The sequence below is a fragment of the Bos mutus genome, chromosome 21, assembly GCF_027580195.1.
Source record: "Bos mutus isolate GX-2022 chromosome 21, NWIPB_WYAK_1.1, whole genome shotgun sequence".
Lineage (NCBI taxonomy): Eukaryota > Metazoa > Chordata > Mammalia > Artiodactyla > Bovidae > Bos > Bos mutus.
Genome location: NC_091637.1, coordinates 39860172 through 39932260, shown reverse-complemented (window position 1 = coordinate 39932260; position 72089 = coordinate 39860172). Strand labels below are relative to the sequence as shown.

The following is a 72089-nucleotide window of genomic DNA, read 5'->3' as shown; positions in this document are numbered from 1 at the left end:
ATAACGGCTAAGTTGTTACCAGAGTAGAAAAACAAGGAAACAAGAAGGAATTGTTGATTCTTCTACAGTGGGTAGCAAAAACAGCAGTAGCAGGTTGACACTGCAAACTCTCATCTCTAATGTAACGGTGCACAATTCCCTTGACAAGAGACAAAGCAACTGCTAGATTTAATGTGTCTTTACAGGAGCAAATGATCTCACATAGTAATATTGCACCGTGCTGACAATCCTTTATGAATGCAGCAGTGTAATGCCGACAGTTAGCTAACAACAGAGCTGCCTGCCCAGATAGAAGGTTTGGAACTACACGGGAGGTGCATATTCGACTCAAGGTAATTCTGGGAAAATGTAGAAAGGCTGACATCTGGACTGTCATGCAAAGCAGATACATTTTGAAACACAAGAGAAATACCATCTGAGAGGTCCTAGTGAGGCTTCCAAATTGTCATCAAGAGCTTGTTAAATTTTCATAATTTTAATGTGGAAGCAAAAAAGATTGCTGTAGAGAATTAGTGGGAGGGCCTTGTGCTTGAGATGATGCATTTATTCATCTGAATATTTCTTGACTACTTTCTGTAGTCCAAGTACTGTACTAGGTGACAGAGATATGGATGTGAATAAGACAGTCCCTGACCACAAGAAGGTTATTGTATACATTTGGAGAGAGAAATAAGCTAACAATCACAGTGTGCTGTGGTAGTAAGTAGGAATTAAGTAAAGGTTGCTATGGGAGCTGAGTTAAAGAGCATCTAACTCTGTATGTATGTGTGTATACACATATAGGATATTCGAATTAATGTTATAGGGTAAGTAGGGATGAGTCAGAGGAATGGGTGATTGGGTGGATAGGTGAACATTCCTGTTAGAGGTAAGGATATGTCCAAAAGTTCAGATTGATAAAAGGGACACTTACAGAGTATATGGTGTAAATTGTGCTGGGAGATATAGTGGAGACATGGAAATCAATAACTGCCAAATGCCTTATTCAGTAGCACCCTTTGAGGGTCTTTTTATTGATAATAGAATATACAGAACTAAGAGGTAAAGTTTTTCTTTCATGGCAGGACAGAATCAGATTACATATAAAAGCATTTCCTCATACAAAACTGGTGAGACCTTAGAGGAAGTTGCCGAAGATTAAGAGATATCCTTCTCTGAAAGGTATGGTGTAGAAAGTAAGGAAACTAATAAAGCGTTCTTCCAATTCTGGGATTTCTCTTTGTTTCTAAAACTGAAAGGAGTTGGAGGAGGATAATTAATGTAGGAGGAGGATACTGCACAGAATGCAATTGAAAAATAGTGCAAACCTTTTGGGGCAGGCAAACATTATGAGATCTTATGCAGGAGGGTTTCAATGTCAAGATGACGATTGTGGCATAATGGCTAAAATTATTTAACAACCCTAAAGCATGTGAACTATTTACAGTAAATTCTAACATGCTATCCTTGAAACAGGGATTCACTTGGCTCAGGAAAATGCACTGAAGAAAGCCCAGATCATTATGGACATTTAGTTGGTCTTTAGTAATAGGTCCTGACTTCCAGTACTCCCCCTGTCTTCTAGATTGTCTTCTGCCATTTGTGATCTGGAGAACTCTGATCCAGCCTGTGTATCGTAGCCCATTCATTAGTGGTGGCCAGGTTCATGTCTAGTTCTCCATTTAACCCAACTATTGATACTTGTATGCAAACTTTATCAAGTTTTTGCTTTGATATTTACATCCTACAAATTGCATGAAAAGTATAAACAGATATTTTGAGATATAAAAGTGTATCATATTTGGTTTTCAAAGCACATTTCTCCATTCCTTCTTTGCTTGTCACATCTCATTGATACTAGGAGAACCAGAGATGACAGCAGGGCTGGCTCAGATGAGAATGTCCATTCAGAGTCACCTCCATCTGGAAACATGGGAGAGCATAGGTAATTTCACATAATTATCAAATGTTAAGAGTTAGTAAGACACTGAAAATCATCCAGTTCCTCATCCTCAATTGGCAGGTGGGGAAACTGAGATCTTTGTTCAGAGCCCTATAGTAATAATAGACTAAAGTTTAAATTTTTCTGAGGGGCAGGGCAACACTTCCTTCTCAGTCATAGCATTTTCCCTTTCATCTTTCGCTCAGTGCAAGTGAAAGTTGCTCAGTGAAAGTCACTCAGTCATGTCTAACTCTTTGTGACCCCGTGGGCTATACAGTCCATGGAACTCTCTAGGCCAGAATACTGGAGTGGGTAACCTTTCCCTTCTCCAGGGGATTTTCCCAACCCAGGGATTGAATCCAGGTCTCCCACACTGCAGGCGGATTCTTTACTAGCTGAGCTACAAGGGAAGCCCCTTTCATCCTTATGAATACTTATGTTCTATTTGTTGCTATTGTTTAGTTGCTAAGTCATGTCTGACTCCTTTGCATCTGCATGGACTGTAGCCCGCGAGGTTTCTCTGTCCATGGAATTCTCCAGACAAGAATACTGGAGTGGGTTGCCATATCCTTAGCCAGGGGATCTTCCTGGCCCAGGGATCGAATCTGTGTTTCCTGCATTGGCAGGCAGATTCTTTATCACTGAGCCACAAAGGAAGCCCTATTTTCTTTTATGGTTCAGCTATTTTAGAAAACACTTTGAAAATATAAATGCCATAAAAATGTGTTATTTAAAAAAATTATATAAGTTACATTGAATTAGGATTATAAACCTTACACTTACTACAACCTCACATATTTGGTTACATTTTTCACACAAAGCTCCCAAAGTCCAATAACCTCTGCATGTGTTATTTTTTGTTTGTTTTGTTTTTCTACCTCACATGATCCCATCTGAAAACTAGCAACCTGGCTAGCAACTCATCGTGATAACTTGGTTGGCAGAGGCAGTCGAGCAAATCTGTGTCATTAAGTACTTAAGCATGTTGCTCATTACAGAGTGATTCCATCTATTTCTTGCTTTTCCCATGTAACAGCCTTAAGAGGCGCACAGGAAAGTTAACTGTGCTCGACAGCAGTCAACAGTAGGGTTCACATTTAATGTGTCCCCAAAACATACTTCCTAAAACATCTGAAGAAATGACTGACACTTTTTGATCCCAAGTACAACAGTGAAAATTTTGATAGTAAAATTAGCAACACCAAATAATTGATCTTAAGCAACTATAGTCCTGCCTTTGGTGTTTCTTCAAGGAGTTCCACCGCTCACTCACTGCTCACTCCTTGGTCCTATATCTCATAGTTCTTCTACACTTCTGTGCAGCTTCCTGACCATTAAGCTTGCCTACTTTCTATGGCATACCTTTAGGCTCTCTGCCTATCATTTTACAACTAACTAATTAGGGGTTCCCAGGTGGCGCTAGTGGTAAAAACCTGACTGCTGATTTAGGAGACTTACATAAGAGTCGTGGGTTTGATCCCTGGGTAGGGAAGATCCCCTGGAGGAGGGCATGGTAACCCACTCCAGTATTCTTGCCTGGAGAATCCCCGTGGACAGAGGAGCCTGGCGGGCTATAGTCCATAGGGTCACACAGAGTCAGACACGACTGAAGTGACTTAGCATGCACTCATGCAATTAGTGCTCATGGAAATGGGCTAGAATAAAAGGTTTTCCCACCCAAATCAGGGCCTGCACTTTCCTCCTCAAATCAGGATTACTTTTAAAGGACAGAACCCTTTCACTTTTATCCTTTCCCCCATTAGTGACTTCTGTGACAGGGAAATGTACGGGGGTAGAAAGAAGCTTGTGTATCCTTAATACCAGCATTATCTGCTGAAAGATAGCCTGAATCCATACAGTAGATTAAAGTGGGGAGGAGGGGATTGGGTAAAGATGGCCAAAAAGACACAAACTTCCAGTTATACGATAAATACGTTCTAGGGATGTATAGCATGTTTGAAAGTTGCTAAGAGAGCAGATCTTAAATGCACACACTGCTGTATTTAAAATGGATAACCAACAAAGACCCATTGTATAGCACATGTTGTATGGCAGCCTGGAGGGGAGGGGGTTTGGGAGAGAATGAATACATTTGTATGTGCTGAATCCCTTTTCTGTTCACCTGAAAGTGTTAAAACATTGTTAATTGGCTGTACCCCAATACAAAATAAAAAGTTCAGGAGGAAAAATAAAGTTCTCAAGGGAAAAATATTTTTAACTATGTGAAGTGATGGATATTTACTAAACTTATTGTAGTAATTCTTTCACAATATATACATATACCAAATCAATATGTTGTGTACCTCCAATTTGTGCAATGTTGTATATGAATTATGTGTAACAGTAACACTAGAAAAAAACCAGATTACATGGAAAGTAATCTGGCAGAAAAAAGGCAGAAATACATGGAAAGTATCATTGACTTAATCAAATAAATCTCCCTCCCTTCCTCCAGTTCTGTTTTCCTTCCCTATCTCCTCTCAGTGCATATTTACTGAGCATTTGTTCTGAGTATAGCCAAGTATAAAAATGATAGGCAGCTAACAACCTATTTGGAAGACATACACACTGGGATAGGGTCTGGGTGTAGGAGAGAAGGACTTTGTTATTAAATGAGTTTGGAGATGGTAAGTTAATGGGGATCCTAAACTCAAATACTTTCAGAGGCCAGGCTGGTCATATGAATGTAGTGTAGTTTGAAGACAGTAGGATGAAGTGGCATCTACACGCCTCCAGTTTGCACTTTTAAGTAAAAAAAAAAAAAAGTGCCACTAGGGCATTAATATCCCAAGACAAAAGACAAATATTTTTAGAAATACTGTTCTAAACTTTAAAGAGTGTGGAGTCATTGAAGAATTGTGAACTGGATATAATATCATTAAACTTATGTTTTGAGGGAGATTGAGAAGAAGGCAGTAGTGTCAGTATGAATTAAATGTAGGGAGACAATATATACCAGTTAGTGTCAGACAGTCCTGGTTATCCACTGCAATTATTAATGGTGTTCCCCTTCACTTCCACAGGTATCGTGATTTGGACCATGAAGATCACCATAATCAGTGGCCTGTATCAGCCATCTCCTTGGTGAGTAGAGCCCCAATTCACAAGGACTCCAACAGTCTCCTGGGAACATTTAAGAGGACCTTCTACTAAGAAGGTCTACTAAGACCTTCTTCTAATATCTACCCCAACTGTGGCATATCATAGTTTAGGTGTGGATGGAGAGAGACATACAAGAGAACAACATAGGCTGACATTTCCAAGGTGCTTTGTTGCTGGAGTGATGGTGGTAAGATTGACAAGTTTAGACATTGGAATATGATGGTGTAATCATAGGATAATATAGGGAAGGACATTTATCCAACAGGGAATGTTGATTTTCTCAGGGGAATGGAACTGAATGGAAGAAAAGGGAAGGCTATGATTTTTAATTTATTTATATACTTCTGTTCTGTGCTGTGCTGAGTCGTATCTGATTCTGTGTGACCCAATGGACTGTAGCCCACCAGGCTCCTCTGTCCATGGGGATTCTCTAGGCAAGAATACTAGAGTGGGTTGCCGTACCCTCCTCTAGGGGGTCTTCCCAATCCAGAGATTGAACCCAGGTCTCCCACATTGCAGGCAGATTCTTTACTGTCTGAGCCACCAAGGAAGCCCAAGAATACTGGAGTGGGTCACCTATCCCTTCTCTAGGGGATCTTCCTGACCCAGGAACTGAACTGGGGTCTCCTGCATTGCAGGCAGATTCTTTACCAGCTAAGTCATCAGGAGCATTGGTTGAATTATATAAGTATCACATTGGTAAAATTTTAATAAAATTATAAATAGTAAGAAGAAGGCTAGGTTGGTTCCATATCGTGTGATATACTAGTAAATTTGTACATATGTCAGTATTTGAACAGATTTAGATCACCTTTTCTTCTTCTGATCTTATCTTCTTTGTGAATATATTATATTCTTCACTTAAGATTTTGTACACATTCTGTTGCATGTACTTAATCTTTAGTTCTTAAGGACTAAAATACTGGATTACTGTATCAACAATTATGTAACAAAAATAATAATGGTTACCAATACCATTTGTGAAATTCTACATTTCTATGCCTATAGTTTTGTAAGGTGAATGTTATAATTGTATTTTACACATTATATATTATAATTGTGTAAAATTATATACAGTGAGGAAATGGCTTCAGAAAGGCTCAGTGACTAATCCAAGGCTGCTGCTGCTGCTGCTGCTGCTAAGTCGCTTCAGTCCTGTCTGATTCTGTGCGACCCCATAGACGGCAGCCCACCAGGCTTCCTGGTCCCTGGGATTCTCCAGGCAAGAACACTGGAGTGGGTTGCTATTTCCTTCGCCAATGCATGAAAGTGAAAAGTGAAAGTGAAGTCGCTCAGTCGTGTCTGACTCTTAGCGACCCCATGGATTGCAGCCTACCAGGCTCCTCCATCCATGGGATTTTCCAGGCAAGAGTACTGGAGTGGGGTGCCATTAATCCAAGGCTACACAGTTTATAAGTATCAAGCTGGAATTCCCATTGAAGTATGGTGGTATCAAAGTCTGTGCAATTATAAATAAACAATGGAAGGCATATACAGCAAGATTTGATTTAAAACTTTCAAACATGGGGCATAGGTACAGTTATTAGTCATTTCAACAGGTTACACTTGAGAATATCAAAACTAGTTTTGAAGCTTCTCTTTCAACGCTGTTCTCTAAAATGACCTGCAACTTCTGTGTAAAGTGGATGGGTGGTAGACTATATCTGACAGTGTTTAGTCATTGTCATAGCAAAAAGAATCTTTTAATGAAATAATTGTATCAGGACTGGATGCAAGTTTGTGTTTTTTTCTTGTTTATTGATATCACAAAGTACTTGGCTATTAAATAATTCTCAGTCCAGTTTTATAAGGATAATGTTGATAACATTAGGGCACACTCTCAGAGGTGGCCCTCTATTTCAATCTTTTATCGAATGTAAAAGTATATCATTCACAGAGTTATCACTTATAGACTACTGGTGGTTGTACATGACTATGAAAAAACCAGTGACTTCTATTCCTGGTTTGTCTACCTGAATGTCCTTGGGAAAGTCAGTTATATTTTTGAACCTCATTTCCATCTCATGAAGGAACTATAGTCATTCAAAAATTTCCTCTCTTCCAAGCATTTCTGGGGGTCCCCAGGGGGAATCTTATTTGCTTGTGAATCAGTCTGCAACACAGTTTACTTTGTATGCTCTTTTGGTGAACACTAAAGCTGGATGTCTGATGCTACTGTTGGCCTTCTCAAAGCTTCTGTCCCTGTTGCTAATATTTTTGTCCACCCAGAGCCCATGTTTCACCTTAGGTCAAGGTTCCCTGTTTGTCATAATGTAATAGTTTGTGTGAATTGTGGTGACCCAAGGATGAAAAAGCAGATAAAACCAAGGAGGGTCTTAGAATGCAGGACCGGGGAAGCCAGACCCTTATCGTCCTTCCCTCCCCCATGTTGTAACTGTTAATGGAACAGTATAACTTGTCTCTCCTCCTACCCCACAGGGAGAAGGTATTTGCCCTACTCTTTCTTCCCCCACCCTGTATACACGCCTCATCCAATCAGCAAACGATCCACAAGACCCCTATCCCGCTCCTTGTACCCTGGGTATAAAAGTGGACTAAAGACCCCTGTTCGATGTCGGTTCTCCCTTGAGCTGGTTCTAACAGCATCTCCCACTCTAATAAGGTTTATTTCCCTCTCATTCTGTCTCATGTCTGGAAATTATTTTCCAGCCCATGCCCAGACCACAACATGAATGGTTCCCCTAGAGCTGTGAAGTGCATAACCATGCATGCATGTGTGACAAAGCCTTAGTTAAGCTTAACCTAATATTTTGCTAAACATGCCCAGACATGTCTGCATTTTCAGTTGGAGAGCCGAAATAATGAATGTCTTCTACATGTGCAAACATACATTGTTGTTACTATTATAAATATTAATTAGTGATACTTTGGAATGACCTTTATCAAGGAACATAGTTCCTCCTGGTTGAGGAGAAATCCTTCATTATATGTGGCTTAAGTGGGCTCTGTCACATGCCTTACGTGGTAGGTAGCTAAGAGACCTTTCATTGCCCCTTAATAACCTTGTAGTCTATGATTGTAGAATTACATGTGAATCTACATGTTTTACCCAAGAAGGATGTGGACCTAAAAAGCCATCTCTACAAAAACAGCACTGCTGTTCCATTTTAAGTTTTTTGACACTGAGAAAGTTTAACTTCAATGACAAAAATTAGAAGAGAGCAAAAGAAGAAGCATAATAATTTTTTTAGACTTTACATATATGTGTATAATCATATACACATATACAAAGATTAACCCTAGAGTCTGTTCTAAAGAACTAAAATTATTGCTGCTTTTAAAATTAAGAACAAAAAACCCCCGACAAATGTGAAAACTTTAAAATTAAATTCCAACATTTTCAAGCAAATGCTGCCTGGGAGATCACGCAAAACATCCAAAGCCTAAATTGAATGTATGTTGGCAAGAGCATCTTAACATCTCTCTAAATAACTAGCTAATACAGTCAGTATTTTGCACCTCATCGAGGCCTGGCACTTATTTGCAAAATGTTCCAGTCAATTGTCAACTAAAAAGAATGCAGAGTTTTAATCCTTTGGGGGGAGTTGAGGGGGCTGGGAAGGAGGAGGAAAGCAGGAAAAAGGTTTCTCTTCTCCCAAAGAACGTTGCATTGCAAAGACTAGAATTCTCCAGGGGCTGCCAAGACTGCTGTCAGGTGTAATCTAGTCCTTCAGCAGTTTTTAGGAGAAAGGCAGAATCAACAAAGAAACAAAAAATGAAGGCTTTCAAAAAAGAAATATAGAAGCATGCATCTTTAAGATCCTATCAACTGAAAAACTAAATGTGTGTTAGTTGCTCAGTCCTGTCCAACTCTTTTCGACCCCATAGACTGTAGTCCCCCAGGCTCCTCTGCGCATAGCATTCTCCAGGCAAGAATACTAGAGTGGGTTGCCATTCTCTTCTCCAGGGGATCTTCCCAACCCAGGGATCAAACCTGGGTCTTCTGCATTGCAGGCAGATTCTTTTACCATCTGAGCCAGCAGGGAAGTCCAAGCTCCTATAATTTACTGTAATTAAGCATTTAACTATCCTTTTGAAGAAAGTCTTACAGAAAGTCAAATACAAAACGTGTAAAATACTGTAAACTGTTTTTTTTTTTTTTCTTTTCATTATTCTTTTGCCAGGCCTCTATTTATCTAACCAGAACAAAAGTTCATCAGTCATTCAGCCTTTCACTTAATGGTCTATTTATTTAAGAGCAAGACAAGTGATCACAAAGCATATTAGCTGCACAGCTTAACAGTCAAGGAATATATCATCTGTAGAGGGGAAGAGACAATACTGAAATTGTTATAATACAGGGCTTCCCCAGTGGCTCAGCAATAAAGAATTCTTCTGCCAATGCAGGAGCCGTGAAAGATGCAGGTTTGATCCCTGGGTCAGGAAGATCCCCTGGAGAAGGAAATGGCAACCCACTCCAGTATTCTTGCCTGGAAAATCTCATGGACAGAGGAGCCTGCTAGGCTGCAGTCCATGGGATCACAAGAGTCAGACACAACTAAACGACTGAACAACAGAGAAAAAGAGCATCATGAAAGAAGAGCAAGGGTCTGTAAGCATCCAAAAGAAGGATACATAGGTGGAGGTTGGGATCTCATTTTTTGAACCCACCTACATTACAGGCAGTATTCTCAGTGCTTTGCACATTAAACCCTTTAATAACCCTATGTGTATAGGTATTTCCCCATTTTGTAGATGAAGAAATTGAGACTTACAGGTTAATGCATTTGATTAGGTCCCCACAATAGACAATAGGACTGATATTAAAACCCTCAGGTACCTCTGACTCTGATTTCTGGCAGGAAGGCTTCAGGAAATACTTCACAGGGATAGGGACATCTGCACAGATTCTTGAGGTTTATGTGGATTTGAATCGTAAGAGCTGTGAGAAATCCTTATTTCTTGAAGAAGAAATGGTATGGGTCTAGGAGTTAAAAGTTTGGTAAGCACCCAGGGTAGGATGAGAATTTCGGTATCAACTGAGTTAATTTCAGTAGCTAGTTTGTAAGTTGAAAGCTTGGTAAAAGTGGGGGAATCATTAAAAAAAAACAACACATGTAGCCTTTTTAACATAAAATGTACAGGCATACATTTATTTGCCAATCTTTTCCTGAAGAACAGATCATTTTCTTGGAGTAGGAGTCTGCTGATTGTAGATCTTGCCCAAAACACACCATTTTATGCTTGAATTGATATAAACCAATTTGGTTTATTTAACATGGAGCAAAACTCGGAGACATTGACAGCAATCTGAGTGTGGTATCTTTCTATATTTTTATTATTTATCTTCTCAATCTATTATAGCTGTATCAGTCAGTTCAGTTCAGTTGCTCAGTCGTGTTCGACTCTTTGAGACCCCATGGATAGCTGTATCACCCATTTTTAACTTGACTTCATTCTTTTATTGGCTTGGTATTTTTTAATCAAGCATATAACTCATTTTTCATAGAAACAATTTAATTCCTGTACTCATATTTTATCATTATTTGTGTTTAATTAAATCCCGTAATTGCAAGAACAAGTAATACCGGCATAAATAGGTTTGGACAAGCATATAGCTAATTGGTGGGGGAAGGGCACAGATGGACTGTATTACTTGCTAGCCCAGAGTGTATAATCATCAGTGTTTCACAGAGGCCAGATTTTACAGGGCATGGAGACTGTTGATCTGATGAGTCAATTAAATGGAAATGTTTTAAGAGAACTACTGTTGCAATAGAAAAGTAGGAGATAACATCTACCAGGGTAGATCTTCTAGGGCTTTGAATGCCAGATAAGTAGTTTAGTCATCATTGATTAGCCATTGTTGTCATCTCTACGATGTTGGGATTGCTGTGCTCAGAGCCATGGACAGGGAAGATTAATTTAGATACTGCCTAGAGAGATTTGGTAGAGAAAATTGTGAGAGGAAATAGTACAGTGGGAAGTGTGAAAGGAAAAAAGGGGAAGATGTGAAAGATTGTGGGTGTAAGATAAGTAGGATGTGACAGTGGATCAGATGTGAGTGTGGTATTCAGTGTGCTTTTCTCATTAAAGTGAGTACATAGGGATTTGCCACCCTGCGTAATATGGAACTCAGGGGACTTCACTGGTGCTTCTGACTTTCTGTCCCATTTATTTTAGTTGTTGTGCAAACCATCCAAGTGGTTGCAGTGGTATCTATTGCAGCAACCCTTTACCCATCACTGTGTTTACAGCCTCTCCTGTATTTAGCATTGTTGTGTATTATTTTCTGGTTGTTACAGTATATAACCTATTGTGTTTAAAACTAAGATGCACTTTATATTTTTGCATTTCTAAAAATAGAATGCCTCTTAAAATGTCAATGCATCTTGACATACGTGATAACATGTCAAAATTTAATGAGGTGCCTGTTTTTCCTTTCTTAGCAGGTCAGAAAATGGCTGTGTTTTATAACCAATAGCATTTCACCTGCTCAACCAGGTTACAAATTCCAGGGATGATTCTCTGGCTCCTTTCCTTCTGCCTTCTTTATAATGCCTTGCACAGTGCCAGGTATGGAGTAGACCTTTAGTAAATGCTTGTTAACTTATCGTTAACTCAAGTTAGAATCATGGTAGGTAGGTTCATAAATAAGGCATGGTATAAGGACTTAGAAACTATGGTATTCTGAACTTAAAGGAGACTTCCAAAATCTGTTAAGGAAACTAATAAATGTTCATGGAAATCAAGGTGTGAGCAAGAATTAAATCGGTTGGATTTATATTAAAATTTTTTCTATTGTTGATTAGCTCTCATGATACCAAAGGAATTTTTGAAAGGGGTTATTTAATTTTCCTTCTGTTTGTATATTCTTATATATGAATATATCAATTATTGGACAAGAAAAAGTGAAGAGACAAGGAAACATTCAGATAATAAAACCATCTAGACTACAAAATAAAAGTGAAGTTGACTGTTTCCAAGGTTGTCTTAATCAAAAAGCCTGAAAGAAAAGGAGCCAAATGTAGAATACAGATATTAAAAGTCATAGTGGCATTTGAACAAAGGCAACAGGCTGGTTAAGTAGCATTTTAAGGAAGATGTTCAAAATAAGCTTGGATTATCTGGTAATTTCTTCAGCTTTTCAATCAGAATATAGAAATTATTTTCCTTAGAAAAGGTACGGGGTGATAGAAATAGACTTAAATTGTTTGTTGATATAGAGAATAAGCTCGTGGAGGTGATGGAATTCCAGTTGGCTATTTCAAATCCTGAAAGATGACACTGTGAAAGTGCTGCACTCAGCATGCCAACAAATTTGGAAAACTCAGCAGGGGCCACAGGACTGGGAAAGGTCAGTTTTCATTCCAATCCCAAAGAAAGGCAATGCCAAAGAATGCTCAAACTACCCCACAACTGCACTCATCTCACACGCTAGTAAAGTAATGCTTCAAATTCTCCAAGCCAGGCTTCAGCAATATGTGAACCGTGAACTCCCAGATGTTCAAGCTGGTTTTAGAAAAGGCAGAGGAACCAGACATCAAATTGCCAACATCTGCTGGATCATCAAAAAAGTTCCAGAAAAACATCTATTTCTGCTTTATTGACTATGCCAAAGCCTTTGACTGTGTGGATCACAATAAACTGTGGAAAATTCTGAAAGAGATGGGAATACCAGACCACCTGACCTGCCTCTTGAGAAACCTATATGCAGGTCAGGAAGCAACAGTTAGAACTGGACATGGAACAACAGACTGGTTCCAAATAGGAAAAGGAGTACATCAAGGCTGCATATTGTCACCCTGCTTATTGAACTTATATGCAGAGTACATCATGAGAAACACTGGGCTGGAGGAAGCACAAGCTGGAATCAAGATTGCTGGGAGAAATATCAATAACCTCAGATATGCAGATGATACCACCCTATGGCAGAAAGTGAAGAAGAACTAAAGAGCCTCTTGATGAAAGTGAAAGAGGAGAGTGAAAATGTTGGCTTAAAGCTCAACATTCAGAAAACTAAGATCATGGCATCTGGTCCCATCACTTCATGGGAAATAGATGGGGAAACAGTGGCTGACTTTATTTTTCTGGGCTCCAAAATCACTGCAGATGGTGATTGCAGCCATGAAATTAAAAGACGCTTACTCCTTGGAAGGAAAGTTACGACCAACCTAGATAGCATATTAAAAAGCAGAGACATTACTTTGCCAACAAAGGTCCATCTAGTCAAGGTTATGGTTTTTCCAATGGTCATGTATGGATGTAAGAGTTGGACTATAAAGAAAGCTGAGCGCCGAAAAATTGATGCTTTTGAATTGTGGTGTTGGAGAAGACTCTTGAGAGTCCCTTGGACTGCAAGGAGATCCAACCAGTCCATCCTAAAGGAGATCAGTCCTGGGTGTTCATTGGAAGGACTGATGTTGAAGCTGAAACTCCAATACTTTGGCCACCTGATGCAAAGAGCTGACTCATTGGAAAAGACCCTGATGCTGGGAAAAATTGAGGGCAGGAAGGAGATGGGGACGACAGAGGATGAGATGGCTGGATGGCATCACCGACTCAATGGACATGGGTTTGGGGGAACTCCAGGAGTTGGTGATGGAGAGGGAGGCCTGGCGTGCTGCAATTCATGGGGTTTCAAAACATCAGACACGACTGAGCAACTGAACTGAACTAAACTGAAGTGATAGAGAATAAGTTTTGAGTGGAAAGATATTTGCATTATCTATAAATGGAAGGTACAAAATAAGGATTCAACACACTGTTTCTAGGTGGGAATAGGTGTTTGGAGGCTGAGGACAAAATTTAAGAGATTACAATGGATGTGGCTTGATGCTTCCCCTCTTATCATAGAACCTATACCATACTGGAAAAACAGCCTTCCTAGAAAGATCCATCCCTTGCAGTGAGTGAACACACCTTTCCCCGTGAGTACAGTGTATACCAGCCCCATCAGGAAAATGATAGTAGAAAGAAAATTGTAAAAAGAAAATCACGAATAAGAAAACATCTAGTGAGGCCAGTGTGGTATTGATTTAATAATGATAAAAAAAAAGAAGAAATGCTTTTTATTATTTATCCTGACAGCTTCACTTTGAATTGACTTTTCTAGGATTATTAAAGATTAAATAACACTAAGAACTAAGATCTGGTGTAGCCAGATACATAAATATTAAAAAATACAGTCCCAATTCTTGACTATTTGTGTGAAGAGACGTTTTATTGGCATATAATTAATAACAAATTTTGACTTCCATTATATCTTGAAATTGGAGAAGGAAATGGCAACCCACTCCAGTATTCTTGCGTGGAGAATCCTATGGACAGAGGAGCCTGGTGGGCTACAGTCCATGGGGTCGCAAAGAGTCAGACATGACTGAGTGACTAAACTACCACATATACTGAAATGTTTCCCAAGCTTTTCTGCACAGTGGAATTACCCGGGGATCTTTAAAAAAATACTGTGCTTGGCTCACACCCCTAGACATTCTGATTTCACTGACTTGGGTTATGACCTGAGCAGCAGGTTTTTCAAAAACTTTGTAGACCATTCTAATGTGCAGCAATGTTTAGGAATCACTGTATTATCATGAAAACGTGTTCTGCCTACTTTTTTGTCTTGTTAACGTAACAACTCCTGCTATTCACTGTGTCGACTGAGGAACCTTTTGGGAATGAAACACATGCCCTTTGAAGAAAGGGTAATTTGTAGAGAGGGGCACTTTTGCCTGAGAGAGTGATAATGCGGGAACAAAAGTAGAATACTCTGAGCATGGAAGGTTATGGGAAAGAATTAAAGGGTCTTGATACATAATGAAGAAAGGGATATTTCTTCCTTTCTCCTGAGCTTGGACTTTCATGAAGCCTTGTTAATTTGTTAATATAAATCTTCTATATAATATATATCCATATTCAAATGTCAGTTTGAAATATATTAAAAAATAAGTTTTGATATTCACTATTCTTAATTATTTAAGCCTTGGGGAATAATCAGAGGTCTATTTTCTGAAAGGGAAAAACACTGCAGATTGTTGATCATGGCAATCACTACTCTAGGTAGATACATATTATATCTTTGTTGTCTTTACCTTCGATGATTCCCTGAACTAAAACTTGTTGTAATACCAGCCTTCATAATGGCCCTGACTATTCTTTGGCTAGTTCTGTGATAAAAAAGAGCAAGACAGTAATTTCAAGATGTATTTCCTCCATGACTCTGCTTTTGTGACTTTATTGATCCCGACATTATCTGAACTCTTTCCCCCCTAGTTTTGGGATATCAGATGAGAAGGAGTTATTTTGCTATCTCTTGAAGAATAACATCGATGAACTATTTTTGTCCAATGCAGCATAAATTGTTTTTGTCCACAGTGGATTCCACCCAGAGAAGGCAGACTCTGATTACTGGTTATTAAGCTTTTTTTTCCCTGCCATATGTCTGAATGGAAACGTGGCAGATTTTCCTTTGGTTTTCAACAAAGTGTTTTCTCAAACCACAATGAAATGAGTTGATTGAAATGCCATAATAACAGTGGTGGTAGTAGATTGTTGGTACTTCTTGATAAAACAGAGAAATGGTGCTATTTGAAATCAGGGTAACTTTTGGGTGAAAGGATAAGGCCTTGAAACTAAAGATCAAATTTGCAGTTAGTCTGATCCTAGCTAAATGAAGTGCTTTCTTGATGGGTATCTCTGCAGACAAGATATTAGTTTTCTATCTCCTGAGACATTCAAGAAACACCTCCAAATGGAAAAGAAATGCCAGGGCAGCACTCGTGTTGGGTGATGTTTGTGTTGGCTGTACTTATGCAGGAAGAAAATGTCTTCTTTTTCCTGTTCAGTAGCAGTCCCAGTCCATTTGGGGTGGTATTTAATGGGGCTGGTCATCAGCCCAGAAATGCATAAAGGAGAATGCATTAGCCACAATTTGTCTCGATAATGCTCTCTTTAGTCGTTCCGTACAAGAGACTGATGCATTGTAAAGATCGTCTTGCTAGGACTGCTGATCACAATGGTCTCATTAGACTTTCTGAAGCACTGAAGTGGACTTTTTTGATAGTGATGTGATGTAATTGTTTTATTCGCAAGTCTGAAGCCAAAAGAGTTACCTAAAATTAACGAGGGACTTTTGATAAGATAATACTAAAATCAAAGTCCTAGAGTCTTGGGCATCATACAAACAGACAAAAATCATAATATGTTATTTGACCAAGTGCCTGAAATTATGGGCAAGGGTAATTGTTTTTACCTCAGTAAATTGGATTAACTACATTCCTTTTTGTTTTTTCCCCCCCAAACACTTATTGCTCATTTATATTTTTCTTTTTGATTGTGGCTAAATATACGTCCGGAGAAGGCGATGGTACCCCACTTCAGTACTCTTGCCTGGAAAATCCTATGGATTGAGGAGCCTGGTAGGCTGCAGTCCATGGAGTCGCGAAGAGTTGGACACAACTGAGTGACTTCACTTTCACTTTTCACTTTCATGCATTGGAGAAGGAAATGGCAACCCACTCCAGTGTTCTTGCCTGGAGAATCCCAGGGACGGGGGAGCCTAGTGGGCTGCCGTCTATGCGGTCGCACAGAGTCGGATGCGACTGAAGTGACTTAGCAGCAGCAGCAGCAAATATACATCACATAAAATTTACTACTTTAACCATTTTCTTTTTAAAATTTATTTTGTTTATTATTTTTTGGCCACACTACATGGCTTCTAGGATTTTAGTTTCCTGCCTGGGAATTTAAACTGGGCCCTTGGCATTTAGAGCCCAGAGTCCTAAACACTGGATACCAGGGAATTCCCCACTTTAACCATTTTAAATGTTCAGTTCTGTGGTGTTAAGTACCTCACCTTACTGTGCAACCATCCCTACCATACATCTCCAGAGCAGTTTTATCATCCCAAACTGAATCTCTGTGCCCATTAGGTAAGAACTTCCCATCCCCTCTCCCCTCAACCCTGGGAACCACTATTCTAATTTCTGTCTCTATGAATATGACTATTTAAGGTACCCCAGATAAATGAGATCATACAGTACTTGTTCCTTTTTATTATAAATTCTTTCTAAGCATCAGGTTTTAAAAAGTTGTACCATAATCACCATTTAGACCAGGAAGAGATCAGTTATGCCAACCTACTTGCATGGATAAGGGAGCTGATGACTAGAAGTGAGCCAATTTGCTCTGTTGACTTCTCGCCCACAATATTTTATCTGGTTTAAGATATTCCATTAAAACACTGTTTGTACCTATATTCACTTTCATGACATTTGTGCTAGGAAAATCTTTAATGTCTTCTGCCCACCATTTCTCTACCTTTTCTTCCACTTTCTCTAAGTAAATTAACATTGACTATAATGATGTTGAGGGGCTTCCCAGGTGGCACTAGTGATAAAGAACCCTTCTGCCAGTGTAGGGGACATGAGTCACAGTTTCGATCCCTTGGATGGGAAGATCCCCTGGAGGAGGGCATGGCGACCCACTCCAGTATTCTTGCCTGGACAATCCCATGGACAGAGGAGCCTGGCGGGCTACAATCCATAGGGTCACAAAGAATTGGACACGACTGAAACAACTTAGCCCACACACATGCATGCATAATGATGCTGAAGATAACTAATATTTATGTGTTCTTGCAATAATTTGACTAGCATAATGCTAAGTGTTATATATGTATTGATCTCACTTAGTGTATGTAACATTTTATAAAGTAGGTACTCCGGTTGTCCCCGTTTACAGGTGAAAAAACTGAAGCATGAAATGTGAGGTTGCCCCCACTAGGTTGTATGACTAGTAAGTGGTAGAGCCAGGAGACTGAGTGACAAAATTTATCCACTTGATATTTAATAAATAAGAATCATTTGTTAGAATGAACTAGATTTTCATAGTCTATTAAAATTAAGGGAAAAAATTAATTTCCCAAATTTGTTTTTTACTTTTATCAATTATTTTGTTTTCATTGGTAATTCTGTTCCTTAATATGTAAAATGATTACCCATTTAACATGATCAAGGATAATACTAAATTGGTTAAATAATAGAGTTTACAGTGACATTCTCATGTATAAAATACTTTTAAAAAGAACTATATTTGATTCCCATCTGCATTTATTTATCTGTCAGTATTATTACACATGTATATATTAGGCATTAAGGAAATTAGTGTCAGTGATATCTGTGAGAGACGAATAGCACCAAGTTAACCACCAGTCTGGGTAAAGCAATAATACTCTGATGATGCTTTTAACCTACTAGATTTAGAATTTTGCATTCTAAGTGCACATCCTCAGACAAGTCTGATTGACAATGTTGTATTAGTTTCAGGTGTACAGCAAAGTGATTCAGTTATACATATAAATATATCCATTCTTTTTCATATTCTTTTCCCATATAGGTTATTACAGAATATTGAATAGAATTCCCTGTGCTATGCAGTAGGGCCTTGTTGATTATCAATTATATATACATTAGTATGTATATATTAATTCCAAACCCCTAATTTATAACACCCCCCACCACCACCTTTCCTCTTTGGTAACCATAAATTTGTTTCTGAAGACTGTGAGTCTGTTCCTGTTTGTAAATAAGTTCATTTATATAATTTCTTTAGGTTCCACATGTAAGTGATACCATGTTTGTCCTTCTGTCTCTGATTTACTTAGTATGATAATCTCTAAGTCTATCCATGTTGCTGCAAATAGTATTATTTCATTCTTTTATGGCTGAGTAATATTCCATTGTATATATGTACCACATCTTCTGTATCCATTTCTCTGTCAATGGGCATTTAGGTTGCTTCTATGCTCTGCTATTGTAAATAGTGCTGCTGTGAACATTGGGGTGCATGCATATTTTTGAATAATGGTTTTCTGGATATATGACTAGGATTGGGGTTGCTGGATCATATGGTAGTTCTGTTTTTAATTTTCCTAAGGAACCTCGATGATTTTCTATATACTTTATTTTGGTTCTGCTCTTGATTCTCTCTCAGTAGAAGCCAAGTCTTCCTTCTGTATCTCAGTCTTATGGTTCTCTCAATCCCATCCTACAGTGATAATAGGATGGGTCAGCGGAATACTTGGCCAGTCAGGAGAGTGTAACTGAACAATTCTCAGCCATGAGGTGGGCAGAGGAGGTTGTGGGTTATTTAGTGACTGTCAGTATCTTTCTGATAAGGAGTCAAATCTTCCATATCAAAGTGATCAGTAATTAGAATTCCACTAGTCACTTCTCTGATAGCTCAGCTCCGTATACAGCATCTCCAAATACTCATTATAGATGCACCCTTTGTAACAGGCAGTTGGAGTGGATCCTGCTGCAGACAACAATGATATGTGAATTTGGATGAACAGTCTTTCAATCTCTGATGTTAGACAGTATTTTTTCCTTACTCTAACATTTGAATTAGAACTGGATCAGTCCAGGGCCAAAGGGGAGACATGATATTCATGCCTAGGTTCTCCAGAAATTAGCCTAATGCCTGAAACAGCTCATCATTGGACAGAACTTTTAGAGTCTCAATTTCTATGCTCACTTTCATCTTATTACTCATTGTTATGTCACAAGGCTTACTCCCATGCATGCCTCCATTTGCTACTTCACAATTTCTTTCTTTAAAATATTGTTGCCCAATGATTATATTCCCCACTTAGTGATCATAATTTTAATATAATGTATATATTGTTTGTAATGTGTCATTTTCCTTTATATTGTTACATTGTAAACATGCTGTGTTAAAATATGTTAAATTGGTTTAAACAAGTTTCCTTTTTAGATGCCTTTAATTTAGCTCAGATTGGTCTAAATCCATGAAGAACCATATATTAAACACTCTTGAATAGCTTCTATGAAAAGAAACTTAATTTATGATGTTTAGTATTATACATTATACAGTTTCTTTATTTTTCACTCAGTTCATCATGCTGTGAAAATTCATGAATATTTAACTATTAAATGAAATGCAAAATTTTCATTATCATTTTATTGAAAACTTGACATCTTAAAATACCATACATACCATTAGTATTCTAATGCATTGTCACCTTATTGAAAAATGCTGCTAAAAAACAATACAGCCATTCAGAAAAAAAAAATTTTGTCCGCCCAAGGCTATTAACTATAGTTCTACACATACATTAGTGACAAATAAGTGAAGCAGCCAATGCTCACAAAAGATGTCACTAAAATGCTAGGAAACAACTGTAACCATAGAAACCATCTCACACTGCAATCTGAACATCTTTTGTCAGTGTGTGACTAGAAATGAGATGCTTAAAATCATTAGACTATCAAAAAAATCTGAACATCTCTTCATTGAAATTTACATATTTAAATATTTTGAAACCTGCAAAAACTTCAACATGATACTTCTATAAAATATTGTTTCAGCTCCTAGCCCTCAACTATCAGTTTAGATATAACAACAAAAATTATACATGAAGACTTACAATTTTTCCCCCTCTATCTTTAGGCTACATGCATTGTCTAAGGAGCCTAAACAAACACCCTGGAGAACAGAGGTTAGCTCCGAGGGCTGTCTACCTTCCTGCTCTAAATCTTCACAATGGTGCCATTCTTCACCTTTCCTTTCTCTTTTGAACAATCACTGGCTTAAATTGTACCTGTTTCAGCAAGACAGGTTTGCAGGTTTCATAAGCCTTCATGACAGTAAGTATAAAATTGTCTTAGATAATGAGATATTTAAATAAAGGATTTGACAAACCAGTGTAGGAGAGCGTGAGTTTGGATGAATGTGGAGCAGCCTTTGCAACCTTGGATATGGAACTGACTTTTTTCCCCTGTCTTCATCTTCTCAGAAACTCCTGAAAGGTCTGGTTATTTAGCTGAATACTCTGCATTTAAGGGGTAGTAGAAGCCATTTTCCTTGAAACCTCCATTTGAAACTAAAGGTTAAGAAGCTCCTTGAGCAGCCTAGATTACTGAGACTTTACTATTTCTAAATTACTCTTCCTACTCCCTTCAGTCCTCAGTCTCAAAACATTTATGAAACCCCCCAAAGTGTGCTAGGCACTGTTGTAGGCATGTGAGACATATCAGTGAACAAAGTAATATTCATTGCCTCATGGAGCTTACATTTGGCAGGAAGAGACAGATAAGAAATAGGATAGAACAAATAAATCAGATGTCTGTAATACGGTATTTTTGAGCACCTGTACTCAGGTACTAGACACTGTTATAGGCCTTTGAGATCTAGCTCTGGGGAAGATAAGCATGGCCCTTGCTCTCTGTGAGCTTTCATTCTGGAGGAATCTGAAGGAAGTATTTAGTATTCATGAATGCATAGATAGGGTGCTTAATCTTTGTTGCTTTAGCATTGGGATCATCATCATGGTGGCCACTCTGGTCATCCATATTATAGACAGTTAACAGGATATACATCAGAAAGTTGTATGGAATAATTCTCAGTGGTTGACTAGGTATCTAAAATATAGTGTTCAGTTGTCTGTTCTTTTCATCTCATTATACTTACTTTTTCTTATTTCCAAATGCTCTTCTCCATAGAAAATGAAAACCTTTTTCTTCATGAATAATTAGTTTCTATTTTCCCACTGCCAAGTAACGATATGTAATCTTTTTTTCATGAATGTTTATAAATCAAGCTTACCAGAGATTTAATAATAAATATGTAATATGTTAAATATATATTGATATGCATATATATTAATACCCACATTTGTTTTGAATACTTAGTATTCAAAAATGTCATCGACATTCTCATACTTAAGCCTTAAAAGAGCTTGTTGAGGTAGATATTTCTAGGGGAGAAAAACTAAGAAATAGGATAGTACCATCGTCCCTCAGGTTCCAGGACTCCCCTCAGATACCAAAATCCACAGATGCTCAAGCCTCTTGTATAAATTGTGAAGGACTCTCAGCTTCAACCAACTGGGGCAGCTATGGAATCCTTGGATATGGAGGGTTGACCACGTAGTAATAGGTCAAATGATCCATAACTAGTGACTGGTATTGCTGAACTTGAACATGAGCTTGTCAGACTTAGAAGTCTGTGATGTAACTATCATTTTTGAGTCACAGAGAGAGATTGAGGGAGATGGCCTGCACGTTGCCATAGTGGTCCTAGAGCTTCTTCTGCCCTCCTGTGGGTGGCTTCCTTCTACACACTGCATCACAGTGAGTTAGGGATCAGATGGAAAACAAGAGTTTTTCCTGATTGCTTGATAATGACCTTCTATACACAAATGTTTGTGTGTGTGTGTGTGTGTGTGTAGTCATTCAGTGATTTCTGACTCTTTGTGAGCCCATGGACTGTAGCTCGCCAGGCTCTTCTGTCCATGGAATTCTCCAGGCAAGAATACTTGGTTTTCTTGGGAATGAAAGGGTGCTATTCCCTTCTCAGATCTTCCCAACCCCGGGATCAAACCCAGGTCTTCCACATTGCAGGCAGATTCTTTACTGTCTGAGCCACAAGAGAAGCCCATCTTTAAGTGGTAAAGGACATTGAGGACAGCTAACTCTCCTTCATTTTATTGATAAGGAAATAGGAATTTTTGAGGTGACATGAATTGCCTGATTACCTCATTAGCTAGTTAGCAGCACAGCCAGGTCTGTATGTAGGAATTCTGTCTCCCACGCATGTATATGCACAAAAATGCAGATAGCCAGCACAAATGCTCACATAGGATGTGAGCTCTCTGTATATACTGAGACTTCTCAGTGTGCTTAAATTTAATTTCCTGCTTAAATTTTACTTCTGGAATAACAACCTTGTTTTTTCATGTTTTATTTAAGCTGCCAAGTGTAATGTCACAGGCAACCTTGATTCATGGGAGGGCACTGGAGGCGGAATAGAGAAATGACTCTGAGTCTCACTCATCAAGCCTGTCTCTCCCCACTCTCTTAGTCCCTCCCACAGAACTCACACTGTTGTTACACTGTGTACCATTCCAGTCCCTCTGTTGAGAAACAGGACTGTGCAGATTTACCTGACAGTATGAATTCATTAGTGTTTTAGAATCTATGTATTGTAAATATATATGTGCCTGTGTACATATATTCTGTATGTGCATATATAATGCATACATACAGTAAGAAGGCCTACACACGCAGTCTCCTCTTTCCTTAAAAGTATTGTGTAAGTATGGTACTAAAGAGTTACTATACCTTTTGAGATAGAAGACAATGCTACTGAGTTTTTAAAAAGATCTTTAATGATAAATGAGCAAATTAATAAAAATTAACTTAAAATGGAACAGCAGTTTACTCTTTTCCATGAGAAGAACAATTGTATTCCTCAATCACCAGAGTGATACAGAATCTTAAAGTGTAAGTGGTTTCTGTCCACACTGCAATCTAATATTCAGCTGTTTGCTTTTCTTCCAGCACCCTGCTGCCCACCCACCTCTAACTGAGGGCAGGAAGCATGATTAATCATTAGTTTCCTCATTGTTGAACTGGTTTCTTCTCTGAGCCCTGTCCCCCCCAGGGCATGGGGAAACCTGCTTTGGCAGACCACCCAGGTCTCCTTAGGAAAGTGGTCAGTCTGAATGCAGGTGATTGATCTCCTGCTCAGGTTTCTATTGAGACCCTTTGACTCAGCCTTGATGGGTACTTCAGAGCATTAACTCTTTCCCTCCCAAGCATTTCCAGGCTCTAAAGTTTTTGAAGGTTCCAGGAGAATTGTTGCCACTGAGTCCAGAAGTTCTGGTTCTTATGAGAGAACACCACACCAGAAAAACACAAGGATAGGATCCAAATCAGGGCCAAAATTCCAGCAGGTACCTCTTAGGAAACTGAGAAGTGCTCTGTATTATGTAATTGAATTTATAGCTTTCTTAAGGGGCTTGGGAAAGAATCCTCTGATATCTCAATGGCTCCCTCCATTAGTTTTCCAATGATTGAAAGTTTTCTTTTACAGCTTTATTCCTTTTTACTTTTGCTGCCTGTAAAAATGCAAATACCCTTGGGAGAGTAAGCACATCAAGCCTTATGAATAGAGTAAACTTTTGAATGAGAGAGCTGACCAGATTCATTCTAAGTACAGGTTTTGATAGAAGCTGGTGAAAAAGCTGAGAGGAGGGCATGGAGTAAGGGCAGGTGGAGATGCCAAAGACAGAAGAGAAAGAAGAAGGAAAGAAGGCTGGATTTGCTGAAAGCACTTAGTAAAGGCTAGGAGAATTTGAGGATTTTAGGAGAAAGAGGAAAGTGAGAGAGAAAGAGAACAAGCACCAGTGAAGAGGGAAAGGGAGGAGAGGAAGGAAAGAAAGGGAAGGAATGAATTTATCCATAGATGTGGGGTAACTGAGGGCTTGAAATGGAACCTCTACATATCCTGCTGTGTCATGTGAAGCTGTGTCATGTGAAGTCATGTCCCTTTTGACCTTCAGGTTTGCTTTTCCATAGTAAATATTGAAACAGTACTGCGAGATATACCAAGAGCTGTCTCTAAGATGTGATTCTAATGTCACCCATGAGAACTGTTTCAAAAACTCTGGGAACAAAAATGGCCATAGATCTTATTTCTCTTCAGTAAGCCCTTAATTTCTCTTTTGTTTCCACTCTGGGAAATTTACATAGCCTGGTCAAGTTGTCATTACTTGGCCAACAAAGGTCCATCTAGTCAAAACTATGGTTTTTCCAGTAGTCATATATGGATGTGAGAGTTGGACTGTAAAGAAAGCTGAGCACCGAAGAACTGATGGTTTTGAACTGTGATGTTGGAGAAGACTCTTGAGAGTCCCTTAGACTGCAAGGAGATCCAAGTGGTCCATCCTAAAGGAAATCAGTCCTGAATATTCATTGGAAGGACTGATGCTGAAGCTGAAACTCCAATATTTTTGCTACCTGATGCGAAGAACTGACTCCTTGGAAAAGACTGTGATTCTGGGAAAGATAGAAGGGAGGAGGAGAAGGGAACAACAGAGGATGAGATGGTTGGATGGCATCACCAACTCAAAGGACATGAGTTTGAGTAAGCTCGGGGAGTTGGCGATGGACAGGGGAACCTGGCGTGCTGCAGTCCATAGGGTTGCAAAGAGTCAGACACGACTGAGTGAGTTAACTGAACTGAGTCAAGTTGTAGGTCTGAATTACTTACCCAATGGGGATAAATCTGGGGTTTGGTTCCTATGCTGCTACATGCACAGTGTGATTATTAACAAGTCCCATACAGACTGCAGTAGTGCTGATACCTATTAGCCAAGTCCTTGGCTTTAAGACTCCTATGGTCTTTAAGGGGAGGATGGTCATCTTAAAAAGAGAATACAGGGAAGATGGAGGGAGAATGGCCAAGGTTAGAATGCCCAGGATCATGTTGGATTATCTCAGTCATTGCTCTTAGAGCTCAGCTCTTTCAGTCCCCTACACAGGTGTCTCCCAAGGCACCCATAACCCCAGGCACACTGTACTAGAGACAGTCTAGTCAGCACCCCCTGCCAAGGGCCTGCTATACTTGTCTGTCCATTATGTGAATCTGTCCTCAGTGTTTGGTCCTTAGCTGCCTTTCTTTCAAAATAAAGCTAACCATCTGGTTTCCCAGAAGGGATTCCTATTCTGCCCACTTTCATCACTTCTGAAGGTGTGTGTGGGGAGATGGAGCTGAGTTTTGTGGCTCAGAAGTGAATTGTCCTAATAAGGGTCATCGAAGAGACTTTTCAGCATCTCTTCTTACTACAGCTTAGGAAAAAACAAATTTCAGCAAACGATCCTTATCCTTCTACTTTGGGCTTCCCTGGTGGCTTCAGTGGTAAAGAATCCACTTGCAGGAGAATGGGTTTGATCCCTGGTCCAGGACAATCCCCTGGAGAAGGAAATTACAACCCACTCCAGCATTTTTGCCTGGAAAATCCCATGGACAGAGGAGCCAGGCGGGCTACAGTCCATGGGGTTGCAAAAAGTTGGACACAACGAAGCAACTGAACAACAACAATAATCCTTCTACTTTAGGTATCTCCATAGGTAATTTTTTCAGTATGACCTTGAAATCCTTCTGGTGGCACTTGAGTAGACATCAAATTTGAAGTGCTCCATGACCCAGAGCGTCTCAATTTTAGTGGCTCTTTATAAGAATGGTTGATATTGTTTTTTCAGTTGGAAGAGATTTGAAGATTTTTCATTCTAGGGCTAGCAAGTAGACTGCAGAGTGATGCTAATTTCCTCTCCCATATTGAACATCACTAATCAATCATAGAACTCTTTCCTGATAAACCGCTGTTCAACCTTGAAATCCTTCCCAATGTAACAGTCCAGAAAGACACTCCCAATTGATCAGAGTTGATAAACAAGATGAAGCCTATCTGTCATCCAGATTCAGGCTAATCTCCTTTCTATATGAGAAAGAGAGAGAGAGAAGAAGGGAAGGGAGGGAGGGAGGAAGGAAAGAAGAGTAAGTGCCTTGCCAAGATCATGTAAGTTTTTTTGTATCACTGAGAGGACAATCTGTGTTATGCCAGCCTTTAACATTTTCATTATTTAATGTTAATAGTTTTTTTTTGCTCCACAGACCTTGTATTGTAGAATAAAGTCTCCTTAGAAACAATCCTGTGAAATAAGTTGCATCATTTACACTATGAAGGATCTGAACCCCATCAGAATGAGGGTCTCTGCAGCTGTTTAGTTTCTAAACAGTCTCTGTGTCCCTTAGAGCAGAGCTAATAATCCCACAGGCTCACTTACAAGCTGAGATGGTGTGATCGATCAGGTTGTAGTTCTTTAATATTTGTGAGTGCCTGAATGCCGAATGGACTTAACTCCAAACTTTTGGCTGTCTCTCTCAACAGAGAGTCTGAAAACAGGTAAAGTGTGTGCACTCATCCTTCAGTTATTTTGGAATTAATGGTCCACTTTAGCTGGGTCTGCATTATGCCACATCAACTCATAGAAAAATGAAAAATTAGGTTAATCACCTAGCTATTTTGATGCCCATGAAAAGTGTGTCCATCAATGTGTCCATTGTGAGTGTTAAGTATAAACCTTGGAAAGCCATGATTTGTGTTATGTATAGAAAACAAATATCATCAAGACCTCTGATCCAATAATAATAGATGACATTTAATGAGTACCTTTTAAATACTGAGCTCAATGCTAAGCACTAACACTTTAGATATATTATCTTATTTAACTTTCACAGCACTATAAAGCAAATAGCATTTTCTTGTTTCAGAAATGAAGAATCAGAAGCACATTTATCTTTTTTATTTAAAACATGGATTATATATTTAATAAATATATTATTCTATACTGTGATGAATTGTAAGCCTAAGGAGTTTCATCCACTGGATTATAGAAAAAGCAGGAGAGTTCCAGAAAAACATCTACTTCTGTTTTATTGACTACATCAAAGTCTTTGACTGTGTAGATCACAGCAAACTGTGGAAAATTCTTCAAGAGATGAGAATACCAGACCATCTGACCTACCTCCTGAGAAATTTGTATGCAGGTCAAGAAGCAACAGTTAGAACCGGACATGTAACAACAGACCGGTTCCAAATCGGGAAAGGAGTATGTCAAGGCTGTATATTGTCACCCTGTATATTATTTAACTTATAGACAGAGTACATCATGAGAAATGCTGGGCTGGATGAAGCACAAGCTAGAATCAAGATTGCCGGGAGGAATATCAATAACCTCAGGTATGCAGATGCATATCTGCATTCTTATGGCAGAAAGTGAAGAGGAACTAAAGAGCCTCTCGATGAAAGTGAAAGAGGAGAGTGAAAAAGCTGATTTAAAACTCAACATTCAAAAAACTAAGATGGCATCCAGTCCCATCACTTCATGGCAAATAGATGGGGAAACAATGGAAACAGTGAGAGACTTCATTTTGGGGTGCTCCAAAATCACTGCAGATAGTGACTACAGCCATGGAATTAAAAGACATTTGCTCCCTGGAGGAAAAGCTATGACCAACCTAGACAGCATATTAAAAATCAGAGACATTACTTTGCCAACAAAGGTCCCTCTAGTCAAAGCTATGGTTTTCCCAGTAGTCATGTATGGATGTGAGAGTTGAACTATAAAGAAAGCTGAGTGCCGAAGAATTGATACTTTTGAACTGTGGTGTTGGAGAAGACTCTTGAGAATCCCTTGGACTGCAAGGAGATCCCACCGGTCCATCCTAAAGGAAATCCATCCTGAATATTGATTGGAAGGACTGATGCTGAAGCTGAAACTCCAATACTCTGGCCACCTTTTGGGAAGAACTGATTCATTGGAAAAGACTGTGGTGCTGGGAAAGATTGAAAGCAGGAGGAGAAGGGGACAACAGAGGAAGAGATGGTTGGATGGCATCACCAACTCGATGGACATGAGTTTGAACAAGCTCCGGGAGTTGTTGATGGACAGGGAAGCTTGACATACTGCAGTCCATGGGGTTGTAAAGAGTTGAACATGACTGAGTGACTGAACTGAACTGACTGAAGGAGTTTCTATTAGAAAATTGATCAAATAATAGACCTTAGTACACACTGCATTGCTTTGGTTTCTAAAATTCTTCACAGTTAAGAGTGGATTTAGAAAAACAGCCTGGAGATTGGAATGCTAAAGTCATTCAGGAGAATTGAGACCTTGATGGGATTATAGGACTCCTAATCTTAAATCTTTGTTTACTGTCACCCCATATGGTTTGAGGCCACAGTAACAGATTTAGACCCAGTTTGCATTCATCCAGCTCCTACTTAGAAGAGCTGTGTCAGATTGGTGCCACAGAAGAGTACAGAAAGGAGCAATCTTGCCAAGATCATCCATAAAAACGTCCATGATCCAGGAAAGTCATACTCATTGCCAACCCTTCAATACTTTTTTATTACACATAAAATGACTAAGGTAAACAAGGAGGGAAACCCTGCATGGAAACAAATCAAAAGTAGTCAGTCAATAAGTAATTTAAGAGGAGAAACATTGGAAGGAGATATGAAAGTACTATCATTTTGCCTTAGTGGTGATAGAGGAGGTAGTAGGTCAATGGTGGTTGTGCATTTGAATCTCAAATCATTTTAATGTCTGCAGAGAAATTTCCTCACTTATCCCAACCTGTTGCCTCCTTGAGTCAGTAATAAGTTCTGATAGTTGAGGTGCCCTCCAAAGTGTGGAGCTCAGATAAGAGCTGAGCACCTCTCTCTTCCTAGTTATATTCTTTGGACATAGATCTACATGCTAAGTAGATGGTCAGGACATGGGGACAATGCTGTGAGTTGAGACTTGTCTCAGTGTATAAACAAGACCATTATGACATTGAGATTGATTCCTAAGAAATATTTGGTCAAGAGAATTATGTGGCCAGGGGAAACAATGTTTGGCTAGGGGAAATGGAAAAAAATTTTTTTTCCTTTCCATTTTCCTTTTCAGATCAAATTCAACTCCCTAGCAATCCAAGAGATGCATAAGGTACTGCCCACGGTATGGGCTCATTCAGAGTTTTGGAACATCTTGACTTCCAGTTGCCTAGTATGGAAAAGCAAGGATCAAAATAGATCAGCATGATAAAAATATGATGCATGAAAACACAGATGTTGCAAATTCAGGTGCCGATGACTATACTGAGGCAGGTTACCATCCTGAAAGTGAGAGAGGGCTGCTGACACCAGTATGTTCAGAGAGTTATACCTCAGTGGCCAGTTTGTCTCAAGTACAATTGTGATTCATTTGCCAAGAGATTTAGCCCTTGGATAATGGAAAGGAACAGACAGGAAGTACAAGTAAGTTACCAAATAAAAATGTTTCAAGTGTTTTTCACTTAGAAAGTAGCTCAGTGATCTATAAATTGACTGAACTTGGCTTGGTTTAACTTTGCCAAATATTGTCATCATCTTTGACTCACTGATGCTATACGAAGCTGCAGTTTTTCCATCATGTTCTTTTGGTGAAGATAAATGCTCATTTTTGGTACTCTTCACTCAGCTCCTAGCCTTTTTTTCTACTCACTATTTTTCTAAGGATGAAGTTTAGCCACTGGAGATTTCACTGACAGTTAAGTGCAATCATGGTCTTTGGAGGATGGAAATAATTAAACTAGATTATATTCATATTTCATATCTTTTTATAACTTCATATACTTTAATACACCCACAGCGACAGGTAAAATTGAGTCAAGATTTCCATAAAGAGACATTTCACCTTGTGTCTAATTGAAAATGCAAAATAAGAAGTGAGTTTTAAAGATGAAACCACAGTGGAACGAAGACTCTGGCATATGAATGAGTTTGCTCCTCAGAAAAATTCATAAATGAACGTACTGTTTAATATTATAAAATCTTATTTTTTTATTGTTGGGAGGAAGTAAGGGGATGGATATTTATCAGTTGCATGAGCTTGGACAAACATCTCAATGTTCTTGATTTATGTTTTCTTATCTGTGAAATAAGATGGGATAAAATTATTTCAATATCTCCTTTGCTTTTAAAATTCCACGATTCAGTCATAGAAATGGTAGAAACATTCTATTTAAGAGTTGAGTGTTCTGGAAGGGAGCAAAGTTTTCAGAAGGTGCCCCAACTTACTTTGTGATGTTCATTATTAATCTTGTTCTGGTATAGTGATTGGATTATTCACATCTATGAGAATTGCTCTCCTTTGACCGAGCTTGAGAAGCTTCTTATTCTCTTTATTAGTTCCTTAAGCAGCACAGTACATGACGGGTGAGAGATTTTACCTTTTTACATTACATGTTCATGTTTTTCTAAGGGCAACCCTGGTCACCTTAGTGTATGTTCCTGAGCAGAGAGAGTGAGCCCCAGAGAGTTTAGAGAGCTCAGCCTAGAGCAAGGCAGCTCACAAAGAGTCTGTGTGCTGTAAGAGACAGACTTGGACCTCTCAGCACCTTATTAAGAAGGTGATGAAAAGCCATCAATAACTTTTAGTGAGAGGAGAGATGGTGAGAATGAAATGATCTGATTTGTATTTTGGAGAGAAAACCCTGGCATAAAGTAGAGAACAAGTTGGTATAGATAACCCACAATAAGCGGTGACCAGTTAAAATGCTATGGCATAGCATTTCTCTAACAATTAGAGATATAGCACAGGAAACTCTGCTCAATATTATGTAACAATCTAAATAGGAAAATAATTTGAAAAATAATAGATACACATATATGTATAACTGAATCACTTTACTGTACACCTGAAACTAACTCAATGTTGTTAATCAACCGTGTGCTGTGTGCTTAGTCACTCAGTCATGTCTGTCTCTTTGCAACCCCATGGACTGAAGCCTGCCAGACTCCTCTGTCCATGGGGATGCTCCAGGCAAGAATACTGAAGTGGGTTGCTATGTCCTCCTCCAGGGAATCTTCCCAACCCAGAGACTGAACCCAGGTCTCTGGCATTGCAAGTGGATTTTTTACCCACTGAGCCATCAGGGAAGCCCTAATCAACCATATTCCAATATGAAAAAAGAAGAAGTTGCTATGGAAAAGGTCTAGGCAGAAGATGAAAAGGAGACTAAGGTGGGACCAGTGAAGATTGAGAAAGAGAAGGTGATGACTGCAATAATAATTTAGGGCATAGGACCACCAGCTTTAGTTGTTTCATGCACATGGAAGGTCAGAGAAAAAGAGATGTTGAAGATGATTCTCAGGTTTCTGTCTTGGGAAACTAGGGAGATGGTCGATATTTTGGTAGAGAAAATAATGGGCTCAGTTTTATGCATGGCGGATGAAAGTACAGCAGTAACAGTCGAAGGACAGGAGTAGAGAGAGTAGAGGAAATGTTGACATTAGAGCAGAAGGAGAAAAAAGGAACCAAATAAGAGAAGGTAGAGGCCTTATTGGCAGGCTCACGGGCTTCACAATACTTCTGGGGGCTCTTGTCATCTGCTGCCTTTAGCTTGCTCAGCTGATTCAACAATTACATCATACCTCAGGGAGCTTACAGTATAGGAGAGACCATTGGATGAGCTAGCATCATGCTTCTCTCCATATTCCTGATGCTAATTAAGCATGATGCCTAACAAATGGTAAGCCACTTATGCTTGTTGTGCTTTGCTTAGTTGCTCAGTGGCATCCGATTCTTTGTGACCTCATGGACTACAGTCGACAGCCTGCCAGGCTCCTCTGTCCATAGAGATTCTCCAGGCAAGAATACTAGAGTGGGTTTCCATGCCCTTCTCCAGGGGATTTTCCCACCCAGGGATCGAACCCAGGTCTCCCACATTGCAGGCAGATTCTGGACTGACTGAGCCACTGGGGAAGCCCATTATGCTTGTTGAATAAATGGATAAATTAATTAGTGAAGTTCTATCATAAAAGCATATAAAACTTGATATAGGACCATTCAGAAAACAATGAACTATTTTTAAGAGGAAAGTAAAAGTTAATGTTTAACAGAGAATGAGGGCAGGAAGAGAAGGGAGCAACAGAGGATAAGATGGTTGGATAGCAACAACTGAACTCAATGGACATGAGTTTGAGCAAACTCCAGGAGATGGTGAAGGACAGGGAAGCCTGGCATGCTGCAGTCCATTGGTTCTCAACTCACAAAGACTTGCACATGACTTACCGACTGAACAACAGCAACAGAGAATGTGACGTTTAATCTGGGTCTTGAAGGCAGAAAGTGGCTGGGAAAAATTGAAGTAATGGGAACACATTTGTAAAGCCATGTCGGTATTAAAATGATTTTTTTTTGTTTTGAGCTCCTGAAGCAAGGATATGTTTTTAAGATAGTGGTGGTGTTGGGCTCTATTTTAATATGGATTATCACATGCGAATTTTTTTTCTTAAAGAACATGCAGTCTTGAAACTATGCTTCTATTTTATGGTTTGTAGGATTGCTATATTGTTATGCTTTTAGCATAAAGTAAATAGAAATGGTGTGCATAATTTCCCCTACTTAGATGAGACAGGAGAATAATTACTTCAGTTAGTGAGTGAATGATGTAATGACACTCTTACGTGAACAACGGCATCAATACTGATAAGTAAACCTTGCTAATATCTGAAGAATATAATCAAATAAATCTGGACTAAATTAATTTATAAACTATTGTTAATTTTTTTAAATAAACTATAGAGTTGAAGAGCCATAAATATGCATATTTTCAGCCTTCCTTCTTTCAGCCTTCCTATAGTCTAGAAACCTGTCCTAAGGTATCAACATTCTGATATCTTGTACTAATTCACTTATTTATTTCTCTTAACAAAACAAGAGAAACAAGATGTAATGACACTTATGTAAACAATGGCATCAATGCTGATGGGTAAACCTTGTGGTATTGGAGAAAACTCTTGAGAGTCCCTTGGACTACAAGGAGATCAAACTAGTCCATCCTAAAGGAAATCAGTCCTGAATATTCATTGGAAGGACTGATGTTGAAGCTGAAACTCCAATACTTTGGCCTCCTGATGGGAAGAACTGACTCATTGGAAAAGACCCGGATGCTGAGAAAGATTGAAGGCAGGAGGAGAAGGGGATGACAGAGGATGAGATGGTTGGATGGCATCACTGACTTGATGGACATGAGTTTGAGTAAGCTCTAGGAGATGGTGATGGACAGGGAAACCTGGCATGCTGCAGTCCATGGGGTTGCAAAGAGTCGGACATGACTGAGTGACTGAACTGAACTGATTACTAACATGCAACACAGCAAGTAGCTCAAAAGAAAGCTTATTTCTTTGGGAATTCTATTGAACTTTAATAATCAGAATCACAAATTTTGATTGCTGGTTGCTTTTTGTTTTTTTACTTGAGTAAATTCTCTCTTTCTAATCTGCAAGTTCCTGGGGAGCCAGAATATTCCTCATGATACATAATATCATATTTTACCCATAGAACATATTAAACACTGTTTGATTAGTTAAAGAAGGGAACATATGTGGCACTCTTAATTTAGTCCACACTTATTCATTCCAAACTAAGGTCTTCAAACATTATCAAGGTTTCAGTTCAGTTGCTCATTCATGTCTGACTCTTCGCCACCCCATGGACTGCAGCCAGGCTTTCCTGCCCATCACCAACTATCAGAGCTTGCTCAAACCCATGTCCATCGAGTTGGTGATGCCATCCAACCATCCTCTATTATCCCCTTCTCCTCCTGCCTTAAATCTTTCCCAGCATCACGGTCTTTACCAATGAGTCCGTTCTTCGCATCAGGTGGCCAGAGTATTGGAGCTTCAGCTTCAGCATCAGTCCTTCCAAAGAATATTCAGGACTGATTTCCTTTAGGATGGACCAGTTGGATCTCCTTGCAGTCCAAGGGACCCTCAAGAGTCTTCTCCAACACCACAGTTCAAAAGCTTCAATTCTTTGGTGCTCAGCTTTCTTTATAGCCCAATTCTCACATCCATAAATGACTACTGGAAAAACCATAGCTTTGACTAGATTGACCTTTGTTGGCAAAGTAATGTCTCTGCTTTTGAATATGCTGTCTAGGTTGGTTGTAGCTTTTCTTCCAAGGGTCAAATGTCTTTTAATTTCATGGCTGCAGTCACCATCTGCAATGATTTTGGAGCCCAAGAATACGAAGTCTCTCACTGTTTCCATTGTTTCCCCATCTATTTGCCATGAAGTGATGGGACTGGATGCCATGATCTTAGTTTTCTGAATGTTGAGTTTTAAGCCAACTTTTTCACTCTCCTCTTTCACTTTCATTGAGAGGCTCTTTAGTTCTTTACTTTCTGCCATAAGGGTGGTGTCATCTGCATATCTGAGGTTATTGGTATTTCTCCTGGCAATCTTGATTCCAGCTTGTGCTTTCTCCAGCCCAGTGTTTCTCATGATGTACTCTGCATATAAGTTAAATAAGCAGGGTGACAATATACAGCCTTGACATACTCCTTTCCTGATTTGGAACCAGTCCGTTATTCCGTGTACAGTTCTAACTGTTGCTTCTTGACTTGCATACAGATTTCTCAGGAGGCACATCAAGTGGTCTGGTATTTCCAGCTCTTGAAGAATTTTCCACAGTTTTGTTGTGATCCACACAGTCAAAGGCTTTGGCATAGTCAGTAAAGCCAGAGTAGATGTTTTTCTGGAACTGTCTTGCTTGTATGATGGTCCCACCGATGTTGGCAATTTGATCTCTGGTTCCCGTGCTGTTTCTAAATCCAATCGAAGATCTGTAAGTTCACAGTTCACGTACTGTTGATACCCGGCTTGGAGAATTTTGAGCATTATTTTGCTAGCGTGTGAGATGAGTGCAATTGTGCGGTAGTTTGAACATTCTTTGGCATTGCCTTGCTTTGGGATTTGAATGAAAACTGACCTTTTCCAGTCCTGTGGCCACTGCTGAGTTTTCCAAATTTGCTGGCATATTGAGTGCAGCACTTTCATAGCATTATCTTCTAGGTTTTGAAATAGCTCAACTGGAATTCCATCACCTCCACTAGCTTTGTTCCTAGTGATGCTTCCTAAGGCCCACTTGACTTCACATTCTAGGATGTCTGGCTCTAGGTAAGTGATCACACCATCATGGTTATCTGGGTCATGAAGATCTTTTTTGTATAGTTCTTCTGTGTGTTCTTGCCACCTCTTAATATCTTCTGCTTCTTTTAGGTCCATACCATTTCTGTCCTTTTTTTGCCCATCTTTGCATGAAATACTTCCTTGGTATCTCTAATTTTCTTGAAGAGATCTTAAAATGGTGGAGTAGAAGGATGTGCACTCATCTTGTGTGAGAACTCCAAAATTACAACTAAGTGCTGAACAACCATCAATAGGAGAATGTTTGATCCCACCAAAAAAAAGATAACCCACATCCAAGGGCAAAGGAGAAGCCCCAGCAAGATGTTAGGAGGTGTGAAATTGCTTTTAGAATCAAGCCCCATACCTGCCAGAGACACTCAGAGGGCTTAAACAAACCTTGTGCGCACCAGGACCCAGAGATCCCAGGAGACTGAGCCAGAAATGTGTTTGAGTGTCTCCTTCAGAGGTATGGGTCAGCAGTGGACTGCTGCAGAGGCAGGGGCTCTGGGTGCAGTAGAACTGGGTATGGCATAAGCCCTCTTGGAGGTCGCCATTAAGCCCACGGTAGAGCCAACAGAACTTAAAGAGGCCTGGGGAAACAGACTCTTGGAGGGTACAAACAAAAGCTTGTGTGTACCAGGACCCAGGAGAAAGGAGCAGTGACCCCACAAGAGACTGACCCAGACTTGCCCCTGACTATTCAGGAGTCTCTGCTGGAGGCATGGGTTGGTGGTGGCCAGCTGCAGGGTCAGGGGCACTGAGTGTGGCAGTGCATGCATGGGACCTTTTTTAGGAGGTCGCCATTATCTTCATTACCTTCACCATAGTTTGGCCTCAGGTCAAACAACAGGGAGGGAACACAGCCCCACAGTCTACAGAAAATTGGATTAAAGATTTATTGAGCATGACCCCACCCATCAGAACAAGACCCAGTTTCCCCCTCAGTCTCTCCCATCAGGAAGCTTCCATAAGCCTTTTATCCTTATCCATCAGAGGCAGACAGAATGAAAACCACAGTCACAGAAAAATAATCAATCTGATCACATGGACCACAGCCTTGTCTATCTCAATGAAATTATGAGCCATGCTGTGTAGGGCCACCCAAGATGGACAGGTCATGTTAGTAATAAACACCTGATTATACCCAAGAGCCTAGTATGTATATCTGAGAAGTTTATATTTTATTCACTTTATAATCCTGTGTCATGATATACATTCTGATATATATATTTTTTCCCAGCAGTTGCTTTCATGAAAACTTTCAGAAGGCAAACAAAAATCATACATTTATCAAGTACTTCCAATGGATCTATCACATTGCCAGTTTGTTGGAGCATTCCAAGATGAATTCTTGGAATTTATTCCAGAGCCCCTGGCCTCTAGGTGCTTTATTTGGGAATGAGAAAAGTAGGAGTAGGTTGGGAGTTTAGATAAGTATTCATATGACTGCTTTAGGCAGAGTACATTAAGAATAACAGACGAAGGAAATAAAAGTGCTATGGGTAAAAGAAATAATCTCTCAAAACATCAGAACAATTGTAGTGAGAACCTTTGATGTATCAGTTACTATGGGAACTAAAAATGTAGAGGACATATGGGAAACAAAGAAGCAGAGATCTCAAAGCCTTTATAAAATTAAGCAATAAAATTGATATTCCTAAATATTTATTTGAATGGATCATGTAAATCACCAATTTATTTGTTATAAAGAATCATCTTATGCCTTGAAAGATACAGTGGAGTATCATGTTTGATAAGCCTTTCCTACCCCACTGCCTGAGCCCAGGACTCGGGGCAATTATTCCTCTCGTCTAAGACTCAAGTATTTCTCTGGGAGAAAATAGCTCAATGGTCCTCTCCTCTTTCAGGACCAGTGACAACTGTGAATAGTACACTGCAGCCAGTCATTTGTAGCACCTGCCACCTACCGCCAAGTGTATGGATGATGCCCAATTCCCATTTGGCTCCCTGTTATGACTCCTGGGAATAAATGTGAGGGAGCAGCTCCATGTGGTTCACACAGTGACACCACAATTCACATGCTTCAGATAGATGATTAAGCTGCCGGTTTGAATCTCTGTCTCCTTATAGGGCTGGCCTCCTTGCTGTTTTGAAATTTCTAGGGATCCAACTTTGGAGAAGGCAGTGGCACCCCACTCCAGTACTCTTGCCTGGAAAATCCCAAGGACGGAGGAGCCTGGTAGGCTGCAGTCCATGGAGTTGCTAAGAGTCGGACACGACTGAGCGACTTCACTTTCACTTTTATTTTTTCATGCACTGGAGAAGGCAATGGCACCCCACACCAGTATTCTTGCCTGGAGAATCCCAGGGACGACGGAGCCTGGTGGGCTGCCGTCTATGGGGTCGCACAGAGTCGGACACGACTGAAGCGACTTAGCATAGCATAGGGATCCAACTTGACATTACCGGTCAGCTTCAGGGGCTCCTGAAGGAAGTTTTCAGGTCTAGGAATCTTGGCCTCACTCTCAGGGAGATTTTTTTTTTTTCAGTTGAAGTATGTTTGATTTACAATGCTGTGTTAATTTCTGCTGTGGTATTTTTCTATACATGTTCCCAGGTGAATCCTACATGTAGGCAAGTTTAAGAACCACAAATAGCTCTCTGTAGAAGCCTCTGTTCTGGGAGCCTTTCTTCCCTGGTTCTGAAAGATCTTAACTACTCTTCTAGTGTACAAAGCATGGCTTTCCCAAGCCCTGCAGTTCTAGGGAGTCAGAATATTTGGGATCAATATAAAAATTTTGTGTAAATATTTTATTAATGAGTCAGTAGCAATTTGTCAGCTTCCCTTGATCCTTCAAATGACCAGTATTTCTTGGGTAACTATTATGATTGCTGCTGTCCAAAGTCCAATGAGATATAACCATGAAATAAACTCTTCTGCTAACAAGAAGCTCCATGGTATGGTGTGAAAAACAAACAAAAAAGCATTGGCTTCAGAATCAGAAAGCCCTTTGTTTGAGTGTTGACTTCATTGTGTGACTTTTCAAAAATTAACTTCAGCAGGATAGACCCCTCCTCAGCCTCAGATATCACATCTATAAAATTTGGACATTAATATGTATTTTATGGTACTCTGCATTAGGCCTAAAAGTCAGACACACACACACTCAGCATAATATTACATGTGCTTTTTTTTTTTTTTACTAAATCCCAAGATAATTCATTTATAGATGAGGAAACTGAAACTTGAGGTTAAACAATGGTTCACAGTCACACATGTGGAAAGTTTCAGAGGGAGAATTTGTATGATAATATAGTAGATCATTAAGATAATGCCCCTCAAATGAATCATACCTCCCTGTGTACATACACCTTTGCAATGTGAAGTTACTGCTCTTCCCAAAAGATTCAATTTTTCTTTCTATTCTCTTGGATCCAAGTTGGCCATATGATGGATGTGACATTGTGTGAGTTTTGGAGCCTAGGTCTTAGTAGACTGTGCAGCTTACATGCTTTCAGTCTTGGAGCCTTGAGAATATCATGCTTTGAAGAAATCTGACTTGGCCCACTGGAGAATGAGAAGCCATGTGGAGAGGAACTGACATTCTTCAACTGACAGCCAGTACCAGTTTCAGTACAAGTGACTATTTTGGACCATCAGCCCCAGTCAAGTTGTCAGATGACTCCAGTTACCTGAGTGATCCTTAATGAGACCAGGAGAAGAACCATCCACTCTGCCCTCAGAATTAAGAGAAATAACAAGCCACTGAGTTTTGGGGTGGTTTGTTATGCATTAATACATTAATGCAATTAATACATAATATTAATACATGGCTGAAACAGAAACCAAAGCTTTTTTTTTTTTTAACTATCTTTCTAAATACTTTATATGGAACAACTGACAGTTCAAAATTGGGAAAGGAGTATGACAAGGTTGTATATTGTCACCTTGTTTATTTAACCTATATGCAGAGTACATTATGTGAAATGCTGGGCTGGATGAATCACACGCTGGAATCAAGATTGCTCGGAGAAATATCAACAACTGCAGATATGAAGATGATATCACTCTAATGGCAAAAAGTGAAGAGGAACTAACCAGACTCTTGATGGGGGTAGAAGGGGAGAGTGAAAAAGCTGAAAAGCTGGCATAAAACTCAAAATTGAAAAAAAAAAAAAAAAAAACAACTAAGATCATGGCATCCAGTTCCATAACTTTATGGCAAATAGATGGGGAAAAAATGGAAGCAGTGACAGATTTTATTTTCTTGGGCTCCAAAATCACTGTGGATGGTGACTGCAGCCATGAAATTTAAAGACAATTGCTCCTTGGAAGGAAAGCTATGGCAAACCGAGGCAGCATATTAAAAAACAGACATCACTTTGCCAACTAAGGTCCATATAGTCAAAACTATGGTTTTTTCAGTAGTCATGTATGGATGTGAAAGTTGGACCATAAAGAAGGCTGAGTGCTGAAGAATCTAGCACTACTGAATTGTAGTGTAGGAGAAGACTCTTGAGAGTTCCTTGGACTGCAAGGAGATCAAATCAGTCAATCCTAAAGGAAATCAACCCTGAATATTAATTGGAAGGACTGATACTGAAGCTGAAGCTCCAATACTTTGGCCACCTGATGTGAAGAGCCAACTTATTGGGAAAAGACCCTGATTCTGGGAAAGATCAGGGAAAGATTGAAGGCAAAAAAGAGAAGAGGGCAACAGGATGAGATGGTTAGATAGCATCAGTGACTCAATGGACATAAGTTTGAGCAAACTCTGGGAGACAGTGAAGGACAGGGAAGCCTGACATGCTGCAGTTTGTGGGGCCACAAAGAGTCAGACATGACTTAGCGACTGAGCAACAACAATCATTCTTAGAAAATATATGGAATACATAGTGTACTGCATGGCACATAGTAGGTGTTCATTAAATGGTCATTCTTATTATTATTAGATCAAGAGGCAAATCACATACCCTCCAAGATCTCACTAATAGCAGTGATGACAAATGACAATGAATTCAACTAACATGCTGTGGGAATTTAGGGAATACTCACTTTGGGTTGGAAGAGTAGGGTACCATTGGCTTCAATGCTTAAAGCTTGCAGACAGTTGATAAACCTATAGAAATCACATTGCCCTGCAAAACATCTCCTGCCTCAGCCTACGGTCACTAAGCTTATAACCACCAATCACTTCTTTTTTACCACTTCTCATGTTGTTAATGTGAAAGAGCATGAGCCCCTGCTATACTCCCCAAAGTCACAAGATTCTATTTTAAAAACAAGAGAATTCTATTAAAAACAACCACCAGAGGAAAAGAAAGTTTAAATAGAATATAGGCAATTACCTGAAGGCCTGTTCTGATTTCCCTTGGGCAGTTTTCTGGAAGATGCTGGCATATGAGTCAGTGCACAATTTCATGACTGGAAGAGAGATTATCAGAGGCAGGATATTCCTTTTCTTGAGGGAAAACATAAGGCAGAGACCAACAAAAATCTTTTAAACTCTCTGTAGCTAGAATGGTCTTGAATTTTTAAGACATCTTGAAATACTTTGGAAAAGTTTTTAAGTCATCACTGTTTTGATATTGCCAAGAGGTTAACTTAAGTGTCATTGCCTTTGAAAGCAAATTTTGAAACCAAAAGATAATTTAACCATTAAATGGCAATTTGGTCCAATAAGCTGGAGTAAGGCAGTATCAGCATGAATTTAAAAAACCTGCTAAGAGCTATAAATATAGCCTGCAATATTTTGCAATATCTAAAGTGTTTGGCCTAATGTTGAACATGCTCCATTGTTCAAACCAGCTGTGTTCTTTCACTCTTTCATTTCTATAAAACTAGGATAAAGGCTGTCAAAGCAAACGCAGCAGCAGCAGACTTTCTTGCTGAAAAGTTCTGTGTACATAGTACATAGCAATCTCAAGATGGAACTTTGAATGTTTCAAACCAGAACAAAATCTTCATCTAATTATAAGTGAACTATATTAAGCACAAAAGGCAATTTCAAATTATACTGAACAAAGTTACATTTTACTCTTTGCTTTCAAAATGCATTTATCGCAATTTCACAAACTAATTGCAAATTCATTTTGCTTAATTTTCTTAGGTTATTTCTTTTATTGCTTTCAAGTGCTCTGCATATTTCTCAACCATCAAAATCCATAAGAGAGATTTAGAAGAGCTTTTTTGTTGTTGTTAATTTGTAGTTAAAATTGTAGAATAGGAAATGAATCATTCTTTTTGTTTCTTATCCTTAGATTAATGCGGTGACCATTAAACCAGTTACTATAGACACATTCAAAATAGAGAAATAGTTACCAGTGATGAGCACATTTGGAAAACTAGATTTGGAGAAAGACATTACAATTTTAGAGACAAACTCTAATGGAGCTGCATGTATGTAAGTGACTTCCATTTATACCTACATGATTGCAGGTCATTGTGTAACTTTGCATGGCTTCTTAAACAGAAGTGTCTCTCCATTTTCTACCAAGGTTGGTTATTTACTGTGTAGATTGATTATGGCAAATGTTCATCTAGGGCTGGTTATTTCATTCAGTTTACTGTAATTTCTGTTTGTCTTTCCCAGTTTCATACTGTATCTAGAATGAGACAATTCTATTAATAAACTAAAGCTCCTGCATTCCAAAGTCTAATAGAAGTTGAAAAACTTCTATTAGAAGAAGAAAACATTAAAAAACTTTCTAAAATTTTATATTTATGATCTGCACTCCTCTTGCACCATTAGTAGGGATGGTAGATAGTGGTCAGTGTGTAGCACACACGATTTTGTTTCAATACTTTCATAGACAAAGTGTGTTTCTGGAAGGTTGGTATTCATAGTTTAATGTATATCTTATTCATAGTTGTTCTATAAAGAAAAGAGGAAAATTGTCCCCAAAGAGTCAGCACCCTAGTCTTAGAGGTGTGTGTGTGTGTGTGTCTGTGTGTGGTGTATATTGTGGGTGTGGAGGGAAGAAGGATCCCTGGAGGGGAGGTGGGGGAAATGGGGTCAGTTCTGTATCTTTTCCTCTGCATTGGAGCAGATAAGATAGCTACCAGAATTGGATTTGTAGGCCTACATGTTTAATAGTATTACTCTATCTTCCTGTGACTGAGTAAATTATTTATGTACTTGCTAATTAATTACCCCCCAATAATAAGAATTGTGTGTGCCTCATTCTGTACTTTGTGGATTTTAGCAGTTTTTGCTTGAAGGAGGATGACAGGAAATTGTAATAATAACCTACATTTACATAGCACCTTCAACACTCTCATACCAAAGGAACCTAAAATACTTTGAAATTCCCTTGAATAGATGGAAAAGCTACAGATATCTTTTCTTAAGTGTCCTGAAATATCATTTTGCTGATAATTAAAATACAGTCATTCTTAAATCATAGCATAGAAAATGAAAAGTATCATCTCCTTGGTTGGAGTTGGAATTAATCAAGGATTTTGGATTTAAGGACTTCCTTTAGACTTCCCTGGTGGCTCAGATGGTAAAGCATCTGTCTACAATGCAGGAGACCCAGGTTCAATCCCTGGGTTGGGAAGATCCCCTGGAGAAGGAAATGGCAATCTACTCTAGTACTATTGCCTGGAAAATCCCATGGACCGAGGAGCCTGGTAGGCTACAGTCCATGGGGTCACAAAGAGTTGGACACAACTGAGCGACTTCACTTTTTTTGGATTTAAGGAGCTTGTTTAAAGATAGAGAGATAACCAACAATTATTTTGTTCCATTCCTGCTCTGGCTTGGCTCAGCTCCTTATGGCCATCTAGACTACCACATATCCTAGAAAAGAGTTCCTTCCCTCTCCCATTCCCTTTCTTTTCCTTTTTCTTTTCTTTCTCCTCCTTCTCTAATAAAGTGACCAGGTCCTTCCCCCTCCTTAGTTGACAGCTGTAGAGTTTACGGCTTTGCTATTAGTTAGCAGCTCAGAGAAGGCAATGGCACCCCACTCCAGTACTCTTGCCTGGAAGATCCCAGGGACAGGGGAGCCTGGCGGGCTGCAGTCCATGGGGTCGCTAAGAGTCGGACATGACTGAGCGACTTCACTTTCACTTTTCACTTGCATGCATTGGAGAAGGAAATGGCAACCCACTCCAGTGTTCTTGCCTAGAGAATCCCAGGGATGGGGGAGCCTGGTGGGCTGCCGTCTATGGGGTCACACGGAGTTGGAAACGACTGAAGTGACTTAGCAGCAGCAGCAGCAGCTATTGGCTTTTCAGGTTCTTGCTGAAAGTGTAATCTCTAGCCTTTCGTTGACCAATCCTTAGCAAATTCTCAGCTGAAAGAAATAGTAGTTACACAGAATGGCCTGAAGAATTTCCATATACCTCATGTCTCTGAATATTTAAATCTTTACTTTAAAAATCAGTTTAAACCGCAAGAGAGCTGGGTAGTTTAAGCGTTCTATTTCACTCTCTTGGGAGATTATTTTTTCAGCATTTTGTCTACTAGTTTATTTTTCTTATTCAAGAATGATTTTGGACAGCTGCTTTTACTGAGCTGTGCTTTGCTCTTTTGTCAGTCTCTAGATTGAAGGAAGTTGGGACAAGGTCATAATGAAACTTGTTGTTTGTCACAGAAGAGTTATGACAAAGTCCATGACATTATGCAGTGTTTTCTTTATGAAGATCCAAGAGAGACAGTTCTCTCTGGTCTCAGTACTAAGAGAAGTTTGGCTTCTTTATAGCAACTGTATTATTTTTATATGATAGATACTACCAATCATATAATATTTTTGTTTGTTGGCTCACAAGTTCACAGCCAAATTTGAAGCCTACTTCTAGGAACTGTGCAAACTTTATGGCCTACATTTATTTTTGCTAATCTTTCTCCAGGCTTTATTTTTTCTACTTTTTTTTTTTACTAGCCTTTTAATGTTTTAACATAATTTACTGTGTCTTTTTGAGTTTATCTCATGTTCTTTTCAAAATAAGGGGCAATAAATATAAATAAGCAAATACGTAACTAGGAAGAACATTCTGTGGCTCCCAAGGAGTGCTGGATTATTCCGCATAAGGTGAGACAGAGCACCTGAAGTCAGTGCTGCCAGGCTATATAAACCTTTTCCCTGGTAACATAGGGCTTCAGTCATTGTGACAGGCTTTGCTACTCAGGTGTCCAAGAGGGAAAGATGCTGTGGCCCAAGTGAGTGAGTTCTAGTCTTTCTTCCTCCCCCTGTTTCATATCCAAATTCTTAGGGAATGTAATAGGATATTTGGAATGAATTCCATCTCCATAAACCCTCAAATGAAGAGACCACAGATTGTTTAGAATTGTGTGGTCTCCATGGTTTATGGCTCGGAGTTCTATATGGAAGGAAATTCTCAGGCAGGGGAAAGGAAGCAGAGCCAGACACTCAGATACCTGCATTAGATTGCCACAACCCCTCTGTTGGGAGAATCATTGGTAGGGTGGATGATGGAAGAGAGAGCTGGATGGTCATGATTGTTTCCAGAGACTCTTCTTCATGGTTTGAGTGAAACAATTGCCAGAGTTCCAGGAGTGTCAGAGGCCCAAGACATGTATGTGACCCAGGGACCAGAAATCTAGGGTGGGACATTGTAAAGGGCAGGAATCTCAGGCAGTTGGCAGGTTTGTCAGTTTCAGGACCACCTTGGATTCAGTGGAATATTCCATCTCTTCCCTCCCATTCAAGAAACATTTAATCCTTTTGCAATAATACTGGCTTGTTGCAGAAATAATGCTGACAAATTGCAAACGTGGGCCCGGAAAGTTGTCCGGGCCCTGCTCATGTCTTAATTCTTGCCCTGTACTAGGGTTCTGGCAAGAAGCTGGTTGGGAATTTTTTTTTTTTTTTCCAGTATGGAAAATGGGAGTAAACAGAAAGGAGCCTAGACAAACATTTTATTTCCTTACATTGATTGTGTTCCCATGTATGAAGTTTTGTCCATCAGTGGTAAATAACCCGCTTGCCAGTGCAAGAGACATAAGAGATGTGGGTTCAATTCCTCTGTCAGGAAGACCCCCTGGAGGAGGGCATGGAAACCCACTCCAGAATTCTTGCCTAGAGAATCCAATGGACAGAGGACCCTGGCGGGCTACAGTCCACAGGGTTGGAGAGTTGGACATGACCAAAGTGACTTAGCACAACATCTAATTTTACTTTAAACAATATGGACGGGAAAAAGAAAAAGAGAACTGCACACCATCTCTGACTCTCTTACTAGTTTCTGAAGAAGAAAAAGGGAACATTTTATAGATATGAATGATTTTCTGGAGATTACCTAGGAAGAGAAGTAAGTGGATAGAGGCATATGAGAAACATTTTGGATTTCCTGAGAGAAAATGATAAATAAAAGCTGAGCTCAGTCTAGAAAGTTTGGGCAGAATTGGGGATCCCTCTGCCTAGCCTGATCAGCCACTTTCTTCGGTCCTCGTGCGAACTTCAAGAGGCAGCAGGGAGAGGACTCACCTGCTGTGCAGATACCATGTGGTCATACAGTAGGGATGGCAGCTGGGGGTCAGTGAGTGCTGAATGCAGATCTGCAGCCCGCATACCTGGGGCTGGCTGGAGGTTGTCGGCTCTGTCTCCTGCTTCCGTGAGTCAGAGTTTAGAGATCTTTTGGCTTCCTGTCTGATTTTAGAGAGTCCAACCAGACCGAGCTCTCTGGACTACACTACCAAAGGAGGCCCTTGGTTTTGATGATGGTCCCAGATCTCCTCTGGCCCATCCTTCTTCCAGCAGCACCGCTCAGCTTAACTGTTTATAACAAGATGTCACTTAAACTAGCTCCCCTGGTTCCTTGACATAAACAGCACAGAGGGAGAGAGAGAGGACTGAGGGAAAGTAATAGAAAATGTGTGCTTTTAGCTGAGACTTTAAGCTACTCACTTTGATTTTCAAAATAGTCCCCATTTATGAGTTTCTGAGAGAAAGATGGCATATCTAATGATTGCCTTTATGTTTTTCCAGTGGATCACTGGTACTGGAAATAAGAAATGGAAGGGCAGATGCAGGACTGGGGGCTGGATCAGTTTTGGGTTTTGTTCTTTCCAGAACGGTCTCCACAATAGTGATATTTTGTAAAAGTCCATATCTTCTGTATCCTAATGCCCTGCCTTAAACCCCAACAAGGGATATATAAAATATTCCTTCTTTTGCTTCCATTAAATTTATTTCAGTACATAGTGACATAACGTCCCATTTTATATTCTTCTGTTCAATAGATATTTGAGTACCTACTTTAAACACTGTGCTTCTAGCACAAACCTTACAAGATGAATAAAGTGGTCTTCACCTTGCAATTAAACAGGGAAACTATGACATATGTTCAACTGTCTATGATACTTGGCTGGCTGTCACACGTGTGTTGAAAAGTTAGAAGTAAAGCTCTCTGGATGATCAGAGAAGCCAGAGGAAATTTTCATTGAGAAGTCAGAAAATGTTTTCTTAAAACTGTAGCTCTTATGTTTAGGCCTTAAGATGCATAGTATAGTGTTTTAGAGTTAGAAATGAGGAAGAAAGGCATTATAGGAACAGGGGTGACATGAGCCAAGGGGTGAATTCAGGGGACAGACACTGGCCCAAGTGTAAAGTATATCATAATATTAACGGCAGTGTATCTTAGAGAGTATGTTTTTCACATCTTTCTCCTTTGATCCTTATAACAACCCTGTATGTAATTTATTCCTACTCATTGAGGGGCAGAGAGCCACAGAAGGTATTTCTTCGGGTAGTGATGCATCAGTTGGGCCTAATGAAGGGCAGACCAGAAGAAGGGATCTTTTGTGGGTTGGATTATAGTGGGAAAGTCTAGAGCTGGAGACACCAACTCTGAGGCTTCTGTGGTTGTGCCGGTTGGGATTGAGAGAACAGAAAGGAAGAGATAGGAGAAGACACGGTCCCGAGGGAGAATTGTACGGCAATCGAAGGGGCTTGAAAGCTTCAAGGAAGACTCGGAAACCAACGTTTTGTGAAATCCTCTACTCTGATTCTTCCTAAACATTAATTGTTCTTTATCTGTGTTCTCAGAAGATTCTGATAGTGTTTTTTAGTACTTCTTTCTGCCTCATTTTATTGTTATTTACATATCTGATACTTTTATTAGGTTGGAAGTTTCTGGCAGAGAATTATGTTGTTCATCTTTGTTTTCCCTTGGGAAAAAACGTGTAGCTTGGTCATTTGCACATAACTGTTATTTTATAAACACTTGCTGTGTTTAACTGAAGTTTGGCAGTGAAAGACAAAAGGAAAGCTTAAAAGAGCAGGGTTGCAGGAAAGAGTTTATATATTTATATCAAGGAATAAGTGAGATATAGTAGAATTTCCTAGTTAGAGTCAAACTTGGGTTAAGTCTTGGCACTGCCAATTTATTTTCTGCATGACCTCGACCCAGTGTTTGTTAGCATTATTTTCTGTCATATAACATGCCAGTAATCAAATCAACCTTTTGAGGTTCCTGTGAGGACTAAAGGAAACATTTTGTGCAAATTGTCTAATGCAATATCTGGCACATAGGTGATCTTCGGCAGTGTCAGTTCATGTCCAGGCCTTGAGTATTATCTGTAGACAAATGCAGAGAAGATTGAGAGATGGAAAACATAAGAGAAAGGAGAAACTATAAAACAAGTTTCCATAAGTTGGAGCAGCAGAGGAAGTGTTTTAGAAAAAAAAAAAAAGCTGACAATAATTACCTTGAAACAGGCAGAAAGGAGAAAAGGAATAGTAAACATTTAAAGAAATTCTGTCAAATGAAGAATAGGGGTTTTAGGATCACCAGTCTCAGAAATGTTGGAAGAAGGATAATCTTCTAGAAGTAAGGGTTGGGGAGGGCTTGTCAATAGCGTTGAGTACTGAAAGAGGACAGATAATATAAGGAACAAGTGCTATGGTATTGGGTCAGGGAATCAACAAAACAAGAGAAGGATTGCTTAGAAGTAAGGAAGGTCAGTAAAACCTGGATGGCATGAGCTTGCTGTTGTCAAAATTAGCAAGGCATCAAAAAGTGTGTGTCCAAAATACTACTGGTTAATTTCATTTATGGAGCACTCACCAGAGTTGTGCAAGATAGGCCCTCAGTAGAGGAGGAGGACAGAGCTGGAAAGCTGTGTGTATTCACACACACACAGAGTCACATTTATGTTCTGTCAAAGAAGCAGAATTGCTTGCTCAATCTAGTGTTTCGTATACCTGGAAAAGACTTTATGGCTTATGTAGTTCAACCTAGACTTAGATGTGAGAACTGAATGTTACTTGCCAGAAATACTAGGAGGCAGTATGGTATAATGGTTAAGAGTGTGGCACCAGCATCTTACATCTGGGGTTTGAGTCCCAGCTGTGTAAACCTTGGGCAAACTTCTTAAACTGTATAAAATTTATCTAGTGCCTGTGATGTAATAGTCATTTCACAAACATTCTCTGGACTCAGGGTTCCTGATTCTTGTTCACTATTCTCTCTGCTACTTGGGGCTGCCTTGCTGACTGACAGACCACTTTGAGCATTGACTGGGTAACTGACCGTAAGTCTCTTTTGGAGCAGCCCTCTTTACAGGGGCTTCCCTGGTAGGTCGGATGGTAAAGAACCTCCCTGCAATGCACGAGACCTGGGTTCAATCCCTGGGTTGGGGAAATTCCCCTGGAGAAGGGAATGGCAAGCCACTCCAGTTTTCTTGCCGAGAATTCCACAGACAGAGGAGCCTGGCAGGCTACAGTCCACGGGGTTGCAAAGAGTCGGACACAACTGAGTGACTAACACTGCTCATACTTCTCTTCTTTACAAACCATGCCAAATATATTGGGCTTTTGTTTCATATGAATTTGTATCCTTCACCTTTGACACATCAAATTTTTTTTTCAGTGTTCCTATTGAGTTGATACAGTGGCTTCATAATAAGGATATCTTGCTTGAAATTTGTGTAATAAATAATCTTTGTATATAACTTATGAAGCCAGTCCCATTTCTTTTGGCCATATAGCTTTTTAAAAAACAATTGTTTATTTTTTAACTGAAGGATAATTGCTTTACAGAATTTTGTTAGTTTCTGCCAAACATCAACATGAATCTGCCATAGATATATATATGTCCCCTCCCTCTTAAACCTCCCTCCCCATCCCACCCCTCTAGGTTGTAACAGAGCCCCAGTTTAACTCACTTTGAAGGTTAATCTCAATTTTCTTAATCAGATTTCTGATTAAGGGAAACACAATTAAAAGGGGAACACAATTGAGCATGTTTTTTTGGACAAGGAAAGTAGGAAACAGAGAAGATCAGTGAGTTTCCTGAGGTCAATCAGTGACAGAAGCGTGGTGCTTGAAGCATGGATTACCCACAAGCTGATGCATTGGTGTGGCTTCTCTTCCAGTTATAACCTCAAACCAACATGAGCTGATCTAGAGGCCTGGGGGTATTGCATAGACACTTAAGGTAGACCCTAAAGCACTGAACTTTCTCTTTCAGAACCCCAAAGTAATTATTTCTTTTCCCTACCTCTCTCCCTTCTATTTTTGTGGTAACAGAAACCAAGTTAGAAATTAGACCTAATGAGGCCATTTGGGCCTCCAAAAACAAGTCGGTTGTTTGTGTTTCCATTGCTCCAGAGATATTCTGAGGGTTGGTACACACCAGCCTGGAGGAAAGAAGGATCCATGGACGATCTCATTTCTTACTCAGTCCGCCAGCTGGGTGTTGAGACTATTTCCATGGCTTCCAATCCGTCAGTGCTTGAAAACATTTACTACAGAAAGGATCGCTGGCTTGGGGAAGACATTTGTCTAATTCGGCAACAGCACTTTACACTGCATTTCCAGATTATGCCTCTCCTTGAAAATGATCTATTACAGGAGCAGTTTATAAAATTAAACACTTGTCATTATGCAATGCAAAATTCATGAAGCAACCAAATGTCAGGGATCTACATATTTAAAAGATGGGAGTTTTAGCATTTCTTTCCTGGCAGGGATTCTGAGCAGTAAAAGGCCCAGAGAAAAACATAACTAATCACAAATCTGTTTTGGAATGGACCAAACCACTCCTTTTGGGGACCTTATTTTCCTATTGAAAAAGTAATTATTTCTTTAATAAATATTTACTGAGTGTATACTATGTGCCAATCACTGTGCAAAGCAGGGAACAGCATCAGTGAATATAGGCAATATTCCGGCTCTCATGGAGCTTACGTTCTAGTGAGTCATGGGGTGCAGAGAGGTAAGCAATAAACAAGTAAATAAATAAACGAACAATAAAATGATACTTTTGATACACAAGGTTCCTTCCCTACACACATACGAATTTTTTTTTTTCTGTCACAGAGACAGGAGAGCTATCTCTTCAAACTACAGCAAACTTTTGTGAATTGCCATGGTGAAATCATTCATATATGAACAGCTAACACTAACCAATTATGGGGAGCAGAACACAGCACTAGATTCAGAAATTATGAAATACCACAAGGTAAAAAATAACTAGCTGTCTGCAAAGCACTTTCCTTTGAAAAAATATAACCACACTCCTGACAAAACTGAAGATCGTTCTGTTGAGACCCTCTAAGCTATGTGCTGTCCCATTGCAACTTCACTTCTATTAATAGCTTAGCAAGAAAAGAGGAAGTCATGAGCACCCATTCTCAGATTTGGCAGTGATGGATCCAAGAGCACTAGGCAACTTAAGCCCTTGCTTGTAGCCTAGTTAGCCATCCATTTTATGCTCATAACGAACACTCCCTTGCACATCAGCTCCTCCTGACTTTTTCATTGTGAACCACACCTCTTGGCCCCAGTTCATCTTGCGGGTCTGTTCTTGCAGTTTGAGATCCATGAATATGCTAAAGCCTGCGCCTCAGAGCTCTGTTGTCACTCTGTTGTCTGATCACCAGCTCGAATCCAAGTTGCCAATTGTGTCGTGACTTTGAAACCAGCTGCTTTAGCACAGCCATTTTGACGCCAGGAGCTTTTGAACATGGAAACATGGCTTCGACACAATATTTTAACTTTTGACTTTCAGTGTTTTAAAATACACATGGTGAGAGTTAAAGGTGCAGTAAGAATTTGGGATGTTGGTTTCACATGTTAATTAGTAATGACACAACAAAGACAGTGATTTTGTACATCAAAAGTGCCATTTGATGTCATAACAGGTATGCCAAAATGATTATGTCAGAGTGAACGCGTCAGATCACAGTGTCAAAAGATCTTGGATTGTCCTCTTACTTTGTCTTCACTACTTATCTAGTGTATCTTACTTTGTTATCACTACTACTCTGGAATGGAGGAGGCCTATGCCAGAAAGTTCCTTAGTCAGAAAATGATATGAACATTCAGTCTCAGCCACAAATCTTACAGATCAGACGTCATGAGGCTCTCCTGCCATAACGTCATACAGCTGTGTCAGAGAGCAACTATGAGGATGTTGGCAAGCTTTTTATGAGCATCTATGGTTCCCTACGGAGAAGGCAATGGCAAGCCACTCCAGTACTCTCCCCTAGAAAATCCCATGGATGGAGGAGCCTGGTAGGCTGCAGTCCATGGGGTCGCTACAAGTCGGACTCGACTGAGCGACTTCACTTTCACTTTTCACTTTCACACAATGGAGAAGACAATGACAACCCACTCCACTGTTCCTGCCTGGAGAATCCCAGGGATGGCAGAGCCTGGTGGGCTGCCGTCTATGGGGTCGCACAGAGTCGGACATGACTGAAGCGACTTAGTAGCAGCAGCAGCATGGTTCCCTAAAGGGGCTTCCCTCATAGCTCAGTAGGTAAAGAATCTGCCTCCAATGCAGGAGACCCAGGTTCAATCTCTGGGTTGGGAAGATCCCCAGGAGAAGGAAATGGCAAACCACTCCAGTATTCTTTCCTGGAGAATCCCATGAACAGAGGAGCCTGGCAGGCTACAGTCCATGGGATCGAAAGAGTTGGACACAACTTAGCAACTAAACCACCACCACGGTTCCCTAAAAGTGAGACCACTGAGGAAGGATCTCATAGTAGAGTTTAGATCAGAGACAGGTATGATCCATCATAGACTGCAGCCAGGGACACATGTATTCTGAGAGGTTAATAAGACCTAGATTTTGGGAGGAGTGAATGAAGCTTTCCAAAGGGGGGACTATTGTGCACAAAATATTCCTGTACTGAAGGCTGAAGAGATCAGTTTGACTGGAACTTGGGACATGTGTCAAGAAGTGTGTGTTTGAAGAAAGTGGGATAGGGTTGGGGAGGGCCTTGAGTGTGTGATGAAACTTGATGTGGTGTTGAGGAAAATACACAGCTGTTGTGGCATTGTGACAGGTGATTGCACGACATCATAGTAGTTAAAAGACCACTCAAGGTTTTTGTTTGTTTGTTTGTTTTTGGTGAGATGCACTAGTACAAAAGTGGAATTAGAAGCCAAAAGAACTGTCGTGAAGTTACCCTACAACCCAGGTATAAGGCACTGAGGATTTAAACCCTTTGTGCAGTGGCTGCAGAAGTGGACATGAAGATGTGTATTTGAAAGAAATCAAGAAGAAAGAATTTCCAAATCTTAGAGAAAGTTAAATATTGGAGGGTAAAAGAAGGGTAAATCCAAAAGACACCTAATGTACTGAACTGAGTTGAAGATTGGGAATATTGTTGCCATAGATAATAATGGAAAGAATTGGGAGACATGTTGGTTAAGGGGGTGAGATTCAGGTGTTGATGGGACAGCCATGAAGAACTATTCTACTGCAGAGATAAATGGTGATATGGGTTTGAAAGAGGTTGAAAACTCAGAGTTGAAATAGAGGATATGGAAACTATCTTTGTGAAAGTGGTAGCTGAAGTCATGTGAGCAAAGCATCATTGTCATGTGAGCTGAAGTCATGTGAGCAAAGTTATCACTGTCACTGCCACCATTGACATCATCATGGAGCATTATAATAAAGGTACAGAGGGAGTGAGTAAATACATTTGTAAATTCACAATCATACCTATGAACAAAATCCAAGTTAGATGAAGTCCCCTGAAAGAAAGACCAGATATCAGTGAAAAATGGAGGACACTGAATTATTTGAAAAACAAGATAAGCAAAATAGAGAAGAGAGGAGAATGCTTCAAGAAAGGGGTGCAGTCAGGATGCCATGATGAAGCAATGAATTCAAGAAGGGGAAGGAGAATTGAACTATTTGACCTATAGAAGCTAACTTCCTGTTTGGAAAGTAATAAGTTTACAGACAGGGTTAAGTAGGGAGTGGCTAGAGAAGAAGTGGAAATTGGACTAGAACTAAGCTTAAAAGGACAGAATCAAAGTTGGCAGAAACTTAGAATCATCTATTGTGACAACTTCTCCATTCAGGAATCACTTTTGGGTATCCCTAACAGATACCACTTCCTCTTGTCGGAAGGGGGCGCCCTAATTTGTCAGATAGTTGATTCCATGCGTTTGAACAATAGGATACTGAGTCAATGAATCATTCATTTCCTTGAGATAAAATATAAAAGGTACAAGCATAGAAAGTAAGAATTTGCCGGTATCAGCAAAGTACAGAGGGATCAAGCCTCTATTTATTTTAACTAGAAGAGTACATATTTAAAGGACAAGAAGAAGGAGCATTAGAGAATCTAGAGAGAGAAGGATGATAAAGCCTCTTAGAAACCAGAGGCAGGAAGTGATCAGAGACACAGATGGAAAGGGTATGTTCTTCTTATTTATCCACCCACTAAGCAGTGCCTAATGCAGTGCTTTTAGCATAGCATGTGTGCAGTAGAGAGATGTGTTGGTTGGTTAAATGAGAAGAAAAAATGTCTTTGAGATCCAGGAAAAGATAAAGGGAGGAATTCAAAATCAGATCTAGAATCTAGCTAGTTATACAAATTGTGTGACCTGAAGACCAAGAGAAAATTCAGAAGCATCACTTTGGCCACTGAAAAGAAAATGGCTATTATTTTAGACCATTTTAAATATAATTTTTAAAATTTATATATATATATATTTTTTTACAAAAAGCTGTCTGACTCCTTTATATCTTCTCCCCAAACTGAAGTAATAGGCAAGGCTTCGGGATCAGACTGTTCCTCCTGGAGATTGAGACATCCAAACAGAATCTTGGCCAGATGGGAGCTGTACCCAGAAACTCCGAGGGGCATTTTGTTGCCCAGTCAGTTTGGACTTCCACCAGGTGCCTTCAGGGTAGAAGGCCAGAGCTTTGCCAGTCAAGAGCAGGGATGTAAGCTGCTGTTGTGTGAAAACAAGTTAAGTTGCTTGGTTCCAGGGAATGCGGCCCAAGTGTCATAAATGCATCTGTTTAATAATGCATATCAGTAGCTGTTCCAGAATTTAGGCGTCTTGAGCTGCCTTTGTCTCCTCATTTCTAGAAAAATGAACAAGTCTGGTCTTAGGAAAAGCACTAGATGGCAGCATAGGACATCTATTCAACTGTCTCTCACCACAGGCTGCTGGAATTTTGACAGATACAAAACGGTACCTGTGGTTTTGTGTATAAAACTGGTATAACTGTTTGTACATTTAAAAAATGTAACAATAAATTAAACATAAGGGAAAGGGGTTGCTAATAAATACAGTGTTAGACTGCATTTCTGTGTACCAGGTGACGACAAGCTTGGGCATTCAGACCTGATTTGTGCAGGGGTTGGGCAGGATGGGAAGCAAGTTGAAGGAGCTGCAACATGTACGGGCTGGGTGGTTATGGCTTTGTTGAGTCTTGTTGATGATTTGCCTGAGTGCCTATACACAGTACACAGAGGTGAAAATCTCTAAAGATGAGGGGTACAATATGTGTGCAAGTCTAGTTATAAGGGATTCTAGAAAGAAGCACTGTTCTGTGGTTCCCCAACTCAATGTTTGGATGGGTGAAAGCTGAAATTGTGACTTCATTATAGTTTTTTTTAAAGGGACACAAATCATGCCTTTCCATCATTTCAAAAATGGGCCTTTTAAGCCTCGATGCATCCTAGTCTGTGGGACCAGGCTCTGTACACAGTGTCATCTAGGATGATCCATTTTCTTTGGTCAGAACAAAGAACAGTCTGAGATGCCAGGGGCGTGGATTTGATACCAGGAAGGGACAGTTTGGCTTGCTACAAAGAAAAAGGAAGCATGAACTATTCCAGGCCATAGTGGTGAACCTCACTCAACCAGCTGTCATGAAGATTCTTCACCACTCCGTGAAGAATACGTCAAAGCACAAATCCTATCAAGCTGGTCAGAAACTTTATCTTTTTATTCTTTTTTTTACTCAACAAACATTTACTATTTACTATGTGCCAAGCATTGTGCTGGGAATGAAAGAGATCTAAAAACAAAACACAAACAGAAAACCCCTTTAAAACCCAAAACAGGACATAATATAATATATAATTTATTTATTAAAAGATGATAATAATAATAAAATAGTTACTACTAGCATAATGGCTCGGAGAAGGCAATGGCACCCCACTCCAATACTCTTGCCTAGAAAATCCCATGGATGAGGAGCCTGGTGAGCTGCAGTCCATGGGGTCGTGAAGAGTCGGCCACGACTGAGCAAATTCACTTTCACTTTTCACTTTCATGCATTGGAGAAGGAAATGGCAACCCACTCCAGTGTTCTTGCCTGGAGAATCCCAGGGACGGGGGAGCCTGGTGGGCTGCCGTCTGTGGGGTCGCACAGAGTTGGACACGACTGAAGCGACTTAGCAGCAGCAGCAGCAGCAGCATAATGGCTCACAGTTCATGGCACATAGATCTACAGCATCTTTTCTGGGGTCTCATAATAACCCTGTAATTTAGATCTTTTTACAGGTGACCAAACTAAAGTTCAAAAGTAGTAATTTGCATAATATCACAGCCAATAAGTAGGAACAGTGGAACTTGAGGGTAGTCTCTTGACTCCAGTTCTTGAACTCTCCATTACACCATATAACTGTAAAGGAAATGCTTCATATTTTATGCCACTTCAAGTTCTTCTCCTCTTGAAAATATCTTAATCTCAGAAATGTGTTAAATTTAGATCAAAGATTTAAATTCAAGTGTTATGTGATTGTTTGTTTAGTAAATGATGTTTAGAAATAAAGATGTGTTCTGCTAATGGTAGAATAAAAACAAAAGTAAGGTGGTACAGAAGACAATTGCACCTTGGTTTGAGGTTATTTTATTGCTTATTTACAACTAGGGCAAATGTTCCTTTCAATAACAATCATCTTTCTGTTGAGTGAACATATAGACTTCTTCTGGTGTAGGAAAGGGTATTTTCCAGATATCATTTCTTTACTTCTTACACCTAAATTTCTCTCACTTCCTTCATTGTTTCCCCCCAGCTGCTATGTTTTGCTCTGTAGTGTATACTCAGCACTTTGCAAACTGCTGGGCATTTAGTGGTTTCTTGTTCATTTGTTGATGAGTGGTATGAATGAAAACAGAATCACCATCTATTGGCCTCACTGGCCTTCTACATCTGTCCAGAGGATCTCTCTATTTTAAGGTTAGAACTACCTCACATCTTTTCTACTGATAAAACTGTCCATCCTTTTCGTAGTATCAGTTCACGCGATCCAGAACTCCTTTTTAGGTTTTCTTCGTTGTTCTCCAGTTGTTTCCTGTGGGTGAGTCATGTTTCCCCCTGGAGTGTCAGGTCTGGGAGGGCAATGCTTGTCATCACATAATATCAGTTTACTTGCCTCTCACAACATTTTGCCTGTTTAAATCTATAAATTCTCTGTGGTCATACTTTTCTGTGGTGGCACATTCCATTCTAATCCCATCTACAGGCACTTAAGCATGAGTGGGGAGGTGGAGATGCTATCTTTTTGGGGGGTGTTCACCAGGTGAAATCACCCTCTTTCAATGTGGGCATTCAAACTGACAAAGAAGCCACATTGCTTTATTCCTGGGGCCTGCTGATTGCCCGTTTTAGTGATCTAGGTTCATTATGTCTTTTTTAACTAGTCACAAAGAGCCAGTTGTAAATATCCACAGTCCAAATTGGATCATATTACCCAGGAGATGAGCAAATGCCAGGTATAGTCTCAGATAGAGTCTGGAGGGCTTGAAACTTACAGCCTATGATGTAACTCAGAAGCAAAGACCGCTAAAAAGTAGGTTGATTTCCTCTCACTTTGTATTCCATGGAATGAATCATTTAACTACTCAATAATTTTTTTTTAAACAAGCTTTCAACATAGAGATTAATGAAGTTTTTTTCCCTCCTTTGCTTTCTGTGTGTATAAACCCAGAGTTGGCTTATGGGTAGGTAATATGTTGCTGTCTATAAGGTAGGATTTGAAGTCCACAATTTTTCCCCTGCTGATCTACTATAGTATAGTCTTTGGCATCATTTATTTTGGATAAAGCATCATATTTAGAAAATTTATGTGAAAATGGATATCACCTGGCAGAGACCTTAGGAATTACTAACAAAGAATAATTCATTAGGTCATTTAATTTTCCCTCAGCATCCACATCACTATTCCCACTTCCCACCTTACACACACACACATAGAATATGTAGGAGGGCAGAATGGAAAACTCATCACTCAGGGGTAGAAAATTCTAAACAATCTTTGTTCAGTTTATGATTAATCAGAACCAATAGAGATTTGGAAACACCAAAAGGAAAATTCTGATCTCGTGAAAATACTTTAAATGTTAATTTCCCCCCTCCTATGTTAGTGTTAGAATTTTCAAGAGGTAATGATTTAGAATTCCTCCTAAGGCTTTATGGATGGCCACAAGAAGGTGGAAATACTTCCACTTTCCACAGTGATCAGAAACTTGGAGATTCAAGTCAGTGAGAAGAGACACAGAAATCCAGGCCAAGGGCTGGTGTTCCCAGCACAGGGATATAGAATCCTCATAGCTTGTGCCCAGCAAGTGTGAGCAAGTTCTTTCTTTTTTGCCTCTAACTGCCCTTAAGTCTCGGAGAAGGCAATGCCACCCCACTCCAGTACTCTTGCCTGGAAAATCCCATGGACAAGGAGCCTGGTAGGCTGCAGTCCATGGGGTCGTGAAGAGTTGGACACGACTGAGCGACTTCCTTTTCACTTTCATGCATTGGAGAAGGAAATGGCAACCCACTCCAGTGTTTTTGCCTGGAGAATCCCAGGGATGGGGGAGCCTGGTGGGCTGCCGTCTATGGGGTCGCATAGAGTCGGACACGACTGAAGCGACAGCAGCAGCAGCAGCAGCAGCCCTTAAATCTCAGGGACCCTCTTAAGTCTCAACAGATGACAGAAGCATCTCAGGAAATGAGTCTCTGAAGGTGGAAGAGAGAGCGAGTATGCAGCTGCCCTCAGGAGAGGGGCAAAGGGAGTTTCCCACAGAATGTGTGTGTGTGTGTGTGTGTGTGTTAGTCTCTCAATCATGTCCAACTCTTTGCCACCACATTGACTATAGCCCACCAGGCTTCTTTATCCATGGAATTCTCCAGGCATGAATACTGGAGTGGGTAACCATTTCCTTCTCCAAGGTATCTTCCTGACCCAGGGATCAAATCTGGGTCTCCTGCATTGCAAGCAGATTCTTTACCGTCTGAGTCACCAAGGGAGCTCTTCCCACAGAATAGGTGATGTTAAGCCTGACAGTGCAAATAACTGAACTGCAAAAAGATTGTTTCTGAAGCTCACAATTAGATTTAGTACCTGCTTTTATAAGAGAATAAAATATTTTGAGACCAGAAGTGAGAGGATCAAAAATCTGAAAGAACCAGAAGTCTGTAGTTTTTATAGAGGGGCAGGGTTCCAATTCTATATCCTCAGCCAATGTCCTGCCAGATTGGCCTGAGGTTTCAGGTACAGGTACGCTCTGTCTCAGGTTTAATCAGCACATACATGTTTGCGGGTTGATGGCACTCCTGTCAAAGGCCTTCCAACCCTTCTATAATTGTCTTGCACCATGTCTAGCCAGAAGCCCAGGGTAATTCATGTTTCCATGGGAACTGTGCCCAGGAGAGGACAGAGCAACCAGTGTGGGAGTAGAGATGAAGGTGTGCAAGGATCCAGTGTCCCATGTTCTTTTAATCTTTGTGCCATTTACCTGTATTTTACCATTTTTATGTTTGTAAAATAGCCACAGAAAACCCGACCATTTCTTTGTAGGCAATACATCTACAGAATTAAGAAGATAATAAGGTGGTAAATCTTTAAAGCTTCAGATCCTTTAAAGTGACTCAGACTAAGCCACCTCAATTGTCAAATAACTAGCTTTGCCTTTGCTGGTGTTCCTGGAGCTGAACTGTTTTAGGGAGAAGAGTGAGGTTCATTCAAAGGATTGTATGTGCTTGTGTGGTGGGGTGGTGGCGGTGGCAGTGATGGTGTCTGTGGTGTGGAGTATATGAGTGAGTGAGTGTGTGTGTTTGTATGTATGGTGAATCTTACATTCCATAGCTTAATGGAGTTAATGGGAATAATACTATTATATGGTTTTAAGCGAATTGTTCACTTACATTATTGGCATTTCCAAGTGTCTGCAGCTGGGTCAAACGCAAGCTGTACTAAACTGCACTTTCGGTTAGTGTATTCTGGCATTTAGTTCTTTCAGGTAGCTCAAATGTTGATGGACCAACATCCAGGCCAGACAAGACAGGCTGGGGTTTTAGAAGGGACTTAGCGTCTGCAGACTGCTGTTCTGGCCTGTACACACGTGCTCAGTTGCTTCAGTCGTCTCCAACTCTGTGACCCTATGGACCATGGTCCACCAGCCTCCCCTATCATGAGGTTCTTCAGGCAAGAATACTGGAGTGGGTTGCTGTGCCCTCCTCAGGGGGATCTTCCCAACCCAGGGACTGAACCCGCTTCTCATGTCTCCTGCATTGGCAGGCAGGTTCATTACCACTAGCATCACCTGGGAAACCTGGTATTCTGGCCTAGATACATCCTATCTGCATAACCACCTCAGATGGTTATTATGAGGGAAAATTGAGGCATCTCAAGAAAAGTGCTCAGCCTGTTGCCTGTCCTGTACTAGCTATTCAACAAATGGACCTTCTCCACCTACTTGGCATATCAAGCAGACAAAGGCTTAGTCCTTTCCTTTTGTCCTTATCACTTTATTTTTTTCTGTATTTATTTGCTTTTGACTGCACTGGGTCTTCGTTGCTGCACAGGCTTTCTCTAGCTGGGGAGAGCATGGATTGCCCCCTGCTTGTGGTGTGCAGGCTTCTTGTTGCAGTGGCTTCTCTCGTAGAGCACGGGCTCTAGAGCACAGCCTCAGTAGTTGTGTTAGGCTTAGCTATTCCGGCATGTGGGATCTTCCTGGACTAGAGATGGAACTGGTGTCCCTTGCACTGCAAGGTGGATTCTTAACCACTGGATACCAGGGAAGCCCTTATCACTTTAGAAACCATAATATAATCCTCTTTTTACCATCCTTCCAGAAAATTCACTTCTTTTCCCACATTAAGCCAAGACATAGTTACAAGATAAACCTAAATAGCACATATTTCTGATGTGAGGAAAAATTAAGTATTTTCTTATGTCTGCTGTGGAAACTTTAAATTCTGGGCTCCAGCCTTATGATCCATTGTTTAATATTACATACAGCAAGATTGCAGGAACTCTTATGTCACTATTTTCTTCACACAAACACAAAAATTATCCTTCAAAGGCCTAACTTAGATTTTTTGTGCTGGTCTATAACTATCTCTTATTTCTATGCAGGTGCATATCCATCTCTTTGTGAACTCTGACTGCCATTACAATTACATGTTCTGAAATGATTTCTTCCATATTAATAACATCTTTCCCTCAAGAAATTCAGCTCTAGGTGTGTAGGGTCCATATATTTTTTTCTGTGGTATAGTCTACAATGAAAATGTTTGTGATTGGTGGATGACATTGGTGATTTTATTATCTAGGAAGTAATTATCTAAAATGTGTACTAATGAATTTGGATCTCTGGTTTCTTCTTTCTCTACCACTTTACTTACTTTACAGCTCCAAACCCTTCCACTAGACAATGGAAAAGGCAGAAAAAAAGATAATCTGGTCTCTAGGTCCACTCCTTGATGAAAGAGAATTTGAGAAACCATTGCCTAGAATCAAATGTTTGAGTTATTTGTGGTTTTTCAGTTATCCATGCATTCTTTATTACTGTTGGCAAGGCCTCCTGGAGAGAACCTCATGAAAACTTTACAAAGAACACCATTATTGGGGGAGGTAAGGGTGAAGTGTAATATATGGAATGAAATGTAAGTGCTGCAGCTGTTCAGCTGGGTATAATAATACACACCTGATGCTACTTATATTCTGATGTCCTAGTAGCAGCTGCTAAGAATTTTTAAACAAAGAAAGCACAGGATATTTGCATAACTAATTCTGAGTATAGGAATTTGTGTTATTATTGTTAATAATGAAAAGGAGAGGAGGAAAATAATAAGGACTGTGTAACTGGTGGAACCATTTAAATGCTCACTTCCTCCCTCCCTTCTTCCCTCTACCTCCTCCCTCTTTCTTTTCTGTGCTGCTAAAGGTGCTCTACTGCTGCTGCTAAGTCACTTCAGTCGTGTCCGACTCTGTGCGATCCCATAGATGGCAGCCCACCAGGCTCCCCCCGTCCCTGGGATTCTCCAGGCAAGAACACTGGAGTGGGTTGCCATTTCCTTCTCCACTGCATGAAAGTGAAAAGTGAAAGTGAAGTCACTCAGTCGTGTCCAACTCTTCACGACCCCATGGACTTCAGCCTACCAGGCTCCTCTGTCCATGGGATTTTCCAGGCAAGAGTACTGGAGTGGGGTGCCATCGCCTTCTCCGGCTAAAGGTGCTAGGTGGAGGGAAATAGGAGGAGGAATTGGGAAGAACTGTGTATGTCACACTGGGGTCAGTTCTGTTCTGCTGGTGTCTGTCATGATGACAACTGAGAAAATATTCCTAACAGCTCCCATATCTTCATTTCAGCAGCTACCAACATCACACTGTCCTAACACTAGGGTACCATGGGCCAGTCCACACACTATAGAAAGTGCTATAATGTAGCTGCTGTTTACCAACAGCAGACGGCATAAGCACTGTGGGCACATTTCCCATATGGCACAGCATGGTAGAAATGTGGACTTTGCCAAGACATTGGTGACCTTACATACATTTGCAAAAAGTCAAATACAATAAAGTCAATTTCCAGGGTCTGAAACAGTTTAACACTAATAACAGGACTTTCCCTTCTGGTTTTTACATCCTACTTGTATCACTCTTTCAGAGTCCATTAAAACAGGACTCTAAGGCTAAGAGGTAATATCACAGGGCCCTTGCTGTTCTGTGCATACTAAGCAGACCACATAACTCTCAGGGAGGCGAATGATAAAGTAGCTCCGATTTCTTAATAGAGTCAGTACATCTTCTAAGAAACATAACTTCATTTACTTTCAGTGGTGAAGGCAGTTGCCACTTGCCTGTGCCAGCTTCCACTGGAGTCCAGTGCTAGGCCTAGCTGGGTGGAGTGGGTATAGAAGAGAAGGACTACTTCTGGCTTTTTGCTTCTCTGATTATTTCCAAAACCAGTGCAGCCTCCCTCTTATTATGAGATCTAAGGCAAAGAATGGAGAGGCTGCTTAAATTTTTATGTCCCAGAATGCCAATTGCTTTTGAAGGAAAGTAGTGGCATTGATGTGATTATCACTGTACACAATAAAAGAGTGCAAAAGTGGAAATAATCTGTCAAGAGTTACCTTGGCTTAATTTAGTATTTTGGGGAGAGGAAATGCAAAGGATCAAGGCTTTAATATCTATTCCTCATTCTTCCCATCCCTCCAATGCCTCACCCCTACCCTTGTATCTCTAGAAGGCTATTGTTTACCATGTATTTATGTGTACAGAAGCAGCCAGACCTGTTTGAGAGCTTCAGAAATATGATCTCAGAGAATCATTCATCAGAACCTCAGGGATCTCTGCTAAGGAGAACAGTATAATATTCTTGGGGCAAGCAGTAGTCAAATCCCTTTGCTTATAAGCTACACTAAGCAAAATCCCTCCCCTCTTGCCTATCAAATGCTGTATAGTTTATAGATACATCATTCCATCAAGTAACGTGGGAGGAAGTCAATATGCCTTTTAAAATTTATGCAGTTTATAATGGAAGGATGACCATTCACTGTCTGTATGCAGTGCAGAGTGACAGACCTATAAAGGCTGTCTCCAGAGTCCTCCCTCCAAACAAGGGTAGACTTTCTCTGGTTACTCTGTAACCTGCAGAGAGTAGCATATTTTACCTGTAAATGTAGTAAAGTCTACAGTGCTGAGCTAGGTATTTTTCCTAGAATTTAGAAGTAGACTGCCTAATGACAGGTCTTGGTCACTTCTTGGGTAGATTGTTCAGAGTGATTACTTTGGTCAAGGGAAAACTATGGTTTTTAAGACCAGTGTAGTTATTTTGCTACAGTGTAGAGAAGAATACTATTCACACAACTATGCCACAAAAGTCTCAGCAGATCCTGGTACTTATTCAGGTGTCCCACAAATACATATTACAGATCACAAGAGAAACTGGGGAGATATTACAAATAGTCTTCACTTGGTATCTGTGGGAGGTTGGTTCCAGGACTCTTGCCACCCCACAGACACCAAAATCCACAGATACTCAAGTCCCTCACATAAAATGACATAGTATTTGCATACAACATATGAACATCCTCCTATAAACTTCAGATCATCTCTAGATTACTTATAATACCTAATACAATGCAACTGCTATGTAAATAGTTGCTTGTTGTTGTTCAGTTGCTCAGTCATGTCCTACTCTTTGCGACCCCATGGGCTACAGCATACCAGGCTTCCCTGTGCTTCGCTATCTCCCGGAGTTTGCTCAAACTCATGTCCATTGAACCATCCAGTCATCTCATCCTCTGTTGTCCCCTTCTCCTCCTGCCCTCAATCTTTCCCAGCATCAGGGACTTTTCCAATGAGTCAGCTCTTCACATCACGTGGCCAGAGTACTGGAGCTTCAGCTTCAGCATCAGTCCTTCCAGTGAATATTCAGGATTAATGTCCTTTAGGATTGATTGGTTTGATCTCCTTGCTGTCCAAGGGACTCTCAAGAGTCTTCTCCAGTGCTATAATTTGCTTGTGGCAAATTCAAGTTTTGCTTTTTTGGTCTTTTCTGAAATTTTGTGGGTAATATTTTCAGTCTGTGGTTGATTGAATTGGTGAACGTGGAACCCACAGATTTGGGAGGCTGACTGCATGTAATAATACAGCACAGGTATCAGTTGGCATAGGTGAAGTGCTTTTGCAAAAACTCCCAAATCTTAGTGGCTCACCACAGTAGTGGCTCTACTTGCTCAAATCATAGTTCAGTGCAAGTTAATGGGGTGAATGCCGGCCTTTCACATAAAGTTCCTATGTAGGGCCTTGAAGGGTTCTGTTGGATTCTTTGAAATCAGCTAACATAGAAGAAAGAACGTGGAGAAGGTACAACCATTCTAAACTGCTCTAACACAGAGGTGACATATTGCTTCTTCTCAGGTGTTATTGTGAGAACAAGTCACATGACTAATTGCAGTAGATCTGGGACATGTGACCAATTATTCACCAAAGAAAAGAACACAGATAAGGGTAAGCAGTAGTTTCTGTCACAGTTCTACTCTGTGCTCTGGCAATAGCAGTATCTTTGTAAATAGAGGACAAGCCTTTTTTTAATTGTTGTTGTTATGGGATCTAGCTAGGGCATACTGCCAGCCTTATTCAAAGTAATGACTTGTAAAAGAATTGCAGACACAATAGGATGACCATAAAATTTTTCTTTTGTGTTATTTTCTTACACTATACATTGTACTGCTGAATATCACAGCTTGGGATCAATATTTCAGGGTAACAGTGGTGGATTCATAACCAGCCACATCTTGTCAAGTGAGCATACACCACAGGCCCTTGATCTGAGCCTGGGTAGCTGGTTAAGAGGGTTGTAAATTTCAAGACAGTGCCATTCCCAATTGCAGTGGCACCTCATGTTTCATTGCTAGCTCCTTGGTGAGAGTGTCTCCTCCCAAGTGTCATGACATTTAGATTGTTTTAGTGGCTCCTAAGATGGGTGTGAGGAGAAGAGAAAAATTCCTTTGAATTGTAATCAGTCTGTATCTAGACATAATGCTAGCAAAGATGCTTAAACAGCAATCTGTAAAGATGTTAAGAAAATATTTGTAGTGCTTCACACACACCTATAGACAAAAAACAGTTCTTGTTGCTGTAGAAGCAGCAACACTGTACAGCCTTAATTAAAGCATCATCTGACCTGTTTTTTTTTTATGCTACAGTTGCAGAATCCTGCTGAAGAAAAGGATTAATTACAGATGAGCTGTGTGTCATGATAATTAACTATTGCGGCTTCTCTTATTTGCCACATTCTGGTACTTTTTCCGCTTTAGTACATTCAAGGAATGAGAATTTTTATCACATCCCCTGCCTGCAGTCCCTGATGGATTTGTCACACATAAATTTGCACAGCATACACAAAATATTGAGCCATCAGCATTTTTTTTTAATCCCTGTGCACATTGGAACAGATAGCAAAGCCAAGTTTGTAGTAGGGCAAAAAGGTCCAGGTATAGAAATATTAAAAGGATCATGAGATGTGGGGAAAGCAGATTGAGAAAGGATCCTGGCATGAAGCAGACAAAAGCTAACTTTGGAAATCTCTGAGCACAAGTTGACAGGAGGCAAATTGAATCCAAATGATCCTGATGAGATGACAAGATCATCAAGCTCTGATCTGATTAAGACTCAGGATTTTCCACTCAATGCAATGCAAGCTGTTTACTGCCAAGGTCACATCAGGTTGTATGGTTTTCCACAGGATGTAGAACTTTGAAAAGCATCTGTGGAAAGTGGAGCCATCATCCTAGAAAATGCATAATTTCCTCCACTCAAAAGGATTCTATTAGCATTACCATTTGATTTCTTAAGTGTCATGGCTAGAAGTGCACCTGGCACCACCTTGCAGTTCCTTTCTGTTTTGGTTTGTACTCGGCTCAATTGAGAGCGGTGAGTAGTTGACCGGGATAAAAAGTGACGATCTTCTTTGACTTTGGAGCGTCTCATTTTGGTGCTGCTGACAGCTCAGGTTATGACCACAACGTCCTTTTAATCATCTCACTTCTAGAATTTTTGAAAATAACACCTTCACCTTCATTTCTCTAGCCCTCTTGATAGTTGCATAGGTGCATAGTTCTCTCTTTTGAGTTTCTGTCTAATCACAATACCTAAGGTGGCTTCACTTTTCCTAATTCTGATTTTTAGATGTGATTTACAAAAGTAGAGTTCTAATTCTGTATCTTACCAATTTCTGAATAATTATGTGTAAAGGAATTCTTTCTGTAAATAGTGAAAATTGCAATTTATTTGACTTGAATTATTTTGTAACATAAATTCTTTAAGAAAATAAATTGTTTCACCTCTCCTTTCAAAATAATTTAGACATAGGCTGTAATGTAATCTAGTGCAAATGCCAAACATATGAATTTAAGGGCACAGAGTGACCTAGTCTCTTGGGTTCATCACATATTACTTTTTGGAACATGGCAAATTACAAATAAATAATTAACAATTAAAGTATATTTTTATTTTCTAGAAAATATGCTTCCCATACTTCTAATGGTTGATTTAATTCTACCAAGTTACAAGATAAACCTAACGGGAGAGAGAATTGTATGACCATTTTCTAGTCATTTAGGATTGTGTTTTCCATATATAAAATCCTGAGAGTTCACTCATCAAGGGTCAAAAAGTCTCAACTCTCATATTTGATTACATAAGTATGTGTTGTAAAATAAGGCACCAAATATGAACAGTTGTCATTTGTCTTAAATAATTAAAACCCGTAAAAGTTAAGAACTGTTTGGCTGATGTCTAACGTCATTGTTCTGGCTGATTTTCTTCTGTATAAATAGCAGACACTCTTCTCTCCTAGACGAACTGAAATTCACCTACACATGCCGTCTTGCACAAGTCTATACCACAGTTAAAAACAGTTAAGATGGACTTTGGTGGTAATTCAGAAATAATAGTAAGGAGCATTTATTTACTCTTTGCAAAATTTAATTATAGGCAGACATCTTCAGTTTAAATTTAGTTTCGATAAACATGTGGCAATATGTACATTGATGTGGGCATCATGGAACAGAGGAACATGGAACATGTAGGCAGAGGAACATGGAATTCTCTCCAGAGTGAAACAGATAAACATGCGTATGTGACTTTAACATTTTTTTCAGATATGCTTAAATAAAAATACAAGATTCTAAACAGTTTTGGAGAGACATTAAGAATAAAGATGTGAACCTAAAAAAATTATTTTAACCCTTTCATCAGAGCAAGAGTCCTTTGTTCTATTTATACAGAATTTTTGAATAGAATATTTCTTATATTTGTATAAGATGCTTTAGTTTATATAGTAGCTGTTTTGATCTTGGTAGCAATCCATTTGTTTAAGTAAATGCAATTATCCTTTTTTATGAAAAATATATTATTATCCTCATTCTACAAGTGAGAAAACTGGGGTTTAAGTAGGCTGTATTATTTATTTGGACTTCATTTATGCCAGTTAGGTAAGAATTGGGGCAGGTTGATTAAAATCTAGTTCAGCGTTCTGCCTACCATACTGTGTTCCTGCTTTTTCACCTGTAGAAGAAAGAGAGTGATGCCTTATTGCTTTCAACTTCACCCCCTTGCTTCATTGGTTCTGGAGTGAGGTTTGTCAGGGCTGGGGATTAGACAAGGAATTTCTCATGCAAGTCAATAAGCCTTTGAAGCTAACGTATGATCAAAGCAAAGAATATAGATGACATTAAGTCTGTAATGGTGGAACAAATGAAGAAACCAAAAACCCACAAACAACCAAAGGAAATGGTGTAATGGCCATAAAAGTGAATTTCTCCAGTCTCTGGCTGCCAGGATCATAATTGACTGTCTCAGATGCTATATTCTAAAATTTGTCACTCCATTCACCTTGAAGCCACCTTTTGGACCAGCTGCTTCCAGACAATAAAAGAAGGCTGCAGGATTGCTGACTTAAGTCTGTGCCTGACAGTCCTGTTCCTGGAGGATACAGGATTCCTCTGACTGGCAACTCTAATTAGATGATTCCCCATTGGCTCACCCCAGGGGAGTGGCATTGGAAGTGGTGAGAAGTGGTTGAATTCTGGATGTATTTTAAAGGTAGGACTGATAGAACGAATTGACAGTTTGGATGTTAGAGTATGAGAAAAATAGAAGTCAAGGATACCTCCAAAGCTTTTGACCTAAACAACTTGGAAGTTGGATTGGTATCAACAGAGATGGAGAAAGCTTCAAGTAGAGCATATTTCCAGGGGTGGAGGCGAGGAGGAGATCAGGTATTCAGTAGTTTTGTAGCACCGAGTTTGATGTATCTATTAGACATCTAAGCATATACTTTAGGTAGGCAAAATGAATATGGCGTATGAATCTGGAGTTCAGGAAAGAGGTCTAGATTGGAGTTATATGTTTGGTAGTTATTAGCACATAGTTGGGATTGAATGAAGTAACTGAGAAGTGAGTGGGGATAGAGAAGAGAATTGGTCTAAGGACTGAATGGAATGTTGTCAGAGGGAAGAGGACGAACTGGCAAAGAAGCCTAAGAAGGAGAAAGCAGTAAGGTAGGAGGAAAACTAAGAGAGTATGGCCCTGTCTCTGAGATATCCCTAAGCAGTTGAGAGATCAGAGTTGCAGACCTGAATATGAGTTGTAAGAATAGGACAGGCTAGTGTTCTTCCGTACAAGGATTTTTGGATTGATTGTGATGTTGAGAGCAAGATCAACACTATGAAGCTTTCAACTATTTGTTATGGGCCATGAATCAGTAAAGTATATGCTTTTGATCTACTCAAACCAGCTTCAAGAATGGAGGAAATCTTTCGGTTTATGTATCTAAAACGTCCAATGATAAGATGAGCTTTGGGTAAGATTTGATCCAGTTGCGAGTGATGTCACTTGGAATGTGAGTTTTTTCTGTTTTTGTATTTAATTTCCCATAGAATAGATTTCTTTCTAAAGCTGGTTTCTCTCAAAGTTCCAAAATCCCTGTCAACAGCATCAAAGCTAATGTTAAATGCTTTGTGATTCATTTTTGGTGGTGGGATAGAGAATTCTTTTCTGGCAGTCATAAGAGTGAAAGAGACAGAGAGAGAGAAAGCTCCTTTCTAAGAAGTATCCAGAAAATATCTCATCGCTTTTGTCCAAACTAATGTATATCCATCCTTGTGGCCAAGAAGATAAGCAGCACAGATTGGCTGGATCCATTCAGTCCCTTTCCCACAGTGACACCAGAGCTGGAGATAGGTCAGTTCTGCCAAAATTGTGACTATGAGCTTAGAAGGGAAAACATGGAAACTGTGGAGATTGACTACGGTCTATAAGATAGCTAGACTTCTTGTTAAATGTATCAGGTGGTCAAGGGTGAAGTGTTGAAAGTGGTCTCTTTGGAACCACAACAAACTCAGTAACTCCAAGACTCATTAGTGTAGTTGGAAGAAAATAAATATTCTCAGAGAAAGTGGCTATATTTCTTCTTCAGTGAAAAAAAAATATATTCTGTACAGCAAAAAGTAATTCTCAAACCTAGATATGTCTTAGAATTGCCAGATCCCTTAGCTGCTATCCCAAGACTTTCTAAACCAAATGTTCAGAAATGGACCTCAGGATGTATATGTTTAGCAAGCACTGCAAACTCTCATGTAATCAGATAGAAGCTTTGGGAGCGAATATCTAAGGCTGTGGAAAGCCTGCCTTCAGTAGTAGACAATATCACAGCTCTGGGCTGTGACAACAGAACCTTGGGACAAGATGGCCTGTGGTTTGGAAGTTCAAGCTCCATCAGTGTGAATGAATAGAAAGAATGTCAGTGTTCCCTGGTGGCATACAACTTTCCTAAATATAATACATATTTATATTATTAGATTCTTCTGGGAATACATGTTTCTCCCCACCTTACCACATTTTTTTAAAGCTATGGATGACATGACTTGATTTTGCAACTTTCTGAGTAAGCTGCACTTCAGAACCAAAGAATTCACTAAGCATGAATGGCAGCAACCCTACATCCAAATGTGGCTCTCCAACTAGATAGAACTTAAAATTTCTCACAGCTGTTCTCCTGAAGAATTCTTACTCTGTGTCAAGCCCTGTTCTAAGGTTTTACATGTATTGACTCTCTTAATCTACCACACAACCTTTAGAGGTAGGTGTCCTTTTAATCTCTATTTTATCAATGAAGACACTGAGGCACAAAAGCCCAGGTCACTTTACTTCATTGACTGAACTAGTTGGTGGTAGGGTTGGTTCTGGGACTGCCATTGTGGATTACAGTCAGGCAGTAGGGAATTTTTTCTTTTTAGCTGTTGAGTTGAGGAATGCCTCAACTCAGTGTCAACCGTGGAGGGCACCTGCTCATAAAATGACACAGTGTCTTGATTGTTTCCAGACAACAGGGAGCTATCTTAAGATCATTTGGGTCATTAGCACATTCGATAGTGGCCCCATTAAAACATGGATGGGATGGAACAGGATGGCATCCCCTATCCTGACGTACTGTGATATGACATTCAGTGTAACCAAATTTGGCATTGCAAAGAGCCTTCGAAGGACGTACTGCTATATTTCAGATGGAGTCATTTTACATGTTTTGCAGGGAAGGAGGGGAGGAAATTTGAAGGTTGGGATCAGATACATACCAAAAGGAATGGATTGCTAATCAGAGTGGCATAGGGCAGGTTTGAGAAGAAGCAAGCTCTGTGAGGTAGGCAAAGCTTTGTTAATGCAGATTGATTCCCGGAGGGCTTCCAGGTCACTCTGAGCTGGGTGATTATCTCTGCTGTTCGAATAGCTTTAGATAAGGAATGGCAACCTTTAGACATGGAGTGAAAGTTACCTGCCTTTTGGACAGTCCTGCAGCATGTGCTTGTAGCATACTTAAATAATGTGTTAGTTGCTCATTCATGTCAGACTGTTTGTAACCCCATGGACTCTGCCAGGCTCCTCTGTCCATGTAATTTTTCAGGCAAGAATACTGAAGTGGATTGCCATTTCCTTCTCCCAGAGATCTTCTCAACCCAAGTATCCAACCCGGGTCTTCTGCATAAACAGCATATTTAAATAATAGGCCAAAGAAAACTGCAACTCCTTTTATTCAGAGTAGCTTATTGAAGAATGCTATGTCTGACAGTAATGACTTTATTTGTCTAGTGTTTTGAATAACACTGCTTTATTCCATATATTAAGGGGGGTGGTACTTCAGGTTTCTAATCTAGGAATTGATTGATTAACTGATCTATCAGTTGATTAATTCATTCATGTATCTAACACATTTATTGAATAAGAGGAAAAGATGAATGAAAATGGTTTAGGTAGTTTAACTTCTCCAAAAATGTCTAGTAGGTCATGAGTGAGAAACTATACCAACATCAGACATTATCCTGAACAAATGGGCAAAACGCCTTTTTTGTATAGCCTTAGAGGAATAATGATTATTTGTCCCACAAAACAAGACTGACTTTGCTTTTTGCTAGCCAGATGTTATACTTCCCTTTTTTCATCCAACACATAATCTCTGTTTTCATGTTTTAACCCAATCATAAACATTAATGGTTTTTTCCACATAATTTTCTCCATTTACCTTGCTTGTCCTAGAACAGGTCCTGCAAAGACAGCTTGCTTATGTCTTATTGAGTTATACTGAGGTCACTGAGTCACTGTTAGCATCCATTGCTTAATAGCTACCATTTAGTAGTCCATTAATGGCACACAAAATACTTCCCAAACATTTTATAGTCTGATTCTCACCACAGTCCTGAGTTAGGTATTCGTATTTCCATGTAAGAGATGAAGCTCTCAGACCCTAGAGGA

The 72089-nt window shown here is 39.8% G+C and overlaps 1 non-coding gene across 1 annotated transcript; it reads left to right on the top strand.

The window, feature by feature from the left end:
- The first annotated feature begins 42807 nt into the window (after positions 1 to 42807).
- TRNAC-ACA (transfer RNA cysteine (anticodon ACA)) lies at positions 42808 to 42879 on the top strand. Its single transcript has one exon. It is a non-coding gene; the product is annotated as a tRNA-Cys (tRNA).
- The last annotated feature ends 29210 nt before the right edge of the window (positions 42880 to 72089 follow it).